Source organism: Diadema setosum, chromosome 1 (genome assembly GCF_964275005.1).
Source record: "Diadema setosum chromosome 1, eeDiaSeto1, whole genome shotgun sequence".
Lineage (NCBI taxonomy): Eukaryota > Metazoa > Echinodermata > Echinoidea > Diadematoida > Diadematidae > Diadema > Diadema setosum.
The window spans coordinates 45,357,661-45,429,749 of NC_092685.1; the positions used below are offsets into that span (position 1 = coordinate 45,357,661).

The 72,089-nt window shown below is 38.3% G+C and overlaps 1 protein-coding gene across 1 annotated transcript; it reads left to right on the forward strand.

Annotated features, from left to right (window-relative positions):
• Positions 1-2,913: 2,913 nt before the first annotated feature.
• On the forward strand, positions 2,914-30,473 carry LOC140231182 (uncharacterized). The gene is made up of 11 exons (XM_072311333.1): positions 2,914-3,095; positions 5,919-6,088; positions 8,779-8,991; positions 9,366-10,036; positions 11,015-11,120; positions 12,462-12,649; positions 13,228-13,398; positions 14,211-14,297; positions 26,754-26,848; positions 28,860-29,090; positions 30,368-30,473. Exons 1-11 carry the CDS (start codon positions 2,914-2,916, stop codon positions 30,429-30,431), a joined length of 2,178 nt encoding a protein of 725 aa, XP_072167434.1. The 3' UTR covers positions 30,432-30,473.
• Positions 30,474-72,089: the final 41,616 nt, after the last annotated feature.

Consider the following 72,089-nt stretch of genomic DNA (forward strand, 5'->3'; position numbering starts at 1 on the left):
TGTTGTTTTTTTTTTTTGTTTTTTTTTTTAGGGGGAGGGGTTGAGGGGGTAATTAGAATGGTCTCATCTTTAGATCTTGGATAGCCTCTTCAGTGTTGTGCACAGTGCTCTACCAGATGGCCCAGACAGATTATCCTAGGTTGGCATTGCAGGTATAAATAAATCAAATGTATGCCTGCACTTTTTTCGAGGTACCATTTGAATTGTGGACTCTTTGGTGACTGGCATTGCACTAATTTTTCTTTGGTGCTGCGCCCCTTAGAAAATAGTAGAAAGCCAATCCCATCAGAATCCATAATTTCAAGTAACTGAAACCTCTTATAGTGCATAATGGTATATTTGATTATTACATAATCTGAATCAAGCGGTGATGGGTTAAAAATCTTGTCCACACAAGGACGACGGGATTCGAACTCGGGACCCCGGATAGACAGTCAAGAAAATCTGTTTATTTTTCGTGATATCAGAGCAAGGATGCTAGGAAGTTGCATCATTAATCGTTGGTCCTTGGTATAGGTCTACGTTGGAAAAAAAATGATATTAATTGCTGTAAATCCAAACGTGTAGCAATGCATGGGTATTTAAATGTAATATAGCTACACGGTTATTCAAATTCATGAAATTCTTTCATGCAGTCGAGATGTTTTAAGCTGCATGGTTTTACAGTTTCTTTTTGCTGAATTCACACTTGTGTTTCTTGACTACTTCGATCCCTCCCCTGACGGCTTTTACTATTCTCTATTTTCAATTAACATTTCGATTGTATATTAATTCTTTTTGTATCTTATGAGTAGGCCTACACGATAAGTGTGAAAAAAAGAAAACTTGTTTTTTTTTTTTTGCGATGTGCACATGCATGACTTAAACTTAACGTTAGGGCCCACTTATATGCATCTTCGGCCTCAAACGGGAAAAGAAAATGTAACCCATCCCGCTTGCACGGTTAATATGCCGATTCGATAAAAAAAGAATGAAAAATATGAAATGAATATTTTACAAAAACACTATAAACTTTTTTGACAAGAATGATAACGCACTGCATTATCATAATATACGTATAAGTACTCGTATAATGTATCCATACAGATGACAAAGGGACACACTAACTTGTAATCCAAAATAAAACGTTTTCTTTTACCCTTTTTTATTTTCACTCGCATGCAATGGCATAGACAGTCAGGGTGATGCGTGTCACATCTCCAGTAGATGAATTCTACCGTTACTGTGGTCCTTTGGTAACGGGAAGAAAGTGAAAAAAGTGTTATAATATTATTGGACATGAACAAAATGTATCCGTCATGCACATTGATATCAGTACATAGAACATAATCATGTGCATTACGTGTAGGGCCTAGCTGATATAAGTTTAAATTGGCATTTTCAAGATGGAAACAGTGTCTGGTATGCTTATATCTTTTTTTTTTTTTTTTTTTGTTCAATAGACAGTCGTCTCAAACGACTCAGCATTCGTTTTATGAGAATATAATGAGTTGCTACTATTTTGGTATAAAAACTATTTCCTTTCTTTATTTCAATTTCCTACTGCCTACTGAGCGCCAGTAAACCTGTCGTCGATTCTTAAAAGCTGTATTTTAAATCTTCAAACAAAGTTCCTTTTGGTGTACAAACATTGAAAACATGAATCAGTGAATATAAAGCAAGCAAGTAGTGGTGTAGAATAATTCATAAATTACTCACGTTCTAAACGTTCATGCATGTGTCTATTAATTTCATCTCATTCATTCATTCATTCATTCATTCATTCATCATTCATCCATCTATCAATCCATTCATCCATTGATACATTACTCACTCCTCACTCAGCCGTTTTATGAGTGAGGTCAACAATCTTGCGGGAAAAAAAAAAACAACTTGCGAATTGATGTCATACATGATGATGAGATGCTAGCATTCATTTTCTGAATTCTAGGCCGTTTACATTATTGCGCATGTTGAACACCATGTTTATTTATTTATTTATTTATTTATTTTTCCATTTATTTCAACACGGTAATAAAAAGGAACTTGCTCAGCCATCGGCTGTTATTTTGCAAGTCCGTGCATGTATACAATATAACATAGCTTCAGTAGATTCAGTGTGTAATAATGATTAAAAAAAGAAAAAAAAGAGGAAAATCACCGAGAGAGAAAAAATATATCTACAAAACAGCACGTAAAGAAAATACAGACATTGACAAGAAATTGACATAAAACAAATATCAATAATACTCATCGCTTAACGTGATATGAAACTTTATGATATATTGATATGATAAATATGATAATAGGGCCTACAGTGAATTAAACTACAACTGCTGCTGTTTCAAATGAAACCTGAAATCATTAGAACTCATAATCTTGATATTATCTGGAAAATCATTCCACACTTTATACATCCCCTGCAGGGCGGATCCAGGAATTCTGTAAAGGGGGGGGGGGGGGGCGCAAACAATATTTTTATATACAATATGTTTCATTTCATTTTTTTTCTTTTGTTTTTTCTTTTGTTTTAACAACAAATACAGGGGGAGCGCCCGGTGCGCCCCCTCTGGATCCGCCACTGCCCTGTATTGTAAACTTCTACGTTTAAAATTAGTTGAAAATCGACACAACTCAAATTGTTGAATCAGACAATAGACTGTTCATACAACATGTAGTTCAGCATTCGCGACTGCATTTGAGTATGTGAGTTGTATCCAATATGTTTTATTTCATGTTGAGTCAGTTTCTGCTTCTTCTTCCTTCTTCTTTTTTTTTTTCGCATTAAGTTTGTACACCTGTACGCTCGAAGCGGTTCCGACAAAGGGAGGTGGTATAATCTCTTTGGGTGGAACACGGAATGCAGTGCGAAGAGAAATTGCGCATAGAAATTTCCCAGAAGCCTTTTCCACGGTAACTGTTTCGGCGTCCAAAATGGCCGATGTTCCCTTCAACGATCGCCGATTTCGACACCACCAAAGATCTTCAATTACTACGTCCCCTTACTCTGACGGCGTTGCTCATCCTTTTAACGAGGATCTTTCAGACAAAGTTCATTGTGCTGTAAAGAGAACGAAGACTAAAATTACCAATCTGAAACAGGAAGTTGAAGCAAAGTAAGTAATAAGATATGAACAGAATCTTCGCGTAATAAATGATACGGAACGTTCGAGGCGGACGTAGAGTCACGGCGGACGGGGCGCCACCGGCGCAGGATAGAAGCATGTCGATGTGTTGCAATGTTGGTGGGCGGTGGGCAGGGCATGCATGGGCCGTCGTGGGCGCTACTACGGCTTAAATTACGGGGCGTCTCGATCGTCTAAGCTACCTATGCCTACTTGCGCTCATGCGCTTTAATATTCGGAACTAACAGAGTTTTATCTGTGATGAATGGCATACTTGTGAAATAGGCCTCACCACTACACTAGCCACCTCGCGTCCATACTTTTTAGTTTAAGTTTGTATAGTTCTAGACAAATCTAACGTTAGACTCATAGTTACGGTGGCTCGCCGCGCCTGTTGATATTAAAGAATTTAAAGATAGAACTGGTTGCATACGGTTCTAGTCTAGTTTGTCTAGACGTTAAACATTAACTTTCTAACAGTTAAGTCATAATGATGCTAACGTTAGAGAGTAAATGTCCCAGTTGTCGCGGCCAGGCGCCGGTTCGTTCGCGGCCACTACACTAACACTAACAGTGACTTTACAGCATATTCGGCAATATAACACTGAACACAGCGACACACTCTAGAACCTCTATACATGTATACAATTCATCTAGGACCTACCATACATTCACTAACACACTGCTAATCTACAAAAATCAACCGATGACATGGCAAAATCTCTGACCAAAGTGAAATATTCTCACCTAAATGATGGGGTAAATTACAGAATACCGGCAGCCAATCACGGAGAGCGCAAATCGCTCTGAAAAGAGCGTAATTACGCTTGCCGATAGCAACCATTAAAATATTAATCCGATCTGCGATACGGTCCGTGATTCGGCTGTCGACGATTGCATTTGTTTACGTGTGTTTTCTTTGCTCTGTGCGGTGAGAAGAGTGGTATCTTACGTTGTTCTCGGGGGTTTCGGGGGTGTCCCCCGAATAATGTAGTTCTAGATCCTGACGATGCTAGTCTAGACTATCCGTTAAAATTTACCCGAATTTACGATGTATACTCACGTTTTTAGGAGTCGAGGATAGTCCATATCCTAGAAATTGATAGCAATTTAGGTGAGACTAGAAAACAATCACTTATCTAATTGCTGGTGCTAGCTTACAGTAGAGCTTACGCACTGTGTGGGTGCGCTTGACAGCCCACCATGTTGACTCTATGCACTCAATACAAATACAACAGTACACATAACAGCTTATGCGTACGTGTGGCAGTGGTAGCGCGTATTGAGTCTGCAGAACGCGTGCATGTTTAGTAGTACAGTGTACAATACGTATAGCAGTTGAGTGCGCACATGTCTCTTGACAATACGCGTATACGCGCGCGCTGCCTTGCCAAACTAGTGTGTAGTGTGATTGTATCGTGATGACTTGTGTCGAAAAGAGATGAAGGAAGAAGGGCTGCCAGCTGTGATGACGTCATCACGATTAAAATAGTTCCGTCAAAATCGGGTCGATTTTCTTTATCGTCGATTTACTCGAGTTATCTCGATTTTGAGCAGTTTTCCTCCGAAACCACTCAATTTTCATAAAAATTGTGTGGTCAACCTACTTTTTGACGCCCGTTCCGTTTCTGGCCTTTTTGGGGGCCCCAAACGTCGGGAAAGACGAATTTCAGCCCTTCGGGCTGAAATTCATCTCTAAGGGAGAGCCGCCGGAGGCGGGGCCTTCGGCCCCGCCTCCGGCGGCTCTTATACGCACCAATATGCTAATTTATATGAGGCAAAACCGGTATTCTGTAATTTCCCCAAATGATGACATCTCGCATCAAAAATTTCATTTTCGGTACTTTTTGACATCACACTTAAGGAACAAGGGGTCTAAGAAACTGGATTTTTTTTTGTCATTTTCCCGATGTACATGGATTTTGAATACATGTCCTCACATAGAAATAGAACTTTTGCAAGCTGATGTGGGCCACCATTATTTTTCCGGAAGTGGATGATACGATCGAAAAAAATACAAAAACATGAAAAAGATGACAGTAACACCACCACAACTGCAATCCCTGTTCGTAGTCAGTGCACACGCGTCAGCCCTTTTCACGTGCTTTCGCAATGGGACTTGGCGCTTACGCAGTGTTCGCGAGCCAAATGAAGGCGTTCAGCAGAAAATCGCGGAGCACGCTCGTATCACATAGGAATTGTACATCAGGCCGCGAACCGGACTACCATGGTTGCAAACCAGCGGACACTGTACTGGATCACGGCCTTGGTCTTTTTTTACGATCGTGATGGTCATTGTTCTTGCGATGGTGACAATAATTGGTAAGAGTGGAAAAACCCTTATGCGGCCGCAAATCAGGACATTTACTCGACTGTCTAGGCGCATAGGCCGAAAAGTTACGTGTAGAAACTTCAGGCCCGTAACTAGGGGGGGTTCAGGGGTTCGAATGCATGTAGAGAACGAACATACACGCAGGAGACTACGTGGAGTGGTTTTCTATTCTTCACTGGGGATTTGAAAATGTCCAAATATTAGATTGGACTGGAAACCCAATTATAAACAAGTTCAATGGCAAAACAGTGATGCCGTGAATTATATAAATATGGTTTGGTGTCTAATACATCGACACCCTAACGTTCCTCTATCAATAGAAACTTTTATTTTCTTTGCCATTTCACATGCATCTGAAAATGATTGTTGAAAAAAGATGTGCAAAAATTCCTGAAATTGACATATTCATATTGAATGAAGAATGCCTTTACATATCCAGCAATGTAAGTAATGACGTTGTGCTTTGTTTTTGTGTCCATCAGAGATCGGGAGATCAGGCGTGAGCGGGCCATGCGAAAAGCCGCAGAGAAACAGGAGCAGGACAAGACGTCAGAAGGTAGCTATGTTGATCCCTATGCAGGCTCTACCCCATCAGTCAACGAGGAGCTAAAGCAATGGCTGTCCCCCGCAGCCCAACGAAAAAGACTTCTTGGTATGGCCTCAAACACCGAGACATCCCTCCTGCCCTCCCCCATAACACCTTACCCAACAATGATTACTTCCCTGCCATTGTTTCCCCCCACTGAGCACCTCTTTCGAGAGCCAGTTTAGCTCCTCCATTTGTAGTGTGTGATATGATTTGCCATCATGCCACATGTTATATTTGTTTTTTAATTCAGTGCATATTTTTGTGTAGTAATGTATTATTTGATAATGTTTGTAACAGTGTTTCATTGATATAGCTGATTCTGGGTGCATGCACTGGGTGGGGAGGAAGGCCTCGAGCCTCGGTGATTAAGTTTGCCTTTTCCTCCCCTGGCAACCAGCGATATGCACTTGGAATCACCACAATCTTTATAGATGTCTATCATGTATTGTGATTTTCTGTTTGTGCTCTATGTCCGCTTGTATTTTATGTTGAATTGCCAAATAAGTAATAAATAATAATGATGATGGTAATAATAATGATAATAATAATAATGCAATCAGTAATTAATCTAATTTCATGAGGGAGTCAAGTTTATACAGATTACAGGATTTGACGGAAATTATTACATGTCCATTTGACCACTCTGACCTGCATTTGCTGTGTAGTCTAACATTTTAGATTCATGTAGATAAAGTTAGAGAAGTGACAGGGAAATCAACAACCCCAATTCCCATAATCTTATTCGCCTTCATGCAGAGCTGTTAAATCTCACTAAAGGGCTGATTTCATTGAGCACACAAACGATTTGCGAAGATTGTAAATGTCAAAACAATGGCAAAGTCTACCATTTTTTTTTTTTAGTCTGCAAATGATCACCAAGCCAGCACAGGGTTTAGGAAGCGTCATAACCTTTTCATGGGTATTGTTTTGTTTTTATGCCTCCGCCACGAAGTGGTGCCGGAGGCATTATGTTTTCGGGTTGTCCGTCCGTCCGTACGTCTGTACGTCCGCTTTCGTTTACGCGATAACTTGAGTAATATTTACTGGAATTTTACCAAACTTGGTCCAAGTATAAAGTATGATGGGGCAATTATTTGATTAGATTTTGGGTGAAATCGGCTAAAGGTCAAAGGTCAAGGTCAAATCATGAAATTGTATCTGTTTACGCGATAACTCAAGACTGGATGGAGCAAATTTCACCAAGCTTTGTTGGAGGATGATGTATAATGGGGCAATTACTTGATTAGTTTTTCAGTGAAATCGGACAGAGGTCAAAGGTCAAAGATCAAGGTCAAATCCTGCAATTTATCTGTTTATGTGATAACTCAAAACTGGATGAAGCAGCTTTCACCAAACTTGTTCCAAGGATGATGTATGATGGGACAATTAGTTGAGTAGATTTTAGTGACATTGGCAAGAGGTCAAAGGTCAAAAGGTCAAGGTCAAATGTTGCAATTTCCCCCATATCTATGCAATGCCCAAAGGTATTTTCTTGAAACTTGGTGTGGACATGTACTACTGCGTAAAGATTCTCCAGAGAGAGTTTCATGTCATAAGGTCAAAGGTCAAAGGTTAGGTGAAAATGTTGCAATATTACTTTTCTCGCAAATGGTTCAATGTGTCTTCGTGGAACTTGGTACATATGCATGTACTGTCTGGCAGGGATTATCTAGGGAATTTGGGGGTCATGAGTCAATAGTCAGGGGTCAAAGGTCAAGGTCAACTCCTCAAAATTTTACTATTTCCCTCATATACTAGTATATATGCAATGCTTGCATTATTAGTTTCAAAACTTAATACATGCATTACCTAATGGAGATTCTCCAGGAAATTTCCAGCCAGAAGGTCAAAGGTCAAAGGTTAAGGGTCAAAGGCAAGGTTTCAATGCCCCCCCCCCCAAAAAAAAAAAAAAAAAAAAAAAAAATCTATTTTGTACTGTCATCACACTCTTTCTTCGTACCTTGGAAATTACTCAATGCATAAACTTCCCCAAAATTCCCCAAATATATGTACCTGCACTCTTAGAAAATTATAGCAAACCCAGTTCAAGACATTTCTGACAAACCTGTCATTATTTTGCCAGTCATGTGAAACTGTCATGGATCACACATTGTGAAGACATTGTACTATATGCCTATTGGGAGAATCATGCATTATGGCGGAGGCATCAGTCGCCATAGCGACATTTCTAGTTTTGTTTGTGTTTTAAGTATATTTAGATGCAGACATGAATTTGCTTATGCTTCTGAGTTACTGTATAAGTGGTTATTTTCGCGAGGGTTTAATTTTCGCGAATTTCGCGAATCAAAGTTGGATCATGAATTTAACAACACGCAAAAATGTCGCCATACACTAGAGTAATAATACATGCAAGATAGCGTTGGTGTCAATTCGCGAAATCAACATCTCGCGAAAATGTCTGTCACCTTCTAATTCGCGAAAATATCTGTACGCGAAAATAACAGCTCATACAGTAGCTTATTACATAGACTATTGTAATGTGAAATATGTCTGCAATTGTGTCATGTGATGGTGGTCTGGGCATTGTTAATGTGCATCACTTTGCATTGGAATCAAGAAATGACTAGAATATGATACACCAGGTAATATTGCAACTCAACAAGAGATTGAGGATTTACAAATTTGAGATCAAGACGTACACATGCACACCCCTAATACAATATACATCAACTACTGCTCGGAGCTGCAAGATGTCTTTACAATCAGAGTGACATGGATTCTGTTCAAAACAGGTAGGGACAATTCCCCTCCCCAGCAAAGGGGCGCAAAGGCCACCCGGGGTAAGGAGCGACGGAGGAGTCCCACACCAGGGGACGAGGATGACGGGCAAGAGCACCTGACGGAGAGCTACTACTACACCTCGGAGGAGGAGAGGAAGCCGGAAAAACGACGAGATAGGAGGGAAGAGGCGGGCAGGAGACAAGGAAGGCAGCGAAAGAGAGCAGGTAGGAGAAAAGCTTAATGTCAATTCATGTGAGAGAGCACTCACTCAGTAATGTGTGTAAACTGGTAATTTGCATTTCTTTGGTCTCAGTCTTTGATCTCAGAGTATAGTTGGCAGAGAATGCTTATGTATTGTATGTCATCACCAGTATGTAGAACTCAAGAGCACACTTACAAATTGTTCTTGACATGACGTAAATAAACAGCAGATATTCTAAAGGATTTCATACAGTTTTTACCAATACGCCATATCACAACTCAATGCAGTTCACACACACACACACACACACACACACACACACACACAGTGAGATCTCTTAAAGATGGTTAACAGATTAAATGCATGTGTTGCACTCTTGATGTCTCTCCTGCGTAGGGTACGACAACAGTGACTGGGATGACAGGCCGGGCACCTATCCTGGGAGCAGACACCCACCACCTGCATGGTATGGAGACTACGGACCTCCTCTGCACCACCCTGCCTATGCTGCCCATAACCTCTGGATAAGCCCACACAGGGTACCTCCCATCCCATCCTATGACCCGCGTCTCATGCACACGATAGGTCCCGAGTTCGCGACCCAGGCATACGCCCAGCACGCAAGCTCCACACCGCAGCATCCGCGCCGACACAGTGTTGGCGACACCCAGCTCCCGTTTACAGGACCCACGCTGGTGATCCCCACGCAGAACACTGAGAGCGGGCAAGGGGATGGGAGCAGGGAGCAAGGCGGGGCTAACCCCAAGCATGCAAGCCCTCAGCAACAACCAACCAGCCAGCGCATCCCTATCACTATTCAAATCCAGCCATCACCCGAGAGTGTCCAGCAGTCAACTACCAGGACGAACCACCAAGGGTCTCCCTCCCTGTCAGTGTCCACTGCAGCCCGAGACCAGGGCTTGGATACAAGCCACCACTCGGAGATGGTGAACGTCGGCGTTGGAGCCAGCCCACCACCCATACCAAGCCAGCATCATGGCTTTGACGAAAGGGGTCTTCCGCTGCTGCTTGATGAGCTAGGTGCTACCAAAGATAAAAATAAAGCAGTGAGTTTTTGTCTTTCCTTGTGTATATTACTGTGTTACAATAAATCGGTCCAAGTAGTATAGCATGTAGTGTATTCCTCACATACACTGTAGTATTGGGTTCACAGGAAAAGTTAATATCATGCAAAGTCATAAAAAGCTTGAATACTGTAAAAGTGGATATTTTCGCGCGAGGGTAAGGGTAAGAAGAGTTTTGCATGTTTCTAATTCCGTGGAATCAAGTCATCAACTGCTGGAACATATGGTAAACAAAACTATTCACATGCTTTTATTTCCGCGCTAGTTTTGGGTTGCGCGAAATGCGTGAAAATTTCAACACCGCAAAAATTTCCACTTTTACAGTAGATTACGAACTCCAAAAAAATTACAGCATGGACAACTTCTCATAATTAGGATCTATTTCCTTTACTTAAAACTCTATCTGATGTTGGATTACTCAGATGGAAGTCATATGTAGTTTCAATGAAAGCCTTCCCTTTTTGCCTTTGTCGTCAGCGTCATTTCCTTTGGGATAATCAAGGTGGGTAAAGAGCTTTCTTCTTTTGTTGGTGTTGTTGGATAGTCATCTGTTCTAGAGGTGTGCTCTGGCTGGTACTGGTTAGAGAATCCAGACTGAATTCCTGCCAAGTGCGCCTCGTGACTTGTTACATCATCTGACCCATACTACCTTAATTATTTTCTGTACACCAGTTTATATGTATGCTGATTTTGCCCATTTTGTTCTTACAGAAAACAGATGAAATCAAGTTCTCCAGGACAAGATTGATTAATAAGCAACATGGAGATTATAAATCACACAGTTAAAGTAGTCAAAAAAGAGTAGCAAGTTGTATTATTCTGCATTTCTGCAGGGATTGTGAACATATCACATAACCAAACAAAGGTAGTTGCATTCTGTAGTAGATTTATGCTTTCATTTCCTTTTCCTTTTTACTCATTTTCTTTTCTTTGAAATTGCTTTTCTTTCTCATTACCAAGCTCGCGGAGAGATGCTCTGAGGCGGAGAGGGAGATTGAGTCTCTTCAGCTTCAGCTGGGAGTGAAGGATGCTATGTCAGAAGCAGAGATAGCAGCCAAGGGAGCAGGTATCAAGCTTCAAACTAATCTCTTGATTACTAGGCCCCCACATTCGGACACGATTGTTGCTTCTGATTGACAAATTGCCCTACATCAACGTAACGATGTTGATGTTTGTTGCTGTTTCCAAATAATGTGATTGGATAGGATGTTTACATGCACAGCGTACAGACAATTGAATTGGGAAGAATACCGTATACGCCATACATTTAGCAAGTCTAATATTTTGTGAGTGGTTAAATTTACAGAATGGAGAAATGTACACAGGAAAATCACATTCGTTTAGGGATCAGAGTTAATATTTTCATGTGTTGTTAAATTTGTGAATGGCACCTGACTCGCAAAATTCATGAAAATAAAACCCTTGTGAAATATATGATGTATAGAGTAATTGAACACATCTTTCATTGTAGTGAGTTTATTGATATTTTTTACGTTATGAGCTTTTTGCCTGTGCATCTGATTTGCAGTGAAGGAATTTTTTGGTTGTGATATTGATTGGAGATTCTTAAAGTGTTTTGCAGTGGATTTGAAAGACAGGCATGTTAGGTCATGGTATGCATATGTTTTGCCTTCATATCCAATTTGTCCAACCTATGTGTTGAGATTCAGTGACATCAGTTGTAGAAGCTTGAGACATCCCAATAGTGTGATGGAATTTCATTGAGCTGCCTAAAAGGGCTTTTACACCGGGCCTGTGTAGTGTTGCATTACGCGGCATACTGAGTACGCCGAGATTAGGCCATGTACATGTACATATGGGAAAAAATGTTGCTACAGGCAGAATTGATGTTGTCCCTGCATTTATATACATGAAGGTTATGAGTAGGTTTGCAGATTATAGCATATGGTTGCGTACCCTGTACATAGCCATAATGTACCAATGGCATACTGCAACACCATATGTTTAGTGAGTCTAATTTTACGCGAAGCAGGACTTTCCAACAATTTTGCAAGTGGTTATAAATTCACGCAATTCTGGAGAACAGTACTGTACAGAGAAATGTATGCATGCATTTCACATTCATGTTGGGATCAGAGCAATATTTTCGCATGTTTTTGAATTTGTGAATAGCACTCGATTCGCTGAATACATGAAAATAAAAACCTCGCGAAATATTTTGCGTATACAGTATGCAATTGAAGTACTTTAACACTTGTAGATAGTGTATAACAGGCAAAGGCTTGCATGCGTTTACGTAGGTTTGTTTGCGGTTGTGTATAATTGCTTACTGCATTTGCAGCATAAGCTCAAGTAACATAGTCGATAAGCAGCACTACATAAATATATATAGGCCCAGTGTGAAACCCCCTTCATATCTGAAAGAATTCCTGTTTGTTTTCTGCAGCCCTGATTGAGGAGATCTACACTGCCCAAAGGGAACATGACGAGGCCATCATGGGGCGCCTCCGCCTGGCCAATGACGAGAGAGATGACGCCTTCGCCAGACTCCATAAATACCAGCAATCCAAGGACGGCTTTGATTCGGGCACCGACGTCAACTCAAATGAAGAGGACAATTCTCCTGCTGATGCGGTAAATTTCACATATTTCCCAGGATGATCTAGAAAAACACAAGAAGCATTTGGTTTTAGTTGATGGTGTGATCGAGAGACTTGCCGGTATAGATTTTTGTATCGTTTTATTGAATGCAGAGGGGGTTATTCATTGATATTTCCTGCAACTACATTTAAAAAGCTGCATGTCTTCTTAAGTCTTTGTCCCCTTGTGTGTGACACAATAATGTCGAGTATGATTTGTCAATGGTTAACAAGTACCACTGTTTTTGTTTTGGTTTTTACCAAAGGGAGATAACTGGTTTGAAAGACATCATACTCATCTAGTCTTAACATTTTTCATATTTCTGTGCATCATATGAGAGGTTGCTGTTGCATTGTTACAGTTGTTATTGTCATTGTTATTATCATCAGAACTTGCACAATTGTTACCGTTTCTGTCATTTCACAAGTAGTGTTTATAACATAAAATTTTGTTCCTTTCCTGCTAAAGTGCTTGCTGAATTATCTCGTGTGCCAAAAATTATGAAACATAGTTGATTCAGAACCCGAATAATATGATTGACATGATGTATCTCATGACCAAATCTCCAACAGACACTAGGCAACCTGCTGTCACGTCTTACCGTCGCCAACGACAAGTCTTCCATCGACCGGTTCGGCTCGGCCATCGTCGGTCGCATCTCCAAGACAAAGGGTAGGAGGCAGCAGATTACGTCAGAGGAGATGAGAGCCATCCTGAAGGAGAAAGACATAGCTGTTGCCAAGGTAATGTTCCAAATCCCATCTGTCTGTACCTGTCATTCCAATACGTTGAAGAGGCATTGGGTTCACTGCCCTTTTCTTCTCAGTCATGTTGTTTAAGATGTGCACGTCTAGCTCTCAGCATGGTTGAAATGTTGACAACAATACACCTTTCAGTAGAAATTGACAACTGTACACTGTATTATCTTTTACAAGCCCATCTGTAACAATTTAGAAGAACTGATCTATGCTAAAGACGCATTTAATTTTAAGCACATCATTAAGTATACATTTTGCAATATCCCCCTGCATGCAAACCTCACACAGTCAAATTCTTTTATAGTTTTGATGAACATTCTTCATACGCATGTTAATTTCTAAATTGTCTGTGCACTGCAGATATGCTGTGTGTGAATTGCACAACGAAAATCAATTTTTGTTCAGACCACCAGTTTGGCTCTTATTTAGAAACGGGTTAACCCACTCATTGTTTCATGTCCATTATCTATAACAGTTCAGACTAATGTTAGAAAGGAATACTTTTTTTTTCCAGATATGCAAGATATGAATAAACAGCATTGAGAAAGAGGGAAAAAACACATTTGTGCACAAATCTTTGTTTTATGTAAATATCAGTTTCAAATCTTGTGTATGTAATGAACGGCCAATGGCTGAAGATTGCTCATTCGCTTGAAAGGAAATGAAAGGCTACCTCTGTTGAAAGTAAATTGCAAGTTGTCTGTACTGTACTGTACTTCAGTGGAAGGAAGAGTAGAAAAAATTGAGGCAGTGTATTGAAGATATTCATTTTACTTTTCACTCTTTTTTTTTTTCAGTGCAAGAAGTTAGAGAGAGAAGTCATAGAGCTGAGAAAGAACCGCGAGAGCTCAAAGTCTCGGAACAACAATGAAAAAGCTCTCAAAGTGAGTATTTCCATGCTTGGTATTACACGGTGATAGACTTCAAGTTTGCTTTTTGAACATTTCTTTTGATCATTGGCAGTTTTTTTTTTTTTTTTTTAGACGAGATAAAGGAACATATCAACACATCAAGTGTATTACAAGCTGTAAGAAATTAGAAAAAATAAACCCCAAAAAACAAAGAGAATGGAGGGAATGGTTGAAAGGCAGTTTGATTGTGCTATCTCTCTTGTTATTGAAGAGTTACAAAATTCCCATAAATCACATGGGATTTGTGTCTCTAATATCTCTAAGAGGCATTTAGCAAAGTAAGGAGCGTAGTCAAAATATGCACTGTTACCTTACTTCAATGCAAAAAGTTAGATGTATTTATGCTTGGTCTGTGATAATTCTATAACTACCTGACATTTATTCAACTGGTAGCTAGTACATAGCATCAATCTAATGGCAATGTCGCCCTCTGATGGTGAATTTGATGAAGCTTAAAATGGGCAGATGGGTAGACACGCCCATCGTTTTCCCAGCTCCACCCCCTTCATTTGCATGCAGTTTGCTTAGCTTGACAGGCAGCTATCGCAAAGTTAGATATGTCCGTGTACATTATGTATGTGTTTGTGTGTGTGCACCTGCATGTGTGTACGTGTACAGGGAGCAAACAAGACTTCGACTGTGAACGAGAGGTCTGTGTACTGCCAGAAAGAGAAAATATTCAGTTCATCCTATACATGTCTCTGCCTTTCCTAAGCATTTTGTCAATTTTTTGCCTTTCCAGCACTCGATGTCTAGTGTAATACTAATAGAAGTACTAGTTTTTACTTTCTTTTTGGCTGCTACATTCATTTGCTTATGTCTTCTCTCAAGTCTTCCCCCCCCCCCCCACCCCGACCTTTGTAAGCACTTGCTATTATGATTTTTCCTTTTGTCTTTGATTTTTACTTTCAATTTGGAACATTTGGTACATAGTGTATATATTTCACTATGTGTTTGATAGACAGTATAACATGGCAGAGAACATTAAGTAAAATTCACAGCACCAGCTGGCTGTAAGGAGATAGTGTCATTTCCATTCAGTTTGGTATGTTCCCTGAATAGGGGCCAAAACAGGGATACATATACATAGAAACCAGAGTGATCAGATCTCTGTTTCTTTTAGTGAGAACAAATAGCACACTTTGGGTCCAAGTGCCTGCTGTATGATTACATTCAATACAGTGCTCATGAAGGTAGAGGGAGACAACCTCGCCATGCTATATGCAACACAGTGCATCATTATCTGTATTGAAAACGTATTATTATCCACTTGATTTTCATGTACAATATAAGAGCATATTCATTGAAACATAAAGGCTATTGTGTCAATCCCTCATGGACTACTGTAGTAAATGGCCACGTAAATACTGAGTAAAACACTGTATTTTGACTCGTCTGTTCCATGAGCACACGTACGCTCACTACGTGCGTGAACTCTTGCTCCAAGTGTAAGTCACAACTTAGTCTACCCAGGTAGTCTACATCAAATGCTAGTAACTGCTTTTAACAGCTGTTTATGCTGATGATGATTTTATATAGATTATAATAATTACATTTGATGGCTTTATTTCATGGAATACCAATTAATGTTGCACTCTTTTCGGGCCAATATTCACTGGTATCCAGTTCATGGCCATCCAATATAAAACAAATATGGGGCAGTTTGCCTTAGGCCGTAAGGACCCACTTACAAGTGAGGGAACGCTATATATCACACAGATTAATGGTGAGAGGTAATTAAGCGCATTTGTCCAAAGAAGTAATGCTGTTGCTCCATATTTTGTACCGTAATTACAATTTGTACATTCTCTTATATAAATACAACATGGCCCTCTCTAAATCAAGTCATTTTTGTAATCCGTGTTTGTCATACAGGGCATATTTGACAGTGATTTTCAATCATGTCAATGTTTTCTGTGGCACACAATAGTCTCATATTTTACCCTTTTTGTCTTGTTTTGTATTTTTAAGCAAAGGACGAATTTAGAGGGATTTTTCCCCCCTCCATACAGGGCTGTCCCAATCGGATACCCTCAATAATTTGCGACCGCAATGAAGTGTCAATATTTATCCCATACCGGGATAGGGCCCACATATGGCAAAGGGCGCGACAACAGGCTTTTCTTTCCGCAAAACCATATGCATGACAAGTATCTGCATGAAGAACCAGCATGTTATATATTTTTTTCAGGGGGCTGTAATGGCTGTGTACCAAGTTATCCATCATTTTCCAACATGAATGTGCACTTTTCTTAATAGGATTTATTTCTTTGATTTTCGTGGTACATTCTTTGTGGCAGAGTTTTAGAATAGAACGACATGAAAACTGCAGCAAAAGTTTGTATTATGAGGATATCTTGCAAACACACGTGCATGTGACTTTATCAATGAAGTTATGAAAGTTCTTAGGGGCAAAGTTCATATCATGGTGAAGGAGCTCCAAGTACTGTGATAGATCCATCATATTCAAATGCAGACAACATTACAGCTATATGACAAAGAGAACATTTCATAAAGTTTTGCGTATTAAATAACTTAAATAGAATTACCATTCATGCTTCTTTGTAATGGGTTGAATTTGCTCAAATATTCAGTGACCTGCTGTCTAAAATACCTTTCTGTCTTTAATAGGTTGAGTTTTCCCCAGTGGTAGTAGCTCTAATTTGCAAAACTAGGTGTAGCATTACGTTAAGCCAAGCTGTGGGTGCAATGCAGCTTCATATGAACAATGCATGTTGTGAGCACAACTTAACATTCAAATCATTGTTGCATTATACTAATGACCTCCCACATTATACTCCTTTGTCTTAAAGTGAATAGAATGTGCCAAAGCACTCTGAAACTTCAGAGCAGTTCAGTAAATTACTTTTAAAAAAGAAAATCAGCAGCACCACTTGTATGATAAGACAAGACAGAGAAGATTGAGACGTATTGGTAAATCTTTTGAGTTGGACGGCTTTGATGATGGAGAATCATCATACTTGCCTTATATGAGACAAAATGAATGCAAAATATATAGAATAGCCTTCCTTTTTCTTTTTCATTTTTTTTAAAGACAGTTGTGCAGTAAAGACATTTTGTGCATCTTTACCCTTGGCTTAATATGAGTACATCTGTTACTCTACAATGCACAGAGGCAATTTCAACAACAACCATCCCAAAGTACTATGGGGCAGTTTAGTACTATGGGGCTCAGAATCAAGGATCCATCAAATGAGGTATATGAATATGAATATGAATATTCATAACTGTTATATTCATAACTGTTACATTCATAACTGTTGGCATACAGACAGGCCTGGGGCCCGTTTCATAAAACTTGTTAACAGTGACAACTGCCACATTTCTATGACAAATTTTCTCTCAGCCAATCAGATGCAAGGATTTCAGTAGCTTGTCACATCTATGACAACTTGTCACTGATGATAAGTTTTATGAAACGGGCCCCTGGTCAGGTATTGATTGCAGTGAAATATTTTTTGACCTTATGATTGTTACAATCTCAACTTTTAACCAAATCATTGAGCAGTCATTGTGTGCTGCTGTTTTCTTTTACTAGAATAGAAAACAAGGTGTATTTCCATGTCGTCACATTTTGTTAGTAGTCATTTAGTGGTAAGCTCTAGTTGCAATACATGTGCACAAACTATATTTTTGGTTTAGTTTAAACTTCGGGCACCAGCCAGTGGGTATGACTACGTGTGCATACATTCTCATCTTGTTCAGATTTTAAAACACAGTATGGCAACAGTGAAAGAAATCCAGTATTCATACTGCATATTGTCTATGTGTGCAGACCTGGTCTGTTCAATCCAAATATTTTCTTGCATTTGCAAACTGCAAATGGGTACAAGGATGGTATTCAGGTGTCGATACAAGTGTCAATCTCTATGCAGCTTAATGAATTGTACTGTTAAAACAAGAGTAGCAGTGATACTTCTAGGTCTATAAAGCAACAGTGAAACCTATACTTGAGTTTCAGATCAGCTGGAAAAGATTACTAAAACATCTCTGTATTTTTCTGCAAACACAAGATTGCCACCACCTTTTTGAGCAGAGTGAAGATGAAATAGAAACAAAAAATGAAAGAAACAATAATGACCCGCAGATCAGCACACAAGTAATGCCTTAGAATGACACTCAAATGTCCTCCTTTCTGTATCCCTTCTTCTTTGCCCTCCCCCTTTTCTATCGTCTTTAATGGCCGCATTGAAGCAGCCATATCAAACAAGTAGGGGTTTGCTCATGACGTTTGCTATCAAATTGAGTGTGTGTGCGTGTGTGTTCAACAAGCAAGACCGTATTTGACCATCACACTCTTTCCCCCAGACCTGCTGATATTTTAATGCCCGCTTTTTTCCCACAATTTACATACAGCGACGAACACACAATCTCACACGCATCCCCCACCATTATACCTATTTTTTTTTTGCAGATGGCCAGAATGGAGGAGGTCCACAAATCATGACTTTTCAAGGTTTTTCTGTATTATTTTCACTTCACACTGAAGAGTATCGGATTATCGGGTGTGCTGAAAGTGTGTTTTCACTCTCTATTGCATTTGGATCGGGTCTCAACATCTGATGTGCCTTTCTTTTTCATGAAAGATCGAAGGATTGGGACTAACTTGAAAACAGAAAATTGATTTCTTTGAAAAAAAGAATTGATTTGATTACCAAACAATAAGAATGAAAACTGAATTTGTTACAATCACTAGCATGAAAATAAGGTCTCAATCTGAACTATATTTTAGTGAATGTAAATCTGCAATGAATCGCCAGCAACTACCTATAATTTGATAGTGGCTGCTTCTGAACCATGAAGGGTTTTTCCTAGTAAATATCATTGATAAAGACCACAATAGATTCTCAGGGTGTTTGGGGTTTGTTTGTTTTTTCCAGAATGGAGATAAAGAATAGAAAAAAAACACATCAGAAGTTTCGTGTAAACTTCCCCAGACAGTGACATCCAAGATGGCTCTTGAAAAGGCAAAGAAAATTCTTGAAATAAAAAAAAGCAGAAAAAAAAAAAAAATGTTTGTGAACATGCAAGAGGGATGCCGTGTTGTTGATCAGAAATACAGGAACAATATAAAGCTTATACAAACGAAAAAGTTTATGCCGTCCTTCTCATATCATGAATATCACATGCTGCATCTGCTTATTATTTGTTACATGTAGGAAAAGTAAAACAGTGGTCGTTGAATTGAGGCTTGAACCTGTTACCTGCCTCAACAAGTCAACTATACACAAAAAGTTATATTATCATAAATTCAAACATCATTAAATCATATGCATGCTGTAGTAGGGTATATACTGTATTTTCTGGTGTAACTTATTGATTAATTGCATAAGTGTGCTCAACCTTTCAATAATCTGTGGCTGTACTTTGAAATCCTTCAAGCGAAACAATTCAAAACATTTTAAAGAGATGCATACATTTATTCTATGGTATGTATGTGTGTGTATACATAAAGTTGTATTTATACACACACATGAAACATAAGGGAATGTATTCAAAAATTGTGAAGGAATATCTTTATCATAAGCCTTTTGGCTGTAGGCATTTTTCATCTTTGACAAAGGCCTATGGCTAAAAAATTGGGAACAATCCTTTCTCTACTGTTTGTATTTTGTCTTAATGATAATCCATATATATACGTAAACATAATTCTGTACACATATGATCTCATTTTGAAATTTTGAAATCTTGCAATCTGTTCTCCAGAAGTGTTACTGTGTTCCGACAAAGAATAGCTGACGCCCTTTTGAGGAAGAACATATAATAAAAGGCTGCGCATTTCATCACACAAGGAGTGTTACCATGAAATACCGTATTCCCATCACGCCCGTACCCGTGTTACTCCTCACTCCATGAGTATATGAAAGAAAAGAGAGTAGGGAAAGAGGAGAAAGAAACATAGAAAGGAATACTCATATATACATATCATTTCTAGCCAAACAAACATGTGTTCCTTCAGCAAACGAACAATCTCCCTCCAAACTCATGTGAAAAACGGGAAATTGCACGTCCCCACAAAGCAGAACACTGTAATGCATTTCTTCAATTCCAATAATAATTTTTCTTGCCTCTCTCTCCCTTCCATTGTATTGAATGAGCGCACACATCTCAGAGGTGGACAAATATTGACCAAACTTTTTTATTTTTTTCATCCTTTCCCCCTGCGTGTTCTCTCTTTCTCTCCCTCCCTTTTTTCTTTCCCCTACTCTGGAGGTCGATTTTGGGTATTGTAAGACAATTTCTTCCTCCCACAAATATTCCTCTATCTCCCACCACACAACTCCATACCTACATCTCATTATGGGGGGGGGGGGGGGGGGCAATTCTTTTTTTTTTTTGTTCAGATTCTAGTTGGTGTTTTTTCTTTCTTTCTTTTTCTGTCAGCCTGCCTGTGTAACATACAAGAATAACTCCCTTTGACTTTTTTTCTCTCTCTCTCTCTCTCAGCTGCATGAAATATTTACAAAGAATCGCATCCTAGCGTATCATCTGCCTGGTCATGTGATTAACGGGTTGTCTGTTGTAAAAGGAAAGTAAAAGGAAAAAAGGAGGTTTCATGGCAAGCCCTGTGTATTGGTTGCTGTTTCCTTTTGTCAACAAGGCAGTGGAGGTCCTATTAATGTCAAAACAACTGATACCACCACTGCATAATAGTTACATTCACACGCAGTTGCCAAACTTGAAGTTTAGGTCGATGATTAGCTCCACTTGTGAATTCATGACGCAGGTTCACATACGCACCTAAACTTTAATACATCTTACGAGCGAATCCCGCTGGATGATTATACTGGAAGTGCAGAGTCTTCGCTATGACCTTATATGCCATACAAAACACTGCAGGTGGAGGCTGACCTGGAAGCAAACGAGAAGTGAGGTTCACGCTAACTCACAAGCTTGTTGATTATTGTGTCCACACAGAGCGAAACTACGAGTGGGGACCCACCCCCCGTGGCTTGTGGATAGAGCGTAAACCCTAAGATGTCTTATGGTTCTAATCATCGACTAAACTTTAAGATTGCTAACTTTCGAGTGCGTCTGCATGGCGCTAAACTGCAAGCTTATCATCAAGAGTTAAGTTTTCGACCTAGACTTAAAGTTTAGAAACAGCGTGTGAACGTAACTAGTATTTCAACTCCATTTGGCAAGTTTGATGCACACATATCTAAAATACGACATGGACTAAATATCAAAAGTATGGCAAACCAATTCACAATAGATGGGTGTTGATAATGTCCTGTCTGCTCTTTTTCTCACTTTAATCTGTGAAATGTCTTAATAGTACTCTGTGTTATGTTTCGTTGTGTTTTTTTGATGAAAAAAATGCTGCCCCATATTAAGTACTTTCAGACTGTAACTGGGTAGATTGCTTGTGGATGGCAAAATGTTCATGATAGTTTTGGTAATAGAGAGAATATGGACTATGAATAATGTGGTCTAATGGATTGATTATTGAAATTCCCACCGGATACATTAACAAACTTGAAAATACCTTCACAGTAATGTCAAAAGATTGCATAATACATAATCTTTCAAATGCCCTGTTATTTGCATGGTCACAAGAGTCACATTGGAACAGAATTTGCCATGATTGATCATATAAATTGTGATTTCTTGGTTTAGCAATTAGGTGTGCCCCTAATTGTGTGGTTGTGTGTATGCATTTCTAGTATGTTTTGCGTAAGTTTGGATTAGGGCTCTACTTTTGGAGTGTGCTTTGAAGAGAAAAAAAAAAGAAGAAAAAGGAAATTTTTCATTATCCCAGGCAAAGAAGAGATTTAATTACATGTATATGTGGTTTTAGAGATTGCATGAATTCATGATGTGTGTATTGTAAACCACATAGTAAAACATGGCATGCACTTCATACTGTACGAGCTGAAATTTTCGCGTACAGATATTTTCACAAATTGCTACTTGGAGGACATTTTCGCGTGTTGTTAATTTCGCGGTTGCGAGGGTCTAACTGAACTTGGTTGTTAGCGCGTTGTTATTTTCGCGGTTCAAAGGCGATTCGCGAAATTCGCGAAAATAAAACCACCGCGAAAATTTCAGCTCGTACAGTATTGCAAAGAGACATTATACAGGCACATATTGTCACACATTATACAGGCACATGTTGTCAATGTAACTTTTGAATGTTATACTCATTATCACTTGAGCAAATATTGTATCACCAAACACAAAAACAAGCATTTAAGTGTTTGCATTTGCTATTGTTTTTGTTTTCATTTGAAGATTTTACTTTGTAATTGATTTGTTTCATATTTAGACACCTTCAAGTCCCACTCTCAATTTGCCAATGCCCAATATGCGAATATTTAGGGATCAGGTTATTCTGTTGGAAGGTTGAACAGTCTTGTAGTTAGGGACTGTTCTCCCTGCAAAGGGACAGAAGTCTGAATTCTTTGGAGTGACTGTAATATGTGGTCAACAGTACGACTTGCCCTTCCCTATGTGGCATGCTGTACTACTGTAGCACTAGTTTGCCCTTAAAGCATGCACGCCAGCCTGCACTCAGCTCTGTTTGAAATAACTTTCCTTAGATTTGCTATAGTTTTCATCATGAATTTGCAGGTCACATATTGGTCATCAAAATTAGTACCTTGTGTCTAAACAGAGGTTACACATTTGTATACACACCACACATGCAATGTGCACACAAATGCCAGCGGACGTTGCTCAAAGATCATTTTTAAAAGTTAAGTTGCCAATATAATTAAGATTGAGTGATGAACGAATTGACGTACTTGCAATATTATTCATCAAAATTAGCGCCGCGTTTCAGAACAAAGATTTCACACAAACACATAATGCATACATACACATTCACCCACACACACATACCCTGCTATTCATACAAAAGATAACTAACAGGCAAGACCAATTTTGCCACATTTCTATGTAAACAGTTTGCAAACAATTGTTACCATGTTGTCAAACACTCCGTTCTATTTATGCCTCGTATTTTCCTCACGGGGAAGAAAAGTAAGAGTGCATGGAAGTGTTTTCACTGCAGAAAAGTGTAAACAAGCAGTCAATCACACACAAACTATGCACAACATTCAGTTTTGGTTCACCGTTCTGCACTAGCACCTGCCATAGCTTGGGGGTCTCAAACATTGTGAACATGCTGAGCAAACTCTGTTACATTGCCTTCACGTCGGGAGTGCCCACACTTCACATGTTGCATAACCAGCGAACATCTTTTGTTCCAATCCTAAGAAGCCCCCCAGTCATGCTCAATAAAATCACTCTCACAAAGCAGAAATAGTTCGCACTCTCTATCCACACCAATAACTGCCCTTTTGGCATGGATTGTTCTCAGTTCAGGATATGTGTGAGATCTGATTCACATTTTACTCCAAGCACTAGACTACTGCAATAGCATCCCATTCTTCTGGTATGTGATTACTGTTACTATGGCAACAGCCATGGCCATAACCAATCAGCAGTTAGTATTTTTCTTGTAGCTGTGGTAATTGCAGTTATTGCATTGTACTAAAACTGTGTATATCTCCATTAGAATTGGACCATATTGTTCATGGCAGGATTGATTGGCAACTACAGAGGTATAGCATTCAGTAATCACATGTGACATTTTACGATTATAGCTAGTTACAGTATAAGGGTTTTGTTTGGTTTTGTTTTACCTTTGCAGGGTCGATGAATTTTCTGTCAAAGTAATTGTGATGTCGGGCTATGCCCTCTTGGTACCTATAACATGTTTATCCATGAATGTGCTTACTTGTCATTTCCTATTCAATATCCCAATACCAGTCATACACTAAATTTCATTTTCAAATTTTGAAATTAGATATTAAATCTACATGCCATTTCAATAACATTTGTAGTTGCTACTGAAGACGTGGGAGGATAAATATTGAAAAAAAAAAGAAAAAAGGAAGTAGCAAGCAATGAAGATGTGCATGCCTGGATCCTTAGCCATGAATAAGAAAAAACAAAACAAAACAGCAACGACACGATTATAGATACTAAAAGAATGTTGTACATACATATTTTATTTTGTTTGTTTTTTTGTTGTTGTTGCAAAGGACAGAGAATAATTCAAATATATGTAGCATGTAGATAAAAATGCATATTCATGGCACTTAGCTGTCTCTAGTCCACAGATAGCTGACTAATACCTGTCTGTCCCTGAGCCATCAACATGGGACAGTCTAATGTAATTCATTCCACTGTAATTCATCGTTTGAAATTTTCCACATAAGAGCCATTCCCTTAGGGTTCCGCTGCACATGTTGAGATTTGAGCTGAGCCAGAGAATACCTGCAGCCTCAAATGGGAATAATCCATGGGCTATTTAAAGGCACAGAGTGGGTGAGGGAAGGAAAATGCATCCATTTGCACCTGGCTTTAAAGCTGAAACAGTTGCTCTCATTTGCAGTGTATTGCTTTTCATAAAGGGGGACATTTCATCCCATTTTCGATAATTGCATTGTTTGCACAGAGTAATTTCACCCTGCCAATATAGCTAGCCAGCAATCAGGCACACCGGCCACCTTTCAACATGTATATGGTGTCTCAAAAAATGACAAAAAAGGGGTAGTCATACCCTCGAACTTTGATATATTTCTTTCATCTTGAATTTTGTTCATTTTGTTACTTTTGTCTGTGTGTGTGTATTTCTTTTCTTTTTTTAAGTACATGTAACTGTGTGGGTTTAAAGCCAGTGTAGGTGTCTTTGTCGTAGTATTTTATCATTTTGAAGCTACATGTATTGACATGATTAGGCAAAAGACATCTTTAGAAAGACTGAAATTGAATTGTTTGTGGCTTTTTGGAATCAAACCTATGAAGGATACCAAACATCCCAACAATGATAATCATAACAGTATAAAATTGTGCTGTCTTGTCAATCCAGAGTGTAGATGGATGGAGTTTGAACTAACATTTTCTCATGCCCTATTTAGTGATCATCAACAGCACTGCAACCAGTAACCAAAATACTATTGGCAGTTTCTTTATTTGAAATCATCTTGAGGTTCATTTAACAGAGATGCATAATGTGTTACTTTATAATGATGACATATATATTTCAAACCATATTTGTGTACCTGAGAGCAAAAGGCTTTTCAAGAAAGATGATTCTTTAGCACTAAAAACACATTCACAAATCATTGAACAACATTTGATTTCTCATTCCATGTGAATCCTAGAAATTGGCTTTTGCTATTTTGGCACAAAATCCCATATAGTCATGAGAGTAGTGACAACTTCACATGAATTTTGAAAATACCTTCTTTTCTTTTCTTTCCTTCATTCACCTCTGAAGCATCTCAGGCAAGCTAAAACTTTATAATGCTTGCAAAAGAAACAATTTCTGAATCTGAAAGCTGCTTAGTGTGGGTAAAGCCATTCTGAGTTGCTGGCTCGAGTCAATTGGCAGACTCCATTTTTTAATTCTTTTTTGCTTGTTTACCCTGTAGTTGTGCTTCCCATTGATTTTACCCGCACCAAGTGGAAATGTGTGCTGTGCTATTTGGGCGTTCTCCGTGACATTGGGCCACTTTTCGGGCAATATCAATTAATGACGATAAGCCAACAGCTGTTGAAGGGCGACACCGCACATCATCTCTCTTGTAGGGCACTAGATGACCCGCGTTTGTCCGTCAAGTTACGGGCAAGAACCACTGATTGTTCTGATGAATACTGTGTACTCAGTTCTCTCTTAGTCTCTATTCTAATTTTAGCTTTATCATCTCTCTTTCTCCTGCCTCTATGCTTTTTTTTTTTCTGTCTTCCAGATCTTTCAAATATACAGAGGAATGTTCGCATTTCTTCTTACTGTGACTGTATAGTGATTATAGTGCTGTTGTTTGATTATGTTGTGATTGTTATACTGTATAAGCTGATATTTTCATGAGGGTTTAATTTTCATGAATTTCACGAATCACAGTGGGATTGCAAATAATCTATGCGAAAATGTCGCCATTCTCCAGGGAAATAGTGCATTTGCCATAGCGTCGGTGTCAATTCGCGAAAACAAAATTTGTGAAAATGTCTGTGACCTCATATGAGAAAGTAATTAACTTTATACAGTGTATATGTGATGATGGAAAGAAACAGGTCACATGGTCACATCTTTTACTTGGGTTTGTAAGTGAAATGACATTACTCATGTATTTATGTCTTTTGTGTTTACAGGTAGTGAGTGCCAAGTGTTCTGAACAGATTGCCTCAAAGCAATTTCTCTCCATTTTCAAATCACGATATGATCTAGAACATTCAAGCTTTACAAAGCGATGCCTTTGTATGATGTGCACATAGTGAACCACATTTCTTCTATCATTTTTGAAATGGCAAACAGTTGAATAAAAAGTTGATTGTGTGATGAAGAAACAATATCTCTTCATAGCTTGCTTGGTGTATATTTGTTTCCCTCTCCAGGCACAGCTAGACATCACACGAGATGAGAGGGACAAGGCACTGGTGGCAGCTAAGAAACTCAAGAGTGAGATTGATTCGCTGAAGATGTACTACAGGTGAGAAATCTATCATAATTCACCCCAAACTCCCCCTTTCTTTTCCTCATTCTTCTTCGCTCTGGTGCATGGTTTTATACACACACACACACACACACAAAGAAGAAATATGGAATTAAAGATAATCTATATACTTGTCTAATATTTCAGGAGAGATGCTTTTAAATAGTGATTGGGTAGCTATCCCCATGAATTTAGCAATTCACAAACATCAACAATTTCACAGTGAAAGGCATAATTACAGGACAAAACTTAGAAATGATTTATGTTTGTATGCCCCATAGTTGAAATCAATAAAACATATAAATAAACAAAAAATACTTTTATCTATGTGTATGTTGCAAGTGTGTATCACAACACAGAAAATTTATTTGGTTTGAACTGCAAATGCAGAATTTGTAGTGGTCCTTTAAATGCATGAATTCCCTATATGCAGCTGATAGCTTGTATTTTGCATCTTTCTGTGAAGTAATGTTGTCCCTTGCAGCACAATTGTTCATAGAACCGTACAAAGTATTTAGACCGCCATATTTGCTCCTAATAGCCCGTCAATGCTTGTAAGGATATATATATATTTTTTTTTCATGCAGTTTACTCTCCAAGACTGTTCCTGTCTGAGAGGCTGCAAGCCGCTGTGATCGGCACAGCAAAGACTATTCTTTGCTTGTTTGCTAACCAGATCCTCCCCTTCCTATCACACGTCAAGCTTTATTGTGTAGCATTCGTCAAAGCAGTCTACTCAGTTCTGTTACACAAAAAAACAAAAGCACAAAAGAAGAAAATATATTAAGCTGTCACAGTCGAAACCAAGTAAATTCCTCTGAATGCATTTCTGTTCTTTTTGTCTTTGAGATGATAAATATTTTTCTCACATTTGTCACGCAAACACCACTGTCTGATCAGTTTACAGACATCACCTGTGCTCATGTAGAAGCCAAAAAAGAGACCTCCACAATGTTTTGGACACTTAATGCAAATTGTGTGACTGTTAAAGCTTAATTGCAAATGCCGGCAAATGCCACAAAGTGTCTGATTTTGAGCTGTGATGTTTGCCGACATCGCCCATTTGAAATCACACCTGGTGTGGTGTCGGCAGATTGATTACATGAAATGGGATCCGTGTTTTTGAACGTTGATGAATAAGGCACAATTTGATCTGATTTTGTGGAGCGGAGAAACATTCATAACTGCCGGATTAGCCTGGTGTTTTGATTTGCAGATCACTAAAATTACGCCCATGTTTGAATGCTGATGAGATGCCTTAGCTCTCTGTATACATTTGTCCTCAATAGAGAAATAATTAAGTTGACACAAGCTTTTACAACAACCTTATATTTATATATGTGCATGCATACATTCACACTCAACATAACGGTTCATACATATACTGTATATAAATACACTTGTACGTGCATGCAGCTTCTTCTTACAGCTGTTTTTCTTGGTGTGATGGGCTTTTGTTAATGTACACAAAGGCAGAGCCATTATCACTCTTGCAAGTTTCTTCTTCCAAGCATAGTGGTTTACAGAATGAAAGAAAGATGAAATCATAGTGCATTCCCTGATTGTATTTAAAGCATGTGAATTATATTTCCCTTTGTGCATGAATTAATTTTAAATGTCTTTTTCAAATAAAGGTATAATGTGGTCTACAAAACGTTGACGTAAAATATTTGTTGATTAAATTACTTCAAAACCAGAAACATTTGCAAATTCGAACGATGGCCCTTTTTCACAGCATGGAAACTTTCACAAATTGCTGACTCAAAAAAATCTTGAATGTACTGCATGGATTATATTCAATGCATTGTGTACACAAACAATGTCAAGTGCATATTACTTTTGCTTAACTTGGCTCCTTGCAAAATTCACAAAATTTTCGTGCTAGTGAAAATTTCTGGTTTTTAAAGTACTTACTAGAAACAATAACTATTAATCTTTGGTTTCATCACATGCCCATCTTTCTTTCATATTCTCCACTGCTCCTGTTCCGCTCGTGTCCCACTCTCAGCCTTCACAAGTCTCTCTCTCAGGAGGCCAGTCTGCGGGACCAGTTCAACAACACCCTGGGCACCATCGAGGACCAGGTGAAGGCCCGGGACGAGGTCCTGGCCCAGACCCAGCTCAACAACAGCCAGCTGGCGGCCCAGGTCCGCGGGGCCAACGAGGAGCGCAACAAGATGGCTGCCCAGCTACAGGTCAAGGAGCAGGAGAACCAGCAGCTGAGGAGGAAGCATGAACAGTAAGACATCATATTTATCGACATCATTTTAAACTTCGTGTTGATACGGAATATAAAAGAATAAACTAAAAGCCAGTAGCAGTTGCTGTGGGTATTGTGAATCCTCATTATAAGTGGTCAGGTGCAGCAAACGCTCATGTTACAATGTGATTTTAAAGGCCCTATCTCTTCATATTTCTTTGCTTTCGTACCTTGGTATGGCGAGAAACCTAATATAACAAGGTGATAGTCATGGCTTTTTAGTCTTCATTGTATCATGGTTACCCTGATACTTAAAAATAACTCTCATCACTTATAGATGCCAGAAGGTCTTCAGAATGCAACAAAATATAGAGAAGCAAGCTCCACTTCTTCCTGCAGAGCCTGGGGAAATGCCGAAAAGTGATATTCAGCACATGGCAGTTTGATTGTAAAAGTGTTGAATACCGCAAAGTGAACGATTGGTGTGGTACTATATACATTTTTTTTTTTTTTTTTTGGGGGGGGGGCATTCTTGTCCTCAGTGGCATTGTCCATCACTTGTTTGCGTCAGTGAAGCTAGTGGTAATACTGCTGTAAAACAGAAAAGCTATCAATATTTTGTAAAACCTTTAACAGTATGTCAGATAGAATCATCAGGGGAACCTATCTGGAATTTGCAAGCGTATTTAGTGATCACGAGTGCAGGTACACCCTGAATATGATATAGCAGTGGTAGTTTGAAGAGTATGGCTTATGATAAGAACAATTGGTCACATTGCCAGATACAATCTTCTTGCTCACTACATATCGTGCAAGCTTTAATCCTGTGTGGAATAGTCCACTCCAGACAATTACTGTATACGCCATATGTGTCGCGAGTCTAAATTTTCGCGAATCTGGAATTCCCAACGATTTTCGCGAGTGGTTAAATTCGCGATTGTGGAGGCCTGTACTGAACGGAGAAGTGTACACACGTACGTCATATTCACCTCAGGATCAGAGTCAATATTTTCGCGTGTCTTTAATTTCACGAAGAGCACCTGACTCGCGAAATTCGCAAAAATAAAAACCTCACTAAATATTCGGTGTATACAGTATATGTCAAGACAAGAAAGCATCATATCTCCATCTGCTGTAATATATCCATATGATGCAGACCGTTTCATGCCCATTTCAAATGGAACTCATTATTCCCTAATTTGACAGGATTATTGCTACATGAATACGAAGAGACATTAATGAAACAAGAAGTGTCTCCATAGAAATCAGATATGACTTCAAAAATCCCTCCATGTTTTCTTCTCTTTCAAAAACAGGCTGGAGCGACTGGTCATGGTCCTACGAAAGAAGATAGCAGAAGGAACCGTCAAGACAGTTTGATCTTCGTCTCCACCAGTCGTCCAATCCTAAGCATCAGCAAAGTCAAGGAATGAAATTTGTCAGTATTATCAGTCTCTTTCTCATATTTTCATGGGATATGGTCACATTTACAAATATTTATATGCTTATGTTAAGAGTAAGATGACACTAAACTGTGGTCAGTGTTTGTATACAGTGTTATAATTTTGATGGTCTTATCAGAAAAAACAACATATATGTATAATAGATTAGAAAGTTATATAACAGAGATGAAGTTAAAGTGTAGTTTTTATGATAATTTCTGTCTAAGCATTTTCACAAGGGCAATTGTGAAATGCCTTTTCAGACAGGGAAAAAATGCGCAAATGTATTCATATTATTTTTATGTTGACTACTGGAATTTTAAATGGCCTTACCGCTAGCAAAGCCTTGAATGACATTGGGCCGAATGCATAAAACTAGCAATTGCTTGTAAGCAATTGCTTCAAGCGAAAGCACAAGCTCGTCTAGCAAAAGGTCTAGGTCAAACAATTGCTTAAATCCATATGCATAACCTTTTGCTTTTGCTAATACCTTTTGCTGGTCCCACACAAGCAATTGCATGTGTTTTCAACAAAAGGGACGTCACGCCAGTGCAAACACAAGAACAAAGGTGGGTTGACAGCATGTATTTTAAAGGGTGTGTGTGTGCGTAAACATTTCCTGACATAGCAGAAGAGCTATGAATGACACTCATAAATGCACCCACACGTACTACTTAGTAGCTGATTCCCTTACTGCTTATAGTAGCCCGGATCTGCCAGATCGCATGTGGAGAGAGGTCTCCTTGCTCTCCTCAGATGTCAGACATCCTATCTGTTTCTCATCACATTTTGCGTGCTAATCACTGAACATGCCCATTGTTGAAACAAAAAAGTTTGTTGCACTACTTAGGAGGAATTTCTTGTAGATTTATACCACTCCTGCACAAGTTTATCTTTCTTTTGTGAATATGGAAATGATACTTAAAAGGGAATGTCCCAGTTAACCCTAAAAAGACTGGGCTATTTTGGTAGCTTGAAAGACCCCATAAGATCTCGGCCGTGGATCACGCGATCGCCGCGGAAATTTGCACAATGGTAGTGTGCGATGTAATCTACAAGATCGTATATTTAAATTTTACAAAATAGTCTTCTTTTATTTTGATTAATCATGCTAATTTATGCGAGAAATCAGACTCTTTGATCTAAATCAGTAAATAAAGCTCCAAAAGTGCTCATTTTTGGTCTAATTATTCTTTGTGGCATTCTTAGCAAATGTACTTGAAAAAAAATTCGGTATCAAAATTAATTTCTTATTTATTTTATTGTTTTATGAATTTCTTCTGTATTTCCTTGTTTTTTCGCTGTGTTTTTTTTAAACAAAATTTGTAGCAGACACTTTTTGAAGCATAATGCTCCTAAAACAAATTAATTTTAGCCATTGAGAGTAAAAATAAGCATATTTATACGAACCATGTGAAAAAACTCAATTTGCATTGACTTTGTACACAAAATCACATTTTTGAGCCATTTTCGGCCTCACGTGCATGTACAAAAAGTTATGTAACTTCAGAACTGTACCCCCGGGCGTCACAAATTTGGTGTCAAAATGTGCGGGAAACTCGAAAGAAAAAAGTCATAGAGCATCGCGGCGAGAGCATTGCGTGTTGCAGAGTAATCACGCGAAATGTCGAGGGGGGGCCTTTTAGCCACCACCCCACCCCCCCCCCCGTCTTTTTAGGTTTAAGCAAAAGCTCAAGTTCATTTTACAGAACTTGGAAAGGCGTAAGCAATTGCTAGCAAGAACAAGCAAAAGGTCTGTTTTATGCATACGTTTTCAAGCAAATGCTTGGTCTCTAAGCAATTGCTTGCGGGCAGCAAGCAATTGCTTGTGCTTGCTAGCAAAAGCTTTTGCTGGCAAGCAAATTGCTTGTTTTTATGCATGCGGATTCAAGCGAAAGGCTAGCACAAGCAATTGCTAGCTTTTATGCATCCTGCCCATTGCCTTGTTGTTGAGTAGAGCTTCTTAAGATGCAGCATCTGTAAATGAATATAAATGTTTTAGATGGCTGATTGGCAGAAGGTATTACTCAAGATTTGTTAATAGACATTGAAAATTAGAGGAAATAGAGGGAAATTTCTCGGAGAGCAACACGAAATTCAAGCGTTAGCGTTCAAGTGTATGGTTTGGGAAACACTTCAAATATTCCGCTTATCCTCTGCAAATAAAGATGTTGGTCAGCTATGAAGAGGGCATTTTGAAACTGTAAATAGCCTATGCCATTCCGTGTGTGACGCTGATCATGTGGAACATAGTCGAACACAGTGGATCAGTTCTTTTCTTTTTTTTTTTTGGTGATATGCAGAATATAGGTATTGTTTAATATTACTATGATATTGTTTGTATGGCAAGAGCTATTATGTCTTTTTTAACTGCCAACAACTGTCTTGAAACACTTGAAGAGGAGAAATGAAGAACTGTTGAGTTGTGTTTCTGTGTTAGTAAGTTATCCTCTCCAAAAAGATGTTGGTCAGCTACGAAGAGAACATTTTGAAACTGTAAATAGCCTGTTATTGCACTGTGTGTGTAGGCCAAGACATCTCTTTCTTTCTTTCTTTCTTTCTTTCTTTTTTAAACCACTGTGACTTTTTTCTTTCTTTCTTTCTTTTTTTTTACCACTGTGACTCTTTTGGAAACATGCCAGTATATATTTGACTTTTGTTTTGTAATGTATGTTGAGTATTTGATGGTGATGTGCAGTTGTCTTTTGTCTGAACGAAGGTCAGTAGTATTGTCTTTGTAATGTTTAATTAACAGTCCTTTATAGATAAAATAGTGTATTTCAATCTCTTTCACTTCATCCTCCATGCTTTGTGTGTGAATATATATATATTCTAAATTATACTGTTTTAAAAGAGTGACCTTTGTGACTGAAATACTATTTATCAATGTTTTTATCCTTCAAATGTATATTTGTGCGATTCGCTTTTACAAATTATATTGTTGGAGTTTGTGTCACTAATTTGAGGTGTTATTCTGTGATGGGATATTAATCATGAAATCTGGCGATAATTATTTTTTAAATTGTGGCACAGGAGTTAGATATTGTTTTGCAATTAATCATTTCAGTCATGAAGGCTCGTATTCATTATAAATAGCAGAGTCGGGCTGCGATTCTGAGTAGCATCAGGAAAGGTTAAGAACATTAATTATGTATTTTTATGAAAGGTGATATTAAGAGGGTCAAAGTGTAAGGTCATGTTTTCAGATTTAACCATGGATGCATTAATTGTAGAACTACTTCATTTATGTCCCTTGAAATGAATACCAAAGTGGTCACATATATTCTTGGATGCTGATTGGCATGTAAACATTCCTGATACTTTCCTCAAATTTTACTTGTGGTGTTGATATGGTATACTACAACAGTGTGGTAAAGAGTACTGGGTATTCAATGTTACTTGGTCATTTGTCTGTAGGTGATGAAAGTTCTCTTCATGTAGATCGCACATGCTAATATGTGATGCAGATACATTGTACAGTGTATATTGTCATGTGATAAATATTGCACAGGCATGCCTACATTGCATCACAGCTTTTATACATATCTTTTTGCCATCAGATTTTTTTTTTAAAGTTTATTGTGTATTCTGAGAAATTATGTTATTGTTCACAACAAGAGGCTGGTACTACAAAGGCTACAGTTGGCACAAATGAAGACTTGAGTCCCACCAAGTTTTCTTTCAGGCTTGGCCAGTGATGCACAGCATCATCCCCAGCGAAAGTTTCGCTTTGGAAGCTGCCAGTTTCCAGCAAGAAGGTCTCTGCTGCCACTAGATTAGTGTTGCAACAACAGCCTTATTGCAGGGAACCCTTAAAGCACATCCGCAAGTGTGTGTTCATGTGTACAGTAGATATCAGAAGATTGGAAAGAGGCCTTGGATCAACAATTACCTCTGCACTCAGTAGATTGCATATCACACTTTGTACCTCACACCAAGAAAATCAAAGATCTCGGTACTACGTATATTCCAAGAAACTTTTACTTTTATACCAGAAATGTCCGCTGTGAATCAATAATGCTTTTTGAAATTATGTATGTTTTGCTTGCAAGTGTCTTATCTGTAAAAGTTTTAAGTTGTGACAACAAATCCTACTTGGATTGTAGAATGTATTGTCGGGTACTAAATTTCCTTATTAGTGAGGGATGTAATTACTGTAATGAAGTGTTACTAGATTAGATCATTGTGATATAAATGTATTACAAGGTATCGTTTTAATCAACTTCTTTTTTTTTTAATACTTCAGTCACAAGGATGTCAGTGATGCTATGATTGTAATTATCGAAGAAGCTTCAGCTTGGAAAGATTCTTGATTTTATCACTTTTAAATCAGCCCAGCTTGCCTTGTCCATCTGCCCCACCCCCCTTTACCGAGGTATCACTATTTTCCAATTACTCAGCAGATCCGGTGTAATCTTTTTATCTCATTCATTTCAAGCGATTCTCCATTTGCACCTACAATTTGTTGACACACTCAATGATTGCCCAAGAATGCATTCCATTTTTCTGCTATTTCTTTTTTTTTTTTTTCAGTTTCTCTTCTTTTTTTTTCCAGTAGTAGCTCCTGTCTTCTCTGTGTATTTGTCCAAGGCGGAAATACAATTCCTCAATAAAGTGAGAACCGTTTGTAGGTAAATACAAAGCGCTGGATTGATGGTCCCGATGTTTTTGTCTTCTCTTTTTGGCCCCTTGCAAACCTTTCTCTTCCTTTTGGACTACTCTCTGAGATTTCCCCCGAGACTTGGCCCTGACGCGCTCTCAAAGAAAAAAAGACTAACAAGGAGCCGAGCTGGGAACGGCTTGTCGCGACCTCTGACCCTTGATGATGGGTGTGGACTGGTGGAGGTGGTGTTGGTGGTGTATGTGTGGGATGTGTGTGCGTGTGTGTTTGTGTTGAAGATGGTTCAATTTACGATTGTGCAAGACAAAATGAATGTCTGTCTGCATGCCGATTAGGATCATGTAAATTCCGTTACATACAAGCTTCATCTATCCATCAATAACCCACCTACCTCTTTTCCAATCTATCTCTCTGTATGTCTGTCTGTCTGTCTTGGCGTGTCTTGGTTTTATTTCGTGAGGATAACCAAATCCATGTCTTCAATGAAGTCTGAACTTATAACATGGTTTTGGCTTCTTCTTCCTCCCCCCCCCCAAATAGTAACAGTCAACTATGACAAGCCACAGTACTGAACACTTCGTTGTGAATTATTTTAAATGTCTATTGTACGAAAATTATCTTGCTAAGTATACCACTTTTCGATATAGCAAACCACTTCGATATAGCAAGTTGCTCCGCAGTGCATGTGCATGATAGGTAATGAAGGCTATAATGAAGGCATTTCTAGCAACCACAGCCACCCCTTTATAAAGTCTTTATTGCGTCAAACTTAGAGATGGGATAACTTGAAGGAGAAATATCGGGGAGAGATATCTTGAGCAGAAATAATGTCATTTAAAAGTGCTATTCTTTTTGAGAGCCATTATAGCGTTTACTTAGAATCACAGCAGTGCTTGGGATACAAATTCTTATGACTATTTGTAATACAAAAAGTCGTTGTTTGATATATTGGGCGTGATTGGGAAGACGCCCTCACAAGGTTCAAAGGGAGAAGAAAACATTCTGGGAGACTTTAATTTCTAATACCGCACCAGGAGGCAGTATATAGGCTGCAACGTGACATGATCTAATTCTTGCATGGGCCTATCCTGTTTTGATCAAATTTTGGAGATACACACTATACTAATTTTCAAGTCGGAGATTTCGACAGTCCTGACAATTCTTTCTTCACAGAAGCAGGACTTGCTCTCTCTAAGCTGTATGTCAAATAGGAACAAAGTTCATATCACTTGTGATATCTTTGCGTGCGACGTTTCTACTGCCCCCCCCCCCCCCTTTCCCGGCCGCGCGCTTCCTGGCCAGTACCACCAGACAAGATAGTCACTTCTGTTAATATGTCTCTTCTATCTATCTGATAGAACCTTCTCACGTTTATCTCATGCTTTATATTATCCCTGTCTAGCTGTGTTTAATCGTCTCACAGCATTCTTGTACTACTGGAAATTTCCAAGCCCCGTTGGTACAGTGTGTGTTAGTTAATTAATTAGTTAGTTAGTTAGTTAGTTAATTAGTTAGTTAGTTAGTTAGTTAGTTAGTTTGTTTGTTTTTATGGTACAATTATTTTTCCCCATTTGGGATATTTATTCTACATCAGACGTATATTCATGTAAACACATAATACATCATAGTACAGTGTATTTCAACAAAAAAAAAGCACTGAAAAAAATAGGCAATGAAATATCGTGACTCAGACCATCATAAAATCATACATATCAAGAAAACAGGTGTCTAAACATACAGTGGTTTTAGTGTTCAGTTAGATAGTTTGTTTGTTTGTTTGCTCGGTTGGTTGGTTGGTTGGTTGTTTTTGTGTGCGTCGCTTGTTGATCTCAAATTAATAATGCAGTTCTTTACACCTGCTGTGCTCCTCACGATGCGTGAACTTTGGTGTGCACGTACGAGGTTCTTTTGCTATAGAGGGCGCAATGTGTGTAACTTGCAACTTTCTTTTTCTTTCTTTGTTACTTTTTTCCTTTACTGCTACTTGTAATGTAATTATGTCATTAGCCACCGAGACGTGTGATTACAGTGCAGTCTTTCTACAAGGGGGAAATGCAATTATTGTTCATATATGTACTTCATAAGACTTAAGCGAAATTATCAAAGATCTTCCGATCTTCGGCCTCGTCTTCCTTCCACCACTTTGTTATCTTCTCTGCCCTCCTTCGTTCGATCCCTCCATCCCCTGTCTCTCTCACATGTCACTCCAAGATCGATCAGTCCCATTCATTTGTTCTGTGGTTTGTTATTTCTCTCTTATACAGCTCTTTCCCAAATACCAGTATTTACCGTTTGCCGTCGCTGTTTGCTCACGACTATCGGGACCTACAAGCACAGGGTCGTGTTTGTCTTTAGCGTATTTTCGTATTGCCTCACAGGAAAAAAAAAAAAGAAATCGGTTTTTATAACAAAACTTCTCATTATCTCGGGTTTTAATCCACTGATCCTTGCAATCAGTCATATCGAGGCAAGGTCATGACGCCTGTTCTTCATACTCGAGTTCTTCATCTCTTTGAGGTATTTTAACAATTTGGACCAAGTATTATCCACTACAAATATTCGCCGATATTCTTCACTTGTCCACTTGAGCAATGAGAAATATCCTATGCATCTTGAAAGACTGGACATAACCACCAACATTGCACCGAGCTCATGCATCTCATAGAGCATCGAGAACTCCCTATTTGAACGGTATATGCTTGGCTCATATGCATGATGGAACTCGGATGGGCGAAATAAAGTTTAAATGGTATTGAAAAAAAAAAGTGGCATACACGGTCTACAATAATGGTCTAACTCGTTCAGCACTCTTGTTTCCGACGAACTTTTTTTTTAGAAAATACGAAGTGGCATCTATATATTTCATACTGAATTGTATATTACCTTGGAGTCTGTGCCGTGCAACCAATCGTTTCTATTCTATGCACAAACTTTTTGCCTCCACCTCCAACTATGATATACGTGTCATTACCATTGTCATGAATTATGTCTGCTCTATGGAGAATGATGGATTCTGAATTACTCTGCCTGTTACGTAATAGTCGTGTCAAAAAAAGTTCTGTGAAATTTTGTCAATTTTTTGGTTTACATAATGAATATATTTCAGCGGTATCGTTCTGAGTTGTATGATTATTAGGTTTTGGGGGTTATTGTTCTTGACAAATTGAGTACACACTCTATTTCACAAAGTCCAAACCCATCAATAATGGAGGGTCAGAGATAGGCCCAAGTTCAATGAAATAGTGTAGTATACACACATAAAGACCAATCCTTTCTATACACTTTCACACAATGATAAATATCAACACACACACACATACACACTTTTGTTTTTCAATAATCTTTATTTGATTTCATGATTTCACATGACAAAAATATTCATCTTGAATGTGTAAACACAATATACAATCAGTAATGTTTGATCAACTAAAAATTAAATGAAATAAACACACCACACGCACACACACACACACACACACACACACAGAATCATACACACACTACTAATCAATTACATGACTCGTCAGCTATAAACTCACTAAACTCTTCTTATTTCTGGATGTGAATTTCTATTCAGATTAACTCGTCGATGTAACCTAACCATAGCCCGACAGCTGGTCGGTCAATTCTGAACCGAAGAAATTTTAATGCAAGTTTGCGCATGAATGAAGATGACCAATACCGTAAATACTAATTCTGTTGTCAGTTAGATGACAGGCCTGACAAGTAGTCTTATACTTAGAACATAGTTTATTAGTGGAAAAAAATGAGCCAAGAAAATACTTCAAGCCAGTGTACACAGTGGGATAGGCGATGTCACTATATGAGAAGTGACTTTGATTAACGGAGGAATACGTTATACACATACAATATTATTCCATGCAACAGTTATAACTAATTCACCAAGCCAACATTTTGATATTGATTTAGGTTACAGTGTAATCATGGCTTCAACAATAATTATCAGTCAACTGTATGTTTACAAAATTTGTATGATTATCCTTGGCCAACAATACTGGGGTTAAATCCACACTAATAACATAATTGTTCACAAGTCAATTTGTGAGTTATTCGAGCTGCGACAAGCTCGTGTCTGCTCGGAATTTAGTGTTTATATCCGTCTGGCTTTGCATGCAAATGATGGTAGTGAGTACGTAGTATTTGCAGTCAAAACAAAAGAAGAAAGGAGTAAATGTACACACCCAGGGGAACACCCTGTATTCGCGCACATAGGGTGTATACACAGGATAGAGTGTGCATTGTATACACCACGTGCGCGTCTCGGTATCTTCCACTGCTGATAAATGGCAAAAAGTCAGCATAGCATGTATACATAATATACACGCATGTTTGTCCAATGTAAATCTGCGTAGCTCGTTAATGGTAAGCGCATATAATCTCCACGTGTTGACATTCCACGGTTTTTTACATATTTGTATATTTACAAATTAATTTACCCACAGATAGCGAGAGAGTATATAGAAAGAGGGCTTCCCCAGTAAATACAGACGATAGAATCTCAGTGGCTAATTTGTGTTATCTCATTTAGGGGAAGTATTTGTTGAAGAGTGTAGATATTGCCTACTGTCAAAATGTTTGGGGTTTTCCGACGAGACTTATTTACTTCTCACCAGTGGATAAGCAAATTAATCAGATATTCAATCGGGGAGAAAACGATGACACGAACGACTGTTGGCGGATGCAATGGAGCTGTAGAGCAAAGAATACAGTCAAGAGGATGAACACTTGGAGGGGTGGGGGGGGGGGGGGAGTAGAACCAGGGGGGCGGGGCCTTATGGAAGAGTGACTGTAGAGAAACAATTACAGGGGTACTAGAAACAATTTGAGTTGGGTAATCACTCCATGAGTGTGTTGGGCTTGTGAGCGTAATTATTGTTTGAGATGTACAGTAGAAGTTTACCAGCATATTTGGGAGTTTTGCCTCGAAGCAATGGTCGCAGCAGCATCACAGAAGTGCATCGGTGAGCCTTCTGATTGATTTACGCCAGAAATTCGTTCATCAAGGAAAGAAAACAAAAGGAAGAAAAAAAAAAAGTCATTCTAGAGATAGATCTGAGATGGAGAACCTGTTAACATTTCTCTCTTCCTGTTGAATCTGGTATATTACTTTTTGAAAATATGATTTGCATTTTAAGGTACATAATGATTAAAAGGGAAAATAGTTAGCCGCCAAACAGACAAGCGAGTGACTGTTGTGACTCTCACTTCATAGTGTTTTTTTGTTTCAATGTATCGCGGATTTTGACGGGGTTCTCACGGAGCAATGCCCCGGCGCCAGCTGGCTTTTTGGACATGTGTCGTCTACCGGGCCATCCGTAGCTAGACAGCCATTTGTAATGTGCGGTCTGATTTGGATCACATCGATTGTCACCGACAATAGACGAAATTTTGTAGTAGTCATTTCAGTTTCAATATAAAGCATTGCTGATCATCCAGACACTGCTGCTACAAAGGAAAAGAATTATTACGCAAATCGCGCATCAGGGGCAAACTACATTATTGGCATGCAGTATTGTCAGTATATGATTCTGTAGAAAAATGATACCAGTGAGCAGTCGTTTTGGCGGTAGAAAAGGCAGAAAACGTTAAAATGATGGTAGTGATAGTAGCAGTGATGAATGTATACATAGGCTTTAAGACACAGTAATGAAGGTCAACAGTGTAGGTATATAGGTCCTACAAGAAAACTACGCAGACAAAAAGAAAAAAGATAGGAAAGCTAAATACATTATGAAAGAAAGGTCAAGTTCGTAGTAGTAGAATCCCTGTGACCAAAGAAATGTAGGACTTTCGTTTGATGTTAACAATATGTGCCTGGGCAGATAGCAGTGGAAAATAGTTCGTCAGAAGCGTAAGCTCAAATTAGTTTCAGCGGCAGCACTTGCAATATTTCATTCGTATCCATTTTGTCAAGAAAAGAATGAACGTGCCACTATCTTATCTTGGGCACTTCGAACCATACCAGTCGGAATTATAAAACGCTGTTTATGCCACCCGATAAAAAGGACTTCATAATCAGGCCGCATTTATGAATATCGCGGGGAGGTGCGATTTATCTTTATTTTAATCTCGAGTAAATAGAACGGCTGACGTCAACTTGAATTCCACACCTCTTGAAGACGGATATAGCGTCATATATTTTCTTCACAGTGAACTGGCAAAAACAAAGCAAGACTGTAAAGTCAACTTATCGGGTTACATTTGGATTTAAGGTGCAATATGGCCGAAGAGGACAAGAAATATTACGACTGTATAGCGCTGCGTGTCGATTTTGTCTCCCCAACAATACAGCAGCCAAACAGATGCAGAAACATATATAGCTACATTTTTGGCCGCGCGCTTTTTTGCCGCGTTAAAAATTTTATGGTACCGAGACGTGCTATCGTGGTGTTATATTCCAAAGTCAATTTATCTTTGCAAATGCATTGTATTTGCCCACGGCAGATTTATTGATGGACATTAATATCTTAGATAACAACAACGGGTTCTGCACCAGTTTTGCTGAAAATGTGTTTGCTGTGGCGTTATATTGCCGTGCCCGCTAAAAAAGGGGAGGAAAATCGTGATACGAGACACAATGAGAAAATGCGTGATACTAACACGGAAGATGTGACACCATGCAATGGAAAATGGGAAGAGAGAGATGAAAACATAGCTAATGGTAATTTGTTCTTGTAAAGTGCTACTCAGTACGAATGTGGATAGAATAGAAGATTAGTTTCACTCTTATCGTAATTCTTTGATAAAATGAGGTAACGGTGACTCTGATATAGTATAATATCATGTGAATGGTTCACCTAATTTGTGTGTGTGTGTATGTGTGTGTGATGTAAACAAACATTAGTATATTGGACCTACTATGCAAAGGGTTCCTAACGAGAGGAACGTTAACTCTAGATAAGAGAATTTCACCTGAATCACACTCCAGTTTCTCTTTCATTAATTTTTGGATCATGTATCATAATAATTACCCCCTCTTAATTAACCCACTCCCTACCAGATTCTTAAGTCAGATAGACTCTGCACATAATCCATCTGCCCTGCAGATAATGGGTTAAGCGTCAAAAGAATTAACGCATTGTCTTCTCAGCACATCAGGACCCCGTTTTATCAAAATATATAATCAATTTCAAATATCCTTAACACACAGGCTGTCATAGACTTATGATTGAAATCAACGATATAATCAATTATAACTCTTCATGAAACAGGGGCCAGATGTCTTAATCATAAACACAAACTGGTTAGCCATCACATGAGTATTATGAACGTTTGCTTCTAGACACGAGTGTGTGTATGGCGTGTGCGTACGAGTTATTTTTCTGTCTAATTACGTACAATGTCGGTGAACATTTTTAATAGCGTCTTGCCTGTGTGTATAGACAAGTGAAAAAAAAAGAAGATAAACTGGTTTATATTCAATAATATACATTGTATGCATTCCCCCAGTTGGGTCTCGATGTCTATGAGGACGCGTGTTCATTACTCCACCAAGTCTATAATCATTGATAATCAGCGCCCTTGAGCTTAGCGTCTCTGTGCGCCGAACACGGAGCGTGCAGAAAGGACGCCAAACTCTGCAATCGGCGGACGCAAACTCAGGACGTACCGCACAGAACTCTATACACGGAACTATAGAGTTCTGTATTACTGTCGTGGTTAACGAGACTTTGAACACTCTAAATCGCTCTTCAGCCCCTTGTACAATAATAGCTGAAGTTGGACACAAATTTCTACCTTCTTCGTTCTTCCAAACAGTTGTAATGATATCACAGTTGGCTAAAGTAAAATAATGAAAGTAACAATTCACTTTCCTGGTTTGCCAGTAATGCTGTCCTTGTGATAGAGGGTTATTGTTCCTGGGTTATGTTCTCTCTAGCTGGCCACGTGAAAATAAAGTACACAGACCAACATATGGAGCAATTATTTATGGTTCGATAATACGCATTCGGTAAATGAACAGAATGTGGTTCCTACTTACTTCTGAGATCTCTGTACGTGAAGGCAAACAAAAGTGCCCGAACTCAACACTCTTTTTTGCAATGATAGGCCGATGAAAAGCGTGACTAGCTGTCAAATTGTTATTACTGTTTTTATTATCATTATTATTATTATCATTATTATTATTGTTATTGTTATTATTATTATTATTATTATTATTATTATTATTATTATTATTATTATTATTATTATTATTATTATTATTATTATTATTATCATTATCATTAGCTTTGTTCTCATGGTTTCTATTGATGTTAGTCGTGTAATTGTTATATTTGTCATCCCTAACTAGTAACGAAATAACCTTGCAAGTTAAGTACAAATCTAGTTATGACCGCGTCGCGGCAAAAGAATTTGATCAAGTTCTGATCAAGACCAGCCTTACCCCCATGATCCCATGTGCAAAAACGAAACTGAAAAACATCGAATCTTTTCTTAGATCTTGCAGTTCTTCCCTTTTCTGCCCTGATCCGTACTTCATCACGGAAGTATCTTTAAGGAATACCTGACGAGAAGAGATCGGTCAAAATTATGCCGAGGAGAAGAAGTATCTGCAAATAAGAAAAGAGTTCAAAGCAGGTATAAGTAAAGGGGTGCAGGGGACATAAGATAATTGCATGCGTAATTGTGCCATGCGTAGCATAAGGGGAATAAAATTATAATGTTTACTTGCGCAAAGTAAAGGCGAGATGAGGCAAGGAATTTCATGTTGAATAGAAAAAAAAAATAAAACTTTTACAAGAATTGCCAAAAGAAATTCACATTAAAATCGGCTCAGAACTTTTTTACCATGAATGTGATATAACTTTGCACTTTCGACAGGAGTGAACAAACTTTCAAGCCGGCACTGCACAAAACAAACAAATGGGTTTCTTCATAAACGGGGAAATGATGCGTACCCCGTGGTACCAAATAGAAATTCGCCATTTCGTTTAATTATGTATTCATTTTTTTTAGCGCTGTACCCTGGGTTACCAAAAAATGTCGAAGGTAATTTCTGGTGGTCTGTGGAAGAAAATGTTGTTCCAATAATAAGCTTAGCAGTGAAGCAGCATCATAACACCAGCGCTCATCACATACACATTACATCAGGATCTCAGTGCCACACGTACGCACAGCTGCACAGCGCTGTGCATCACCAGTCCACAGGAGACGTAAAGTAAGTGATCATGATGGGACGAGTTCGTGGATAGAAATGATCTCATTCAGAATTACTGTTCAACAATAACGTATTATTTTTTTAAAAAAAGTTATTTTAAAAAGTACCATGACTATTATTGTAATAACGGTCAAAAACTTCATAACAGCTTGGGATGAACTGGCATTGGGTTCATTATCGTCAAATTCCAACCTCCATGATGACAGTTTATATGATCACGAGATGGGGCCATATAACGCGGTACCCCGGGGATACCGCGTAATGCATCAAATAGACCTACTCGACAGATCAAAATTTTTCGATCATACATAAACTCAGTAATAGATATAAATCCAAACCCTGCGTGTCGTATGATTTCCCAAATTCGTTGATATTAATTAAATATCTCCCCCCTCTCCATTTACTTATATATCTAAAATATCTATCCATCTATCTATCTATATCTTTCTATCCATCTATCTATATCTATCTATCTATCTATCTATCTATCTATCTATCTATCTATCTATTTATCTATCTATATATTTTCATATTTCTGTCATTTAACTTCTTCTGCGTCACAGTTCCATGCAACAATCAGTATTATCCTGGTTTCATAGAACGCACACATCTGCGACCCGGGGCCCTTTGCAAAAAACTTGCGCTTCACAGTGAACAATGACATCCCATCAAAAGTCGTTATTTGCCGACATGATAGGCGCTCTTCCTGGCGGTGAGAAACTCAACAGATTCTCTAACCATCAAGTCAAATATTTGTCGATATTCTGGGTTATTTTTGAAGCTTTTTACATTCGGACGACGACGATGGAAATAGTTATAATAATGAGAGAAAAAAAAAATTCGAGGTGGGGCATCGAAGCTATTCATCAACGGTCCTCCGTGACTGTGGGAAGTCGAATCTTTGTGTGAGGATCGTGGGGTGTGTTGCTATTGAACGGCGTGTCATCACTGGGAGGTGATTGGGTGCCAGGTGTCCATGACACTCGTCACCATGGCAACGCATATCTTCAGAGGACGTCTTCGATTTCCCATTGTTTTGTTTGTTCCTTTTTCATTTTATCTTACAGACGTTATGCAATTGCGTGTTGATTACTTGAGAGGTCGATTCAGATGAGCGATGAGTCTAGATTAATTTGTTTCAAACAAACTGTACGTGAGGATAGCACATCCTCCAAAGTGCTGCCGAAAGGATATGTTCTAAACCGATTATGTTCATTCCCTCTATGATCTAACTTTTCTAAAAATATTTGTCCCTTTATCCTGATTAATGTATGTTTATTCGTCCTAAATTCTGAAGCGTTCTCGAAAGTTAGCACATCTTTGACATTGCACGAATCTACAACATTAGACTCTGTTAGAGAGGGTAACTATCTTAATCACAACGAATCTTGTATAGTTTAATCAATATTAAGCCCCTTTCCTTCATTCCAAACTATGTTAGAATTTACTTTTGGACACTAAAGAACATCAGACGAACACATTGGTTGAAGTTGTAAATCAAGAAATTTACTGCTTGTTAAAGTTTTCAATAGTAATATTTGGTGCAACCACACGCAAATTGGAAGAGGCAATTGTGTCGTCACCTAACAAATTTCCCATTGGCTTGTACCAAAAAGTAATTATTGCAAACATAATTTTCGTTGATTTTATTGAGCATTTACAATCCCTTTCCCGTTATTAGGTTATCACAAGACTATACAATTATATTTTTATGAATAGCACTTATTCTTGTTGACTGTATGTTGTTCATACCGATGAGGGAAGTTTAGTGAAGATTTGTGCGTAGGTCAACGGGAAACTAGTGAGGTGGCAATATCATCACCTCTGCCAATGTGTTACAACCGTTACTACTGTCACTGGGTCATGAAAAATGATGTGAACTTTATCTTTCGATGACTTTCACATTCTATGTCCAATTTTGATGAAACTTCATCTGTATGTACCATCTAACTTCACACATTTTTGTGTGTGTGTCTTTTATGAAAGCTAAATATAAAATGATGTGGAACTGTCTGTTCTTATGACTATTTATGCCGTGACTAATAACATCACAAGTCAACGTCTGTCTACTTCCACGTGGGTGTTGTCCTTCTGCACGAATCGGCCGACACTCTCGGGCCGAAATCTGGAGGAGAGTCGAAAGGTTACTAACATAATGACCCGCGAAGAGAAGTTTGACCTGTATACCTTACTGGAGATATCTTCCACCTGCCACTCTTTTCCCTCCAAAATGATAACTATATGTTTCTTTTCTTGTTCATCTCCTCCTCTGCTCTTTCACATGTCATGCTTAAAAACTTGAGCCATAACGCAATACACTGAATGTCAAAATATCGTGCTATTCTCATAAAGAAAAATAAGTGAATGAATAAATAATATATCTATACATATAAGTTTCATTATTTGATAGGAAAAGTGCATACATAGATCTGTCTTATGACATTTTTTTCCCCTCAAGTGATTGTTTTAATCTTTTCAACAGAGAATATGCGATTTACCAGGAGACGCGGATGCTTCTTACGACAAAGTTATGATTTGGTTTTTGTGTCCTTAGGACAATTTTGTCTATGACTCCTGAAGAATGAAGACAAATTGGTAGTTCCCATGGCCCACTTTGTTCCTCATTGACCTGTAACTGAACTTTTTTTCTCTTTATTCTTGGACCATGACAATTTCGTGAAGAGATGACGAAGTTGTCAGCATCACCCTGCTGCCGTTTGGTTACCACATTCTCAAACAATCCCTCCTAATCAGAAGTTATGTTTGGAGATCATCATTCACCGTTTTTGTTTGTCAGTTTTTCCGCTGCGGGTCATACATCAATAATTGAAATGCGACTTTTGTTGACGGCCAAAGCTCTGACGTAAACATGTCAGAGAGACAAGGATGAATTGCACTGTCTTTTTTATCTGGTACCCCTCTCCTCACGATTATTTTCCTTCCTCGCTCTCCCTCTCCCTCCCTCCCTCACGGTCCTTTTCTATCCGCCAATTTCATTTTCGTCTTTCTCTATAGCTGTCTGTCTATAGTTGTCTGTCTGTTTGTCTGTCTCTTCTCCCCTCACCGCCCCTCCCCTCCTCCCTCTCCTTTCCATTATCGCTCCCTCTTTCTTCAGTTATCACTCAATCCACGCGAGGTTGAGTTCCAGACTTAGAATCCCTGTATGACATGATATCCTTGTACGTGTCTTTGTGTTACCTTCCACGTGAGTTCGAGGCAGCGTATAGGGAAAAAAGGGGGGAGAAAATAAATGTACAACCATTATGAAGTCCAATCAGTCTGTAAAAAAGCAGGTTTTGATTTCAGCTTTCAAGTCTTTCTATTCAGAGTGATGGAAGTGAGGGAAGAAAAAAAGGAGAAAGAGAAAAGATGGAGCGAGAGAGAGAGAAAAGGAGTTCTGGAGTCGTAGAGTAATGTAAGGGCGATGGTTTTGAGGGGGCATGTCTCGTCACACAAGCGTGTCGTGTAGCTTGGTCGGGCCGAGTCGGCGGTCCTTTTGTCGCACTCACGTACCGGACCAGCGCGATGTGGCCTAACCCCGCCAACGCCGTGCGACGGAGAGCCAAAGGGGGAAACTATGCATCCACCCATAGGCATTGTTCGGCGTATTTTGTTAAATGATGTCTGTTGGAATCTATAAAGCAGACTTACGGCTTAGAACTCCCGCCAGTTTCTTCCTTTGAAAAAAAAACGTGTCCCTTTTTCTCTTTTCTCCTTTATTTCTCCACTTTCAGCTCAATCTCACCCCATCTCTTCCCTTCTGTCTAGCTCTCTTTCTCTCGCCTTTTCTTTCCTTGGGTTACATCTCTTGCCATCTCTCTTTCCCTACCTTCTCCTTCTTCTGTTCCCGCTGAATTGAAAATCAGTCACTTCCGACTCCTTTTCAAAAGCCCGATTATGACACATGCCAATCATAAAGTGCGTTCGTGGTCAGATGTCGTATGAAATGGATTTGACGCGGCTGGCCATGACCGACTTGTAACCCTGGTAACAAACGTGTTCACGGAGCAAACCACTAAGAAAAAAAGAGAGAAAAATGTTCCTAAAACTTCTCCCCTCCTCTTCTTATATTATTTAAGAATTAAAAAACAAATGGCGCTAGAGAAGAAAAAAGTGTTTACAACAACATAGCTTCACATTGTTCGACTTACGTTATGTAAATACTTAACACATATTCTCTGGACATGCAGCGATAAAAATCATTTAAATACACATATCAAATCCATCAATGCTAAACACACTAATTTGCCAGTCATGTTTAGTGTTCGCTGTAGTGGAGTCAATTGAAAGTCCATCACTTAAACTTCTTTCGGGGGATTGCGCCGATGAATATTGCTCATTAACAGCAAAGACAAGTTTTCCCGCGCGTCGTCAACCGGTCCCTTGAGCCATCTAGCAAAATGTGGTGTTTTTATGGACTATCGAAACCATCTTAATTCACATGCATCTTCTTAACTGCGTCAAACAAGCCCTAAGATCGAAACTATACTAAAGTTGACTAGCTGCTTAAACGACCAGAAGCAAACTGCCATGGATTTTTTTTTTTCCATTTTTTTTTCGTGCCGGCACACCGTGTATAGCATGGAAACGGATGTTGGGCTCGTATGTCGGGTTAATGATTAACCCTGCCTTATCGGAGATCGATTCTGACTACAGCATATCTGAACGACTGAATCGCTACTACTTCGACTCAAGAGAACTCCGTTTGTAGCCTTTCTTCAATTGAGAGGAAATATTCATAGCCATGTTACAGATACTTATATAGAGTTATATAGTGCTAAGTTTAAATGATCAAAGCACTGCATTGAAATGGAGTCAAAAGCTGAAGAATTTTCTTAAAATTTCAGGGAGATCCCACTTTGTCGAAAGCTTGTTTTGTAGTAGTTCAGTTTTATCACTATAGGATACAAAATCATTTGAAAGACAATTGGAAATAATGTCATTTATTTCGCCTCTTCAAATGAGAATTGTCTGTACGAATTATAGTCAGTAATTCAGAGTGAGTTTTTCCTACCTCAAACTTACAAAAAGGTTCAGAAAGCACGTTTTGTTTCTGGGATTGTCTGGAGAATCCAGCGAATCTCATGAGTGTGTACCGTGTACTATAGTAATTTATTCTGATATTGATCAGTGTGACTGTTACGTTATGGGATTTCCAATCCTTATAACTATCTATTATATCCATAATTTTCATGAGTGTGCGCGCGTGTATTTGTATTTTTGTATGTGTGTATGAAGACTACTTTCAGAAGAGAATTAAAGCTATTCCTAGCAATCCGAAAAGTTAAAGCTTCTAGATGCATTAGTAAACAGAAAACAAAAATATGTTTGCTCTTAAGCAGGGTTTAGCACACAACTTAAGCCATCACCGTGGACTATTTAATATTATGGACTGCTAACGTTTCACTGCACTGGTGACTTTCGGAGTTGATATCCGAGGGTATCAAAGACCAGGGCATCGTTTCATGAAAGTTGTCAGCCCTGGCAAGTTGTTAGTCTCTGACAAATTGTCATAGTAATAGTCAGTGACCAGAGCTTCTCAGCCAATCAAAAACCAATGACTTTTACTGAAATTGTCAGAGACTGACAACTTTCATGAAACGGTGCCAAGAATTAGCTGGGACTAGTTGTAGAACCATGACTTTGTCGCTTTGAGTGTGTTCGAGATTCTAGACATATCAATTAGGTCAAATTCGTAGGCTCAGCGTAACCCTCTTCAACCATTCTGGCGTTAGATATGGGGTATTACGTAACTTTTTTGTTAATATGTAACCTATGTAGTTCCCCTTTTGAGGGTAAAATGATGCAATTGAAGCACAATACCAGTCTCTACGACGTAAATGTCAGTTTTGTGCTTCCACCAATGTACATGTGCATGTATGTATGTACATATATATATATTTATATATATATTGCAGTTCACACTCTACTTACGTATATGTATATATATATATATATATATATAGAGAGAGAGAGAGAGAGAGAGAGAGAGAGAGTGAGAGAGAGTGAGAGAGAGAGTGTGAGAGAGGGGGAGAGAGAGAACTTTGAGCAAAAAAAAATGGGTTTTCCTTGCTCAAAGTTTTCACTATATATCATTTGTTTCTGGTCAGTTTTCCCTTTCTTTGTTTATATATATATATATATATATATATATATATATATATATATATATTAACCATCATTATATAATTATGTTCATACAATATATGTTAATTATTTCATTATATATCATACGTCAATGTCCATCCTATTTACAGAGATATACAATAATTATATAGAGATAGATAGATAGATAGTTAGATAGATAGATAGATAGATAGATAGAAAGATAGATAGATAGATCGATACGGATAAATAGGTGAAGTACGATACGTCATGATATTCATAAAGGTGAATGCTAACAGGACTTGGTGCCAACATATTGGAGTTAAACTGCACCACCGCTTACAGTTTTATTCTCCAGGGATGGAGCACATTTTATGAATAAATATATGGTTATAAAATCTTTTTATTCGATCATAATAATAACTATGACGATATAGTTACAATTTTTAGTGCATCAACTCTAACGATAGAAATATACGTAATGCGTGGCGAGAAATTATCTACAGACAGACAAAAAAAAATCATACGAAGCTACAGAGAGAAAGGCACATTGCAAAAGTAATGACAAGTACGCCTTGAAGGATATCTTCAAAGATTCTACAGATTATGCTTTTCGAATCTTTTATTTAAATATTCAATCCATGTACAAAGACCATAATATAATATTAGCAAAATTATGTTTTAAGCAATACTGACACAAAATTTTAATGTTCTATTAAATCTGTATGTGCATAAATGATATTATTTCTTAGCGATATATGCACATAATATTTTGTATCATGTTCTGTATTAGGTTGGTAGGTAGGTTGTTGGGTAGATAAACATTGAAAATAATGAATGATCCGATAATAATCACTATTCATATTGTTTAGCATAGTTTGTTTGTCTTTTGTGTGTTTGTTTGTTTGTTGTTGTTTTTCTTTGTTTGTGGGAGGGATGGTGTGCAAGACTTCCCAGAGTAACGGGGAGGGGCTAACAATTTTAAACGCGCCTATGTTTTTGTCATTCGAACATTAAATTCTGTCTGATTTCATTGAACCAGATGGAATTACATACGCTCATTACTCAAAGGATTCAAAGAAATAGACGCGCCTGGCGCAACATACAAAACAATTCCGTCAGTTGGATTATGATTCAATTGACGAGCATTCAAGGAATTGATGATTGATGTTTATTCAGGACTTCATTGAACAATGTTTGGCGACATGATATTATTTTTCCCCATCAACAGCTGTTTCAGACCAGACGCATGAATTATTATGCTGTTCTCTCAAAATGTTCTCCTCATCCGAACCCGTGAATGAGTCGGTAAACCGTGTTCATTGTAGAATCAGAAAAGATGGGTTCAGCTTTTAAAGAGAATAAACCTTTGTCCCTTTTATCAGACTGTAGGTTATTGACATGGGTGCGTAGTTTATGACAGCTAGCACCTTTTCTGCAGTAGGGCCTACTCTGAAGTTTGAAATCTGCATTTTGTGTACGCTTTGTGCTTGGGCCGAGATAAAAACTATATCATCATTCGTCAAAGTTATGTTGTATTTTCTTCGTTGCTATCACGTTGAGGTGAATATTGTGCGTAGAAGCAGAACTGCTGTTCTGTGGTGAATGAATGTGGTGATATAAGCATACGAGCAAGGGTGTACCTGGCTGCCCTGCCTCCTGTACCCAAGAGTTTCTTGCACAGCCGTTTCCACGTCCACGGGTGTTAATGAAGCAAACAAAACACTGTGTGTGCGTAGACTCTGAGTTTCTCTGGTGGGAGCCGTGCATGGGGAGGCTGCGACAGCCGGGGTTTCGGGGGCCAAGTGCTGTGGTTGGTTCGAAGTTTGCTCTCGACTTAATTCCGCGCCACATACCCGCCCTCCTTCCATCCGAGAGAATAATTTGCGGCCTGCCATTAACAATACCCCCCTTATCCTGCCTTTGTTACTCGCTTCAGAAAACCAATTACATCATTAGCATTCTATTAATTGAAGTCTAGCTCTCTTTTTTTCCTGCGTCATTCTTCCTCCCTCACTCATTCTCTCTCGCCATCTCTCCTTCTCTCATCCTCTCTCTCTTTCTTTCTCCTTCTCTTTCTAGCTTCCCTCACCGCCAGGTATTTCTCGTAAAAGCTGGAACCCTTTATTCGCTATGCCCATTATACCACGCAGCTTCTGCAAACACGCGAAAATAGCAAGGTATCGGGTCATTATATGTGGGTCTGTATCAGCTTGTCATTAGAGACAGCCGTTGCCTTCGTTTCTAGCTCAGTCATCCAGCGCGGTATGTAATTAATGCAGAAGGCCAACAGAAATATAGGACTCTTATTACTTCCATTGAATGGTTCCGTAGCACTTTCACTATTCCCAGTTGTGTCTGTAGCCTTCTTTGACAATACAAGGAAAGCGATAGTATTTGATTCCATAATAATTCATTATGATATACACCATCGTGTGGCCGTACGCAGCCGTATAAACTGATTCCATACAACGAACTTTGAACATGCACTGTAGTTCATTACCCCTGGCTCATAATAGATCATGAATATATATTTAAAAAAAAAAAGCATCAACGATCACGTGTGAGGTAATGGATATATTCTGGTTTCGATTTGGTTTCGTGGTTCCTTTCGTGAAGAGCTTGGTTTCTGCCTTGCTTTGATGACAGCGAAGGTCTAGATATTCATCAAGTTAACCTTGACGACGATGAATCAAACTATCTATGCTATTGAAGGAAGTGGTCATTTTTTTTTTCTCGTAAGAATCACGTGTTCACAACCTGGATAAACTTTTTCTTCTTTTAACAGTGTCACATCGTCTTTATGAATTTATAATCACATCTCCTCTCATCTCTCGTTAAAGGTACTGTTAACCATTGGGAGCAGTAATTAAAAATATATATATATATGTTCGAGTTATCACATTATGCATATATATGTGTAGCTCAGTTGTATCACCAAACATCCTATCATATAAACATTTCGCAATAAAGCCTAAATTATAAGGAGATATCGCTATTTTCTCAAGAAACCGTTACCGTAATGGTTTATTCTAGAAACAATTATATTATAACTATTGTTCACATTTTGTTTATCTAACAATGCTCAACATTGATCATACTGATTAACATTTTTGCATTGGTTGTTTCTATTTTGAAGCACTAAAGCTGGGATTTTCTTTCATCTGCAAATGGTAAATAATGCCATTAATAGCTTGACAAAGTCTAGTAATGGTTACTGAAAAAAAAAATCGTTTCCCGGGACTATGTCAATTTCTGAAGCGTATTCTTATTTATGTTGTATAGTTATAGTTGTACAGTTGTATAGTTATTGCTCCGGGTAGATAGCTGAGAGAAAGAGAGACGGGGAGGAGAAGATGTTAATATCTGTTCAAAAGAAAAAAAAAAAGGTGCACATGACACATGCCAACAACTTCCTGATTTTTGCACAATATGCTATTTAGCAACTGTATTTTGTATAATCTTGTTTTGGGCCCCAACAACAAGCACCAGATGCTTCAAAGGGGTCCCGGCATTAATTACCATAATATGAGCATGTATGTTTATACACATTGCTTTTGTTTTTATTTTGTACATAATGTACTTTTGATTTATTTTGTGCCGAATGAATTGAATTGAATTGAATTGAATTTACCACCCAGTAATACAGTAAAAATAACAAAAATTGACAGTTTTTTGTTCAGCATATTCCCACGTACCTTTTTGCATACACAAAATGTTTTATATATTTGTAGATTAAGACAGGTAGATAGGTAGGTAGATAGATAGATAGATAGATAGATAGATAGATAGATAGATAGATAGATAGATAGATAGATAGATAGATAGAGGAGATATAAGTAAATATCATAAGATATAACTAAAATGTCTTCCGAAGACTTTTTAGCATGCTACATTCATTACGAAAATCAAAAGGTATGTGGTATATTCTGTACGCATTTCAAAACATTACAATTTGAAATATAATATCGACATATTTTACTTCATTAAAGTGAAATGATCTCTGCCTTTGTTTTGATAGAATAAAAGGAAAAGCTATAATATTGTGATAACGAAATGAGAAGAAAGCAGAAATCGGAGATGACTGCCGTCTATTGTTAGCTTTTACTCGTTTTCTACACAGTGAGAGAAAAAGAATGACTTATTGGGATAAGTTATCAGCCACAGAAGGAAGAGAGATTCAAATTGCAGTAGGGGAATGAAGGGGGCATGGTGATGCCCCTCCCATTCGTTCTGGGCCAAAACACGAACAACAAACTGAGCGACACGCAGGTCCCATAATACCTGTCTCTTATTTGGTCTCCCCATTGTTCTCCGGACCCGTTCAAGAGGCTAGATCAGCCGAGAACCTACGTCATTGAGACTTACCGAGGGGGTAAAAAAGAGCAAGATAAAAGAAAGGGGTAGAATAATGGACGCCATCCCAAATCCGTCACTTCTGTGATTTTTGTCCTCCCAGCTCTTTACCTTCGGACTTAGAGCTGAGATTTGTGGTCGAGTTGACTTGGACACGACGTGGTCTATGCGGTGGCCGTTCAGTGGCCTTCGACCACACCCACCAACGTGGTCAGTGAAGGACAGATGATGGTTTCTAGGACAATATTGACGACATCAGAACCACATCCGTCCATTCCGAGAACTGGTCATACAGACAGACGGGAATACGAAGAAAAATGTCGTTATACATTGAGCAACGAAAAGCGGTTGTTTTCCTAGCAACCTCACTTGTTTCAAAATATATTTTCCTCTCCTAAAAGTACACCAAATGTAGAAAGAAGCTGCTAGGAGAACTACCAAGCACAACTTACATTCTTACGGATTTTTTTTTTTGTTTCTTTTTGAAATACGAGAAGTATTCCCCAGCATCATTGTAGTTCATTGTGTTCTATTAGGTGGCATTGAATCATATTGTAAACTTTTAGGGTAAACAAAATCTCAAATCAAGATGTGGGCACAGCCTTGTCTGGTGCGTGTCACAGATCAATAGCTTACAATGTAACGCACTACCACTCTTTGGGAAGTATCTCAGGTGTAGGGAAAATCACGTGTTCTTTGAACAATCACGTGTTCTTTGAACTGTAAATCATGTAGAATTATGGGAAATTGAACAACAGCGACAACACACGCACGCAGTATGTTGTTGTTGGGTTTTTTTTTTTCAATAATGCGGTATACCGCAACGTTCGAGTCCATACTTCCATGCCTTTTCATGAATCATTCTGATAAAATATTCTGTATACCAGGGGTTCGAACTCTCACCTACATTTTGGGCTCTGATACTTCGCGTCTACGGGCTGGTGGTTTTGAATACTATAAGTGAACCGATGCCGAGAGGGGCAGGGAAAAGGTGTGGTGTGATTTCAAACATTGCATGTCCCTTCTTTTTGACAAAGATGGGCACGAGACAAACCCTTTTCAATGTCAAGCAGTTAAATTTTTATGTCATTGGTTTTCCCCCTCTACCTTCACTTCTTGGGCTCTCCAACATTACATAGATTAGTTTTTCTTTATGTATATTCATTATAAATGTAAACATATAGATAGATAGATAGATAGATAGATAGATAGATAGATAGATAGATAGGTAGGTAGGTAGGTAGATAGATAGACAGATAGATAGATAGATAGATAGATAGATAGATAGATAGATAGATAGATAGATACATAGATACATACATACATACATACATACATACATACATACATACATACATACATACATACATACATACATAGAGATGTAATTAAAGATAGATAGATCTTGCACCTTGAATCTAATTTACGATATAATCCCTGAAGCAGTTCTTTCCGAGGGAAACTGGGAACATGGATAGATATATAAATGGATATATAGGAAGATAGGTAGATATGAATATAATAATAGATATAGATGTGAATACATCCCTCAAAATCATGTCTACTTGCGTATGCAAGGCTTATTACATTATTCTTGAGTCAGCAACTTATATTTTGGTAATGTTTTAAAGCGCTATGTGCAGCAATGGCAATATGACAACATCGGCGTCACTAACGTCGAATATCCAATTACATAAAATGTCGTTGCGCAGGGGGAAAATTGTCATTTTTAGTCAACTCGTATAACATTTAAGTCTCTATACTTCATAGTCTGTTCCTGTATATCATAAGTCAATACAATAATATCATATAGCCTGATGGGTTAAGATAACAAATATGTTCAAGAGATTACATTAAAAACAGGCGTACATTTTGATTACGAAAACTGCACCAATTCTTGACCAATCACGTCGGGAAATCTTAAACAATGACCAATCAACTTCCACCGATTGTAAACCAGACTCATTTAACTGATATTGAGCATTCTTTATCAATGCACCTTTGCGATTCGTGTTCATAAATCTGTAATGTTTGCATCTCAACTGTATAAATAAACATTGTCAGGAAAAGACGTTGATATTGGTTTGGCAACTGAGATGATTGAACCTGTGTTCATTACCGATGACCGATGACCCGTGCTACTGTGTGTCTGCTCCGTAGAGATACGAGTGTCTATCTTCATAGTCTGCTCTGAACATCTGTTGTCTATGATTATCCCTGTGTCTATGTTCTACGAAAGTCGAAGGGGCAACCAATATATTGACGTCATTTTTGTCATCATGATAACCGCCAACATCTGTGTCAGTGTGATTGCCATCGTAGCCATCGATGTCATTAAGACACCACCGACTACCAACTCCATCACCGCCATCACCGTATTCACAATTATTATCATCATCATCACCATCTTTGCCTTCAACTGCACTGCATTTTCAATGGCGCCATGATATCATTTCAACCACCACCACAAGCATTACCATCATTATCGCCATAATCACAATCAACATTATGATGTCACAATGTGGCTTCTGCCATTACCAAGATCAAAATGGAATACCTCCCCCCCCCCTCTCTCTCTCTCTCCCTCCCTTTCTATCTCTCTGTCTCTATCTATCTATCTATCTATCTATCTATCTATCTATCTATCTATCTATCTATCTTTATCTATCTATCTATCTCTTTGTGAAAGACGAAGTCGTCATCATTTTGATAAACATATACCCTCTCAGTCCTTGATATCGTCGATGCATCTGTCATCGATCTGCAAAGAGTGTCACATCTGGATCGTTGTTGTTATTCAAGCCGTTGTTCCACGGGTGTGGCGTACATAGACTCTGGTATACTGGGGTGGTAGGCTTACGCACCGCATTGCTGACACCCCGTCTTTCTTTAGCCACCATCAGGAAACGATGCGTTGTTGATATTCGTTGGCCAGTGATTTGTATGTGTGTGTGCGTATGTGCGTTTGTGTGTCTTTGTGTGTGTCTATATATGTGTTTCATTAATACCTAAAATCACATCTTTATCTTTACTTTTAATAACACTTTTATGTGAGAGGGGATTAACATAAAACGTAATAATGATCATCATTGCTAGAAAGCTGGGATGGATTTACGAATAATCAAATTTTATCTGTGATTACATTGACGGGATAAAAAAAGTGACAAGAACGATTTTGTTATGCGTTAATTCTGTCGTGAAAGCCGTAGTCGACATGTTTCCGGTTATTGATATCATAATCATTGTCATAACTTTAACTAGATCTCCACTGTAAGAGAAAATAGAAAGACTAAAATCATCAACTTCTTTTTGTCTTATATGAGAACTCACGAGAGTATCTTTCATTTTAAGAGCCTTGTCATCACAGCAATAATGTCAGTGAATATTGTGAGAATTTGTAGGGCGAAGACTCCTTGGTAAAATAAGGAATACAAATACAATATTGTACGTACATCAAAACAAGCCCATTTTTGGATATTATACCACCACCAAACCAAACTTATTTGTATCAATTTCTCGCCTCATTTGGCCTATTATCATCTCCTGTCAATGGCAGTAAATCCCTCGGTAGTAACTTTTGTGATGAAATAATGTTATGTTCACATCTTCATTAGTAGTGTCATAGTTCGGGAAAATGAACAACTGTTTTCTCCCTCTGTTTCTGTATCTCTTTCTCTCTCTCTCTCTCTCTCTCTGCAAATATGCATCATTATACACCTACAAACTACACCCAAACATAAGCGCACGTGTATATATACATGTATATGTATATATATATATATATATATATATATATTGTTATTCAAAATCAGATATATATATATATGTATATATATAAATGTATATATATATATATATATATATATATATATATATATATATATATATATATATATATATATATATATATATACATGTACCATATACATCACGTCGTTGTGTTACTAGTAGTTTTCTTCTAATATGATTCTTTCTATCGTGATCTCCCTGCCACCATTTATGTTGTCTTCATTTGTCTCCTTTCTAGCATTCCAGCCATCACTCTCTCTCTCTCTCTCTCTCTCTTTCTCTCTTATGCCAAGTTTATCTGCGAGTTGGCTGTCAATCTTAAGAGCTTGCGTGACCAGTTAATGTTCGGTTTGAGTTTTTATTTTCTTTTTTTAGCTCGTCTTTTCTTTCTCTCCCTCTCCTTCTCTCTCTCTCTCTCTTTCTTCCTTTCAGTTTCTTACTGACTTGATGCCTCGCCTCGGAATGGGATCTTGATCAAACACGATATCAGCGCGCCGCATCCCTGGTATCGATCTATACAACCCATAATATTATTGCATCACACACATCCAGAGAAAGAGCTCGCGTGCTCTCGGCCATTTTCCATGAAAGAAGAACGAGGAAGGAAGATGAAGAAATAGGGGGGAGATAGAGAGGGGGAGAGAGAACGCTCTTCGCAGAGGTTCGAAGATTCTGTTGCATAATTTGGCACGCGAGAGAATTAATTGACGAGAGCTGATGAAGGGAAGAGTTGTAGGCAGGCAGGCAGGGCTGCAAGAGACGTGCCGAGACTTGGTAAGAAATTCAAAGAAGAAAAAAAAAAGCACAAACCAAACCTCACCGATATATCGAGAGAGTAACGCATTCCCTCAGCGGCGGGGATACCATTATCATTATTAGCTGTTATATCAATAGAGTTGCACAAATGAGGTTCTTACGTCATCATATCTCTTTCCCTCCAAGGTTTGTCTTTCCCGCCCAATGATGATGACGTCATTTCCGAGTTTGTTTGATTAAGTTTATCTATGGTCATGCAATGGAAAAGTAAATCCATTTTATTTATTTTTTTTTTGCTCTGTTCTGTTATAGTTTTCTTCTATTCTCCATAAATGGGTATACATTTATATGTTTTCCCATTTTGGGTTATTGTCAAGCCTGTAATTTTCACTGGTCTACCGCTGACAAGTCTGTGAATGTGAATCGACAAAGTCAATGCCAATTTGCTGTTTTAATGCTAGAAACGGCTAATACGGTGCAATGCGTAACCATTGATGTCCACAGAAGTCAAACAGGTCGCAGTGGACTTTTTAATGATTTTATTTCTTCTGATACAGTTAACTTGTCTTTGCATGGAATAACAAATTGTTTCAATTCATTTTTCTTATCCATTTGGAGTCCAAGACAGGGAGGTAATTCGTCAAGAAGAAGAACCAAAGGGACGGGCAGCGACAATTACATGATCCAAAGTTCTAAAGTTCTATTTTAACAAAAGTGTTTGAGGTTTGTTTTTTTTTTTTGGGGGGGGGGGAGGTGTAGCCATCTCTTACTGAGTTAATCTGCTTTAGTCGAGGCAAAAAGAAGTCAATATATTTTACACGAATATAAAAGAAACAGCAGATTTGATTTTAATTTAGATCACTTTTGATGGGAAAGAATGGCCTTCCAGCCTATATGTTTGAAATTTATTCTTCCACGAATAATCCATGTTTTATACTAAGCAGGGCGTAACCCCTCGGTGGCGTCAAAATGCAGCAGAATCAAGCAGTAAGCGGGCAACGGCTATAACAATTCTGCATTTGTTTTACCTTCGTAAAATTTACTTCTTTTTACTTTTCCTCTTCCTCTCATGTTAAAAACAGAAACAAATAAAAAGTAACAAATAAAAAAAAGTCACAACTACCACTCAATATATTGGTATATACTGTTCTGGATGATTTCTAGATGCATTTTAATGTCAGCGTTTTGTACATCCTATCTCAGCAACACAACTCGACACAACTACAAAGTTGCCGTTGTCCTTTCCACAAACTCATTCTAGTTAGATTGGGCATGCACACACGAGTCTTGAGTCTATGGTATTATTCGATATGATGGAAAAACTGTGGGGGGGGGGGGGGTCACATGTAGGACAGAGAAAAATCGCATGTTCATATATGAATATATATATATATATATATATATATATATATATATATATATATATGTATGTATATATATATATATACATATATATATATATATATATATTTCTGTATGCTGCTACGAAGAAAACCAAATGTTGTACCACCTTACTTTCTGCAAGCATTTCTGAAAAAAAAGATGTGACAGCTACATCTGAACGTTTGCTTTTAGTGTTTTAATTTGTGATATTTTCCTGCTTTCGTGCGTCACTCCATGACAAAGCTCAGCAGTGGCTTCAAGGTCCTCAGGGAACTCTTGGTAGCGCTTAAGTTCAGTATTATACAGGAGAAAGAGAAAATGAGAAAACAAGGAAAAAGAAAGAAGAAGAGAGGGGTAAGAAGAGAGAGTGAGAGGGAACTTTATTCAAACAGAGGAACGAGTGAAAGGCCACCAAGTCAAGGGCAGGTAGAGAACTCGACACCCATTATCGACTCATTCGGCGTAGCAACCCCTCCGATATTTGAAGTTAACCCATCTCTGTCGTGAAACGAATATTCACTCTGGAATATTCAAGAGGGGGTTTCTTTCTCTCTTTTCTTTTTTAGTGCAGATTCAAGTTCGTCTCTCTCTCTTTTTTTTTCTTCATCTGCACCTTGGTTCCATATACCTTCTCTACCTCTCCTGCTTTCTAACTTGCTCTTGTCAAACGTGTTTGTGAATCGACCAGGTGTGCCACTATCGATCTACAATGGAAGAGAAGAACAGAAAGAGAGAGAAAGAGAGGTATATGGGAGATAGGAGAGAGGGAAAAATAGTGCGTTTTCCTTCCGCTTACAGCGATAAATTTGCGAAATTTATCGATAAATCCAGGCCTGACTTTACTAGTGCTGTAGTAAGCAAACTCGCCCGCGTGCGAGCTCCAGCTGATGAGGCCCCTTGCCTTCGCCCCCAGAAGGCCCGGTTCGCTGGGGGAGAGAGGGAGAGGAGCTTGTATGTTTGCTTTCTTAGACAATCTGGAGCTACGGCTCTGGTTATTAGATTAGTTGGCTGCCGCAATATCTGCGAGATGTCGACGGCGCGGTAATCACGCGTCTTGGGTATTAGGGCGGGGAGAGATGGAAGTGAATTCTCCGTGAGAACAAGTGGAGGAGGGGGGCGAGAGAAGAAAGAAATGATGTCGGAGATTAGATGAGGGCGGGGGACGATGAGGCTGAAGTTGATTAAGGAATCGAATCGTCGGGTATGCAGACGGGACGGATTTGGGTCGCCGTGATAAAAACGTGACCATAATCCTAATTCGCCTTCTAAAAAATCCTTCCCTCTTCGTATTTTCTCTGATGAGGCAAGAGCGTGAGAGAACCTGGTAGGAATTTGGGGAGAAATACCTCACTATTTGATTGGCAGATCCACAGATTTCTCCTTTCTCACTCCAACAAATCTTAATGATTTACTTCTTTCTGAACAGTTTTGTAACATTCTCCGACAGTTTTAGGACGAATGTCTTCCATCATGGTAGTTATTCTATGTGTAAATTTGTTTTCAAATCATCTTTAAGTTGTTTTCTCTTTTTTTCTTCTTTTGCCTCAATGGCATGAGCCTCCTTCTAGGTAGAACCTACACGTTGTAATTTGAATAAATTTGATGGTCGAAAAATTCGACAGATTAAGACACGATTCACGAATGTAGCAGACTTCGAAGACGATAACGTTTTGGGTTTTTTTTTTTTTTTTCTAGTTTGCGTACAAGAGGAACAATTCTTGATGTACTTAAACAATCTCCTTGCGCAAGAAACAAATAAAACAATCTCAAACTAATCCTTTTCAGCGAAATAAAGTTAGGGCTAATTATGTTAAAAAGTGTTAAGGATTTGGCAATGATATGAGATGAAAGAGTCCTAGGGGTAGTGAGAGTATTCACTGCTGTTGTTGTTTTAACAATATATATTCGCATTACAAATGGAAAATGAATCCTTGCTTATTCAAGTAAGTATTCACAAATCAAGTTTTCATTAATTAAAAAAAAGAATCTGAGCTAGTTTATATTAAAAAAAAGAAACCTTCCAAGTATTGAAATGTTGCTCAAGGTGTGTCTTCTTTGACTGCTGCAGATTACAACTCGGCTCCACTGCGAACTGTGATATGAACACACACACACACACACACACATATACTGAACCACCTAATGGCGACGCTTGTCACCACTGATGTAGAAATCAACCATGATGATGATAGCGATGATGTGGCACTGATGTTAGTTATGGCGATGATGACAATGTGATGCTGTTAATGGGGTTTACGATAAAAACGATGATAATGTATAGTACTCTGTTTAAAAGAAAAAAGAGGAACGACATCTGCACAAGAATGAATGTAGATGGGGGGGGGGGGGGGAGGAGGGAAAAGAAGAAGAGAAAAAAGGGTCACCAGACAGAATCTTGGGTCGTCTGGTTGATCATGACCATGGTTTCACACAAGAATGAACATATTCCTTACTCTCTGACGGAGCGCTTTGGAATCAATGTCAAAATATTTACATCGATGGAGTCAAATCGCTCCGAGCCCTAACAATTACCTGCTTGACTGCGTGATTGAGGTCACGGATGTGGAGAATCAAAAGGATTCGCGTTTCAATTTTTACTGACTGGAGATTGCAGACGTGCGCGATGACTTAGTGGGCAGACTATAGCAAGAGGAGGGCCCCGAGGGGACGAGACTCGTACACAGCCAATGCGATCCACTGCGCACCATCAAAAGGGTTGTATTTTTTAACAGGTTTTGACGCTTTTAACAACCATTTATCTGGTTATTCCGGCCATTGAGCAAGGCGGAGAGGGAAATGCGTCGGAACAATTGCGAGGAGAGGGGTGCCCAGCCAATATCAATCGCAGTGCCGTGCCTTTTATCGGGGAGAGAGTGGGCAGGGAAATCTAGGAGAAGGGATGTGCGTTTCAGAGCTACGAGTCCGCCATGCAGTACGCACTGCAGTCGACTGCGGTCCAAGCAGCAGACGATTTGTTGCAGAGCGGGAAATCAGGCAGAAGAAGGCGAAAGTGGCGCCGCGGGTTGCCCGACAGACAAGCCCCTCCACAAGAAAGTTCCGCTAAAACCACCAAATGAGGCCCCTGGGATAAGGGGTAAAGCTTTCAGGAATTTTAGCCAATTATTCATTTTATTTCATCGCATTACGACGTGATGTCTCAATTTCGCCGATCAGGCGGAACACCGTTCTAGCTTAACTTCGACCTTTTTTCTTCCGCTGGGGGAAAAGCCTTTAAAAATGAGGAAAGATATAAAAAAAAGTCTATTCACGATACAACGGACATGTCCCGCAGAGTACTAAGTAGGTGTTTACAGCGACCCTTTCAAAATCACTCAATTTCAAGGATTTACATTCACACATATGAAAAATGTATATTTCCCTCCCACTGCGCCGTCAAAAGACGACAACACCACTGGACATTTCTATTAAAACGCAGTTCTATTGAAATACAGACCCACAGTTTTACATGAATATTAAGACAAATACAATGAAGTTCTCAGGTCAATTCTGACCTTTGACCTGCTGAGTGAAGGTCGTACGTTGTCTCTCTTTTTTTTTTAACAGTGTGATTTCCTTCGCTGCCCTAACTTCCTTCTCTTCCGAATTCCACTGCCCTGTACACCAGTAGAAGTTTGTCTCTTCTTTTTTTTTTTTACTGTCTCGACTTACTTCTTATACGTTTGCCCCTTGGAAAGTTGGAGGATAAAAGAGAAAAAAAAATCGAAGGCTTACACCATGAATAGAAAGAGACAATAGGAATGTCAGCCAACTTTCCCTCAAACTGCTTTTATCGTCTGAGAAAAGAAGACAAACGATTTTGGCGCTGCGATCCTTAGAGCAAACTTACGCTGTCACTCCACCCACGAAGCCATTGTTGTACCCTTTTCATTCCTAGCTTCCCCCTTCGGTCGAGAACCACATCTCTGTGTTGGGTTATTAATGACCCCCAACTCAAACGAAAAATCAAACACTCCAAAATATTCCTTTGAAAGTTCGCGGTGGTACCAGTCTATAACTCGAGAGAGAGAAACAATGCCTCCTCGACGGAGCGCGGGACCCGGTCGTTTTCAAGTTATCTCCTTTTCTTCTTAACTTTTCGAGATTTTGTTTGTTCTCTTATTGCGAGTATTCAGGACGTGGGAATACACGTTTTCAACTCATAACCTTTAAGAATATAATGGAGGAGAGGGAGGGGAGTGGAAAAGCGACACGAAATCCCAAGGGAGCAATGCCATTCTATTGAGAAATGATAAAACAATTCAACGTTAGGACAGCTATAGTTCATTTGTTTTACTGTTATCATGGTTATGGCAGCTTGCGGTAACCCCAGAAAAGAACAAAAAAAAAAAAAAAACTGCCTGAATTTTTTAGGGAAAATTCCTTCACATGTAAATTCCTTGAGAGGGGCCAAGTCAACTTAAATTTGGTATCATCTAGTGGAATTTTAGAATAAACCATCTGTACCCTTATTCTGAAGGTGATATCACAGGAACACATTTTAAGCTGTTTAGCGTGTGTTGTATTGTTGAAGTAAGGCTTTTTGCAAGTATCTTAGTGAATATGAATACAAATATGAGTCAATAAATGGTAAGTTTAAAGAGGCTGACTGATGGAATATTTATGATTTGTACATTAATATTTTATTATCTTCCTGATTTTCACTCTTCAGTGATTTCAGAAAGGATTGTCGTAAAGCTAGCAATAATAACTTAATATCTTGAGTTTGGGTTTTTTTCATCATTTAGTTTCAATTGCATTGAGACAGTCATAGAAATGCTGAAAGCCATTTCAGATTTTAAAAAAAAAAATCAAAGAGGTTACAACGCTCTTTACCTGTGAAGACTTTGTTTTATATATTGCTTTCCCAGTAATTGCATTGAATACAAAACTAAAGGAGCCTTTTTTTTTCTACGTGGAGGGTTACATCAAATGAAACAAAACAAATAAGGTAAGTCCTCAGCTATTCAGTATTATTTCTGTTGTTAACTTGAGCATGAAATTAAAGCCTCATCGAAAAATTAATGTACAAATCATAAATATTCCATCAGTCAGCCTCTTTAAACTTACTATTTATTGACTCATATTTGTATTCATATTCACTAAGATACTTTACATATATATATATATATATATATATATATATATATATATATATATATATATATATATATATATATATGTTGGGGGGGGGGTTTGGGGGGAGGGGTTCTGCCCAGTGGAGAAATTTGTTGTCTATTTCGCAAACGCAGATGTTTGCCTTTTTTTTAAGAGGTGAGCGTAGTAATTTCTTCTCTTTAAATCACAATTCTGTTGGCACATCCCACATCTACTCGATGGGTAAAACAAAAGTGATTATGTTTCCCACTCGATTTGTCATTTGGCAGTAATGTATTATGAAAATTATGGGTGAAACCCTGACAATTGGAGAGAGTCTTGAAATAATAGAATTCTATTATTGACTCCTTCCGCTCACTTTTCTCTCCCCAGGAAGAGGGAATCGAACCCATCAGTGAGCTAATCAGGCGTTGCTAAATGCACCCGTAATTTCATTACGGCATCATTGTCCATTAAGGCTCGCTCTCAAACAAACATCGCGGAATGGATGATTTGGGGCGCGGCTGCGGCATCGCAGCCCGGTCTGCTACCGCGCCGCTACAGCGGGGGGATTCGTCGGCGCGGAAGGACCGATGTCTATGAGAGACCTGTTAATGGTATCTGCATGATATTTTGTTTTTCCCTACGATTCAACCTTCATTAAGACATTATCTTTCTTGCTTCCTTTATCCCCCCCCCCCCCCCCTCTATTTCTCTCTTTCTCTCTCTTTCTGTCCGAGTCATAAGCTTTTGGTATATGAAATTATGTAATTCGTTTTATTCTCATCGAATCGGGCCTGGGGCTTCACTATTCAAGCAATACTCAATTGTAGAGCTTCAAATAGAATAAAAAAAAAAACTGGATATGTGTGAGAGAAATAATATGCTTGAAATACATTTTTACACATTTCTTAAACAGTGAAATGATATCGGAATTCAATGTAACGACAAACTGGTGTACACTTTGAATACGATGGAATCCATCGTTTGGCAGAAATTATTATGGTGAATATGTTAAGGAATATTGTACAAAGAGATACCCTGACATCTTAACGAAAGTGAAATATTCAGAAAACTGGTGTAGCCTTGTGATGATAGGTAACATTCTATATGTGATCAACCGTCTAATTTAGGCTGTAAACAATACATAAATGTTTAAAATGTTAGCAGCAAATTGGATATGCAAAATGAATGTTTATATGCCATGCTCATATGCACTCCGAAGATGGTACAAATGTATGCATTCTTACATTCATATACAATATGCTTTCTTTCCACATCGACAACAGTTGATTGAGGCGAACTTATCTTTAAACCAAAGGCACCTCATGAAAATTTCCATATAACAATATATATTTTGTCTTGTTTCTCTCTCCCCCTCTCTGTCTGTCTGTCTCTTTCTCTCTCTCTTTCTCTCTCTCTCTCTCTCTCTCTCATTTCTCTATCTCTTTCCTCTATTTCCTTTCTTATTTATCTTATTCAGCAACTGTATGATATTTCATGGTCTCAATTCTTTCTGGCGTGGATCACTGCTCATATAGGGAGAACCATATTGAAAGCAAAGTGAAGGTGTTGATAAATTAGAAGACCATATATACTTAGACCCTACATCGCACATATGCCCATTTTATCAATAGAGAGGTTGGTAGTGTATACACACTGTGTACTCATCCAGAAGTACAGCAACAATGCAGCTTCATCTTCATTCTCTCGCTCCAGCCCCTCCCCCACCTCTCTCTGCCCCTCCCCTCCCCTTATTTTTTTTCTTTAAAGGGGAAAATTCAGTTCAAAAATAAGTCTGATAAAAGAGAGTAAAATCTTACGAATTCAACGGTAAAGATTTGACTGAAATCGGATGAAAAATAAGGAAATATGAAATTTGGAAGTTTTGCTTATTTCTGCAAAACAGTTCTTGTACAATGGATATAGCTATGGAATTGAGTGAGCTGACCATGTCATAACCTCACAATTTTCCATTGATTGTGTAAAAAAAAAATGACGAAAATTCAATGTTTCTGTCATTAAAGTCTAAGAGATGATGTTATTCCTGGTTGAATAACTTCAGATTAGTGATCAGTTAGATATATCAGGATCTGAGCCTCAGGCAAAACTGCGTTTGAATGAAAAACTGGAAATTCAATTATTTTATGTACAAACCATATGGCAAGTTGTGAGGGTACAACATGCTCACTTTGCCATTTGCATATTCATATTGACTGTTCAAGAACTGTTTCCCCCCCCCCCCCAAAAAAAAAAAAATAAAAAAAGATAAAATAAAAAAAAATAAAAAAATAGCGAAACTTCAAAATGTCATAACTTCCTTATTTTTCACCCGATTTTTATCAAAATTTTACCTTTGAACTCGTAATATTTTATTCTTTCTTATCAGACTAACTTATATTTGGACTCGATCTCCCCTTTAAGTGTGTGCCATCCAAACTACATACATGTGATGATGTGCATGTGAGTTTGTTGATGTACAGGCACAGCTCTGCGTCACTCTGCCGAAAAGTTTGACAAAAGTCACCTGAATTAACCTGTTTGATTCTATTGTTAACATGATGTGTCTGATGGAATAACCTTTGTTTATCAACGATGGAATGTAATGGATGAGAACAAGAATATTCCGCGCCTGTGTCTCATTATGTCTCGCAAATGTTCTCAATTTTTGTGCATAAATATACCAGCACTGATGTTGAAATATTATATTTACTTGGCGACTTTGTCTTTGTATATTGAATCATGAAAGACTGTTTATTTATTCATGTATGATAAATAGTGTTGGCAAATTTCATATTGTACGGAAAGCAAAATAAACACAACAGAAATCCAATATTTACATTTTGGCAAGTCAAGTTTTAATGTCTACTCTGCAGTCCTCCAAATAAATAATCACATTACAGACAGTCTGAATTAGATATCATGTCATGTAAACAATAACATTTCTTCCAATGTGATAATATGAAATATTTGATTGAAATTTGGAATATAGAGGGGAAAATGAATAGTCATGATCCATGATCCAGTCCTCCAAATAAATAATCACATTACAGACAGTCTGAATTAGATATCATGTCATGTAAACAATAACATTTCTTCCAATGTGATAATATGAAATATTTGATTGAAATTTGGAATATAGAGGGGAAAATGAATAGTCATGATCGATTTAATATTTTTGACAGAATAAAATGAAAAGCACATAAAATCCTTCAAAGCTATCCCTAACTTTATGTTGAATACTAAATTCAATACAACAGGTTGATGTAATTTCTTTCAAGCGCGTTAACTCTTGAAAACTGTTGATGAACGTGTAGTGGAGAGACGACAGAAATTCTGATGTGTGTTTTACCATGGGGCCCGTGTCACGCCAATCCGTTGCAAACTTGGAGGTTGCTTTCGCTGTGGAGGTAACACTGGCGACGAGACGTGGTCACCACTACGCCGACACCTCCCCGAGGTCGAACCGGCAAGCGTCGGGTAAAAGTCAGCTCTCGGACAAATGAATTGTGGAGAAAATTGTGTATCTGCAAGACAGAACAAGATAAAAATAAGTGTTGAGAGAGAAACACTGGCATAACGGAAATGAGATCTCGGATTCTAAGTATATTCCTCATGTTTGTGTAGTAATCACCTGGCATATAACCGATTCGAAATTCGCTCATTTCTAAAAGGCGTCCATTTAAACAAAAAGGAATTTAAAGTCCATTTTGTATCTCTGACAATGAGTGATGGGAGAGTTTCGGTGTCAAAACGAAGCTCATTTGAAGAACTTGGTAAAATCAAGTTATCACATCAAATGATTAGTAAAGTTCAATTTGTTTCATTTCATACAGTTTCTATCTACAAAAAGCATATATCCATTTGTTGTAGCACACACTAATGATGAAAAATTGTTAACGACTGAGCACAGAGAGTTTAATTTATGCTATAACATCTGAAAGAAACATTATGTTACGTATGAAAGCAATATACATTTTCTATGTAAAAAATTCATCTTTGATTCAACACTTTTTTAACATTTTGTTAATTTGTAGTCGATATCACTAATAAATGTTTTTTTTTTAACTGCATTTACCAGCATGAAATGGCCAGTGAATGTAATCATGGATCTGCATATATAATCTGCGTATGTGCAGGCGTGCGTTTGTGTCTTAAATGGTGCGATTGTTGAAGTCGGTTTTTCCTCATTCCTCATTTTTTTAACCCACAAAGCATGCAATATTGCAGAGATGTCTGAATTAACTTTGACCTTCGAGCGGCGCACTTGAATTTCACGCAATCCATCAAATATGTATTTGTGCCTCAGCCTCGAAGGGCCATATCCTTCTCTCTTTCAGCTTTGTCACATTTTCCCCACCAATTAACAAAAATTCGTTAACGCCCAAACACACCCCCCTTTTTTTGTCCGGCATGCCAGTGAATGACTTACGGGCTCACGGAGCGCTGTCCGTGTAATGTATATCGCGAGATGCTAAAACGCCTTGGTGCACGCACGCGTTTGCCAAGTAATACAGCTTATGTCTTTCGAAGGCAGACACCGTGAATTGATTTGCTGCATGCAGGGTATTTTTTTCTTGATTCCCAAGATATCTCAACGACTTTGTTGTTTTCGAAAAAGTGCAGTCAGAGTAGCATTCGAACTAGGTGAAGCGTCGTCTGTTTTTATGTCTATTCTTTGCCCTCTTTCTTTCTCGAATTCCCCCTTTAATTTGGGTCACGGAGTCAGATTGCGAGAATTCCGAGATGGTACAGTATTATGTGACATAACAAACATTTTGATTCAGGATCAGCAGGGAATTGTTGGGGAAAATGTTGATTAAAATTTGAATCAACCACGAAAAATGATTGGTGATCATATTCGATTCTCCACCCCCATCCCCCCCCCCCCAAGAAATAATACGAGTGAACTTGGTATATTTTATGATACTCGGGGCAAGGAGTGCAACCTTTGTTCGTGCCCTGATAATCTGGTTTTTAATTCTATGAAAAACAAAACCTTGATATCATTAAGTTGTGATGGAGTGAAATGGCTCATCTTTTTTAAACGTCGATGCCAGCCCGTGAAAATAAACGTAATTTGAGGACACAATTAAAGGCTGTGTCTTCTACGCATTCAGCCGGTTAATCTTGTAACTGTCTTGTGTAAAACAAAACAATAATTTGTGTAGCTCGTCAAATCTTGATAAGAAAGAGAAATCATTATCTGTCATCGTTATCTGATGACATTGGTCCTAATAATGGTATTATTCAGCCGCCTGGAGAGATATACTGTGACCCGGTTTAACTTAGACCACATTATTGACTGTATTTATTAAGTTGTTTTCAAGACGTCTTCATCACTGTTGAAGCATAATATACCATCACCGTTTTGTAATTTCCATTTGACCGCACTGTATTTGGAGTAGGCATTTACTAACTTGCACTTAATACTATCTTCTGAGTACGTTATTAGAAAGCTTGTCCGTAAAAGGGTTCAAATCATATTTAGCTTCTTATGCATTGCATGGAGCTGTAGCTCCATGCATTAATCAAAACATGACACACACACATATACACACATATATACATACATACATATGCACACACACATATATGTATGTATATATGTATATATGGTTTTCATCACCTATTCATCTAGCTACTTATTTATACATACACACGGTGTGCGTGTGTGTAAATTCTGACATTCATAACATTATTTGCAGAAAACTAATTACTAGGCATTTCACTGAGAATACTCTAAACAAGACATTATCATGAATCATTATCATTCCCATGGTATAGAACAAACAGTTTGCCCCCGTAAAAAAGAGAGAACAATTAAATCAATGAAAACTCATCTAGACTTAAGAGTAATGACATGAACGTAATATCCATGCATTCTGAGTTGCCCTATCATATTCTTCAAATCATTCCAACTTGTTAAAATGCTAGAGAAGAAATGAAAAAAAGATAATTCAACACCGCATATTGTTCCGTTTGAACAAAGGATTAAACAAGTTCGGTATAAAGAGATTTATGCAGAATAAAAACATTTAGTTGAATATAAAAAGGAAAGCAGTTGATATTTTCTTCGTTCAGAGCGTCGCTAATTGATTGTAGAGTTACTGATGTTGTTTTCACGATCTTTCTAAAGCACTGCCTTTTGTAGTCATGCTCAACATCTCATGAAAGTCCAATAATCTGTCATTTGAAGGGGATTTTAGTTCATTGAGTTGAATTGGAATTACACAGGAATAGAAAAACGAGCTCTCGATTTCTAGCGGGGGTGCAATCTTATACTCGCAAAGAACAAGGGCTCGCTGTAG

Bases quoted from the DNA above. Each gene is read 5' to 3' on its own strand.
- LOC140231182 (XM_072311333.1), top strand. From the start codon at position 2,914: ATGGCCGATGTTCCCTTCAACGATCGCCGATTTCGACACCACCAAAGA. The intron at 6,089-8,778 runs GTATGGCCTCAA...TGTTCAAAACAG, and splicing joins CCAACGAAAAAGACTTCTTG to GTAGGGACAATTCCCCTCCC. The intron at 13,399-14,210 runs GTAATGTTCCAA...TTTTTTTTTCAG, and splicing joins AAGACATAGCTGTTGCCAAG to TGCAAGAAGTTAGAGAGAGA.